Here is a 63,529-nt window from a genome sequence, read left to right as displayed (position 1 = left end):
AGGCAAGACTGAACTGTAACGGAACATAAAGTAACTTTAACGCCAATACACAACCCAAACACGTTAGCTAACGTGATAGCAAGCCGACTAACTTCCATTTAAAAACAAGTTTGAGGGAAATGAAGACGCTGTAGACATCTTAATGCTGATTGGCCAAGACTCAACACGTCACATCATAGATGTTTTAATTTTGTGAAGATCACAACCTCAGCTTTTCTCCTCGTCTCACTCCAATCTCAGACACGCTGTCGGGCCAGTTGCTCTGCTCCGCTCTTTTTTTTTTTTCTCTTTTTCTTCTTCACGGCAACTTATTGAATGGCGTAATAATCGCGCGACACAACGAATCGATAATGAAATTCGTTGCCAACTCTTTTGATAATCGATTTTTATCGATTCGTTGTTGCAGCCCTAATCACAATTGCCAAAATAATTCAAAAGTATTAGCCCGATAATCATCAAAATATGCTTGCTAAGCTTGATATGGTTGAGCACTAAAATGGTGCTAAAACTGACTGTAATCACTTCACCTTGCATTTCGTTTAGAACCACAGTGACAAATAAACATCTTAAATGAAGAAATCATAAGGGCCTCTGCATCAGCGTCAGAAATACACAGGAGCAAAGGGCAAAACTGCACCTAAGAAATATGATTTTTGCCCCTGATATCACCAGGAGAGGGGCAAAAAATGCCCCCATAATTTATTCTAATAATTATGATAATTTAATGGACCTGTCAAAAACATCGTAGCCGATATGACCCGCTCCAGTTGCCATAGAATGTTTTTGATTTCCGCCTTCACTGAGGTTGCGTGAGTGTGAAGAGCGCTCCTTGATCAGACCTGTGACTGCCAGGTCTCCTGTGAGGAGAAATGCGGATCACACAGGCTCCGTCACCACCTCAGGTTCAAAAGATAAAATCCACACACCCAGCCACCATCGTAACATGGAAACTAGATTGGCGTGGGGGAAGACGACGAGGAAAAACAGACAAACAAGACTTTTTTGCGAGGCATGTCGAACTTGTGGATAACAAGTTGCCAAAGCTGTTGTTATCCAGCAGGAGAATTCTACTGCGGGCTTCATGAAGGGGAGCGAAAACATCAAGAGATACGTGCCCTTTCGTCACCAGGTGACCAAGCAACACGCCATCGCCTACGGTGAGTGATAACTAGTAATCATTATTTAGAAATGATTTAGCTAGCTAGCTACGTTAGTGAGCTAGCTAACAATAGCTCCGGTTAGCTACAAAGGCTCCCTTGCAAGCTAGCTAACGTTAGTCTAGACAGAGGTCCTTTATGTGGAGTTCCTGCATAAAGGTGTCCCTCGCATGCCATTTCTAGGGTAATTATCAATTATCTATTGCTCAAGTTTATTATTTATCAATTAATCTATAGGTTACTTACACACATACAGTACAAGGATTTCTCTGAAGTGGCTCACTTGTGTTTTGCTTAGTTTTGTATTACATTGTGTGTATTTATCACCCTAATAGAATTAAGGACACAGAGTGCCACAGCTGACGCCATCCTGCATTGCATCCGGTCACTGCTGAGCTCCAAGGGCATCCCTAACTGGACCGATCATCTTGTTGGATTCGGAGCAGATGGAGCCAGCGTTAACTTTGGATGCAGTCAGGGCATCTACACGTTTTCTTTTTGTTCTGTGTTTTGTCTGTCCTATCTGTATTTCCTTTACTAGGTAGGTGATTAAGGTAACAAAACCTATAAATATAATTTTGAATTATTAAAAAAAGTTGTTTAGAAAAATGTAATAATAAATAACCACAAATAAATAAGAATAAAATTGAATATGATTGTCTGATTTGTTTTCTATTTGTTTTTTGTTCAAAAAAATCTAATAAAACACTTTGAATCTGTAGACTACTGCCTAATAGCCTTATTGCCATCATAGTTGCAGCGCAAATCTAAAGGTGTGTTTTTGCCATTAGTGCCCTTCAGCTTTAAAACGACCTGCCTGAGGAGATGAGGCTTTTAAATCACTAGACTGGCTTTTATTTATACAGACTGGCTTTTATTTATTGTATTTATTTTTATTTTATATTATTATTTTACAGACTGGCTTTTATTTTATTTATTTATTATTATAAAAAAAAAATCTGACTGGATTGGTCCTCACTGTTGGACCTTTCTGTTGTGTTTATAGTAATCCGTCCTAAAGGTACCATATAAATATAGTTATTATCATGGTTGTTAACAAGATGCCTGAACCCGCCCTCCGTCTCTCAGGTTTTTCCGCAGGGAGCCGGAAAAAGACCTGCTGAGCCTCCACCGGCTGCGCCACCTGGTGCAGCTGGAGCTGCTGGTGGAGCGCTCCTTCATCCTGAGGGACTACCTGAACGGTCACCCCTGGCCCAGCCCCTGCGTCCAGGAGCTCATCAATCAGCTCCGGGAGCTGTCGGAGAACCGGATCACCGTCATCACGTCCATGCGCCAGAGGAATCCGCTGCGGGAGTGCGACTGCGTTTGGGAGGGCGACTGACGGGGACGGGAGGGAATGGGGAACCGGGGGAAGTCGATTTGTATTCCTCCTGAAGACGAAGACGACGGAGTCGCCACCGGAGCCGGGATGAAGAGGTGGAAATAAAAGTTGTGAAGAGAAACATAAATGAGGTGTACTGACTTTAAAATCATGGATCCTCTAAAAGACCCTGAACATGACAGTTATTAGAGCGACGGCTGCCATCTTTCTGCATGGAAACCCTTTGAAAATGAGTCAATTAAGTCCACTCGCGAGTCCAGAGTCCAGATCCCAGGTTTCACACGAGTTGTGAGCAAAATGGATGATGGAGGCGGCGACTCGGCTCCTGATTTAAAGCCTCTGATCGAGTGATCGTTGAGTTTCAGTAACGACACCAACAACAAAAAGTTAGTTTGAAAACATCGAGGTGGTTTTGAGTTTCCTGTAAGTTCAGAAATCGTCTGTCATCCTGCTAATTCCTGAACTTCCTGAAGTGAAACGCCTGCAGGAAGTTCTGCTGATCAGTTTCTCTTTGCTCAAGTGGAACGACTGCAATTAATTGGTGCATTAGTGCTAATAAAATTATTAATATTTAGTTATAATTACACTGAATTAACTATGAAGACAGTACGTAAACATGCAGGACGTTTAGAGTAATATAATTCAGAATGCTAGAATGCAATAACCAGGGCATTCATTATTATTATTATTATTATTATGATTATATGGCTGGCTCACATGAAGAGCTGGTATCATTCTAGTATTCTTAAACAATACAGTAAGATTTAGGTGAGTTTTCAGGAGACTAGACACTATTATTATTATTTAGCATTATGTAACACGGATAGATGGAGTACTTGAATAATAATTGTACACTAATGATTAACAATTATTGGACTAACAAACCCGATTACGTTACTGTGGCAAATGGAAAAACGTCGAAGTTGCTTACATAGATAACAAATATTTTGTTATCATTAATCTAGAAATTGTTTTCTCAATTAATCGTGTGGTCGGAGTCCTCAGTTCCTCGTTCTGTTCAACCAACAAATTAATTCAGTTTATTATCATGTCAGAAGCTGCAACCGACGAAATGTTTGTGAGGAATGTTTCAAACCGTTAAAACGGAAAAAAGAGTTTAGTATTAAATGCAGAGACATTAGAATCATATGAGTTATTAATATTTTGGTTACAGGTCCTGTAAAATCACAGCGCACTATATTATAGTTGATGAATGAAAAATGCTGTTTTCAGGCACTTTGGTTGTTTACATTTTTTTTATTTTTATTTTTGTATTTCTCTCCCCAGCAGTAGCAGAGACATATTTACTTATTGACTAAGTTCCAGAACTTTTTCTCAATAAATGGACCTGAACTTGAGCTTCTTGTTCTGTTTACTATGGGTTTTTTCAACGTCTTTGGCATTAATATGAATTAATATTCTGTTACAAGTGTGACTGTAGTTACAAGTGGCAGCCGCTTCAGACGTGTCGTAATTACCCCGATGATTGACGTCAGGCTAACTCGGTTTCTCAAAGGCTGATCCGCGCTCAAACAGTCTCATTAATTCAAACCAGACGTCGGTCATCATACCCGTTCCTCTTCAAAAGGGAGAAGAGTCGATCACTGAATCCATGATCTTCTAATGCTACAATGGCAAATAAACTCAAAAGGAAGAGCCACTTTTCTTTCCGCTGACGAACTGGAGATGATCATGAATGCATATGAGGAAGTGAAGAGCATAATCATGGCAAAGTCTAAAGCTGCGTTCACACCAAAAGTGTTGTGAATATTCGCAACAAGCTCTCCTGTGTAATAGGATCCAGCAGCCAGTGTTACCATATTAGGCAACAAACCCTCAGTGGTTGACCTTAGAGACAGTATCTAAGATTGACCCTTGAAGAAAAGGAGGAGGGGTTAAGTGTGTCTGTGAGGTACAAGAGCTGATTCACAGAGAGAGTAAAAAAAAAAAAGAATTTCATCAGATCTCGGTCTGAACAGGGATTGCACCAGATTCTGAGAAAACTGGATTTAAAATGCATCTTTACTAAAAAAAAGCAGAAAAATCAGATTGGGACAGGTCTCCAGCTTTAGAGTCTGGAAGAAACGTCTGCTATCAGGAGAGAGGTGCCTGGCAATTCTGTGCAGGAGGAGAGAAGAGAGAAGAGGTGTTTATCCACCAGCTTTAAACTTAACCATTTATCTTAATTACTTGTGACTTTTAAACTGTTTGATTGAATTGAATTTTTTGTATGCAAGATAAACTTTGAATAAAACTCGGCCTTACCATTCGTAAGGGACTGAAACCAAACCAAGGATTCTGGTTCTTTAAAACAATTTGAACCCTCTTTCCGTGTCCATCCACCGTGAGATACAGAAGTGACGACTGAACCTACCAAAGAGACTTAAGGTAAGTGTCTTTGGGTGAAGACTTTTGCAGTGTTTGTCATAATGATGAGATGGTGTCAAAATAGGTAGAGAGAAGGTATAGACGATATACGTACTCGCTTGATAGGGGTTGAGAGGAGTTACAGCCCACCGCAGGGGACCTAGAGCGCAAGCTGTAAAACACCCTCGGCTGCACTGTGTGGTGTTCAATGTCCGCGGCTCGAGAAGCTCTCGTAAATAAATTATTCCTTGTCGGCAGAATCGATTGTGCTCGTACAGGAAGTCATCCTGATGTGAGAACGGATTATTATTAATAATAAAAGGCCTGAAAGTCAGAAGGAGAAGTTGGATTAATGTATGCGTGAGTAAATGAAAATAAATCACGTAAAAAAAGATGTTTATAAATGCGATGATTCTGAAATAAAAAACAATGAATTAAAAACAAAATTGATAAAATAATCTCTGCAAATTAAAGATGATTTTCTTTGCCGGCTTTGATAATGTTGAGACTAAATCTGATCCAATAAAACTGATCTGACCATTTAAGAAACAAAACACTTCAAACTTAAATACAACTAAACAACAATTTTAAACGACTACATTTTCAGACTTCTCCAAAGGGCTTTTTGCTTCTTTACAAACAGGAATGTTCTTGAGATGAAGAAACCTGAACCAAAAGTTTTTTGAAAAGCTCAGATTTGGGACTAAAACTAGAAGCAAGTGTAATAAAAAGAAAAAGGTTGCAGATTGGAAAACATGGAAGTATTGTAGCGTCTTAATTTAGACAAGCATTTCTTGATGTTTATTTGAGTGAAAAACAAGAGTTTGTTGTCGGCTCTTTGACTTTAAAGGAGAAATTAAACTTGATTTGTTGATAGTTCTGAAGCAGAAATAAATAACCAGTCAGCAGATTGTTGTCTCATTCATTCATTAAACAAACAAAAGCAGTATATACAAAGAACAACATTCTGTCTGATTGGCTTCATCTTCAAGGTTCTTCAGACGCAAACAAAAACCAAAAGGGGACTTTTTACTTCCTGAGTCTATCTCCACCGGTTCCATTGTTCCTGGAACCTTTTTTGGGGTGAAAAAAGTTTCCCCGTTACTGAACTGAAATACAGAACCCGATCTCCTCGAGGCCTTGTGGAAGTTCTGGATGATCCTGGCGTTCCTCAAAACTCCAGCAGCAGCGTCAGCGGCTCCGCAGTGTTCAGGACCGTCTCCTGCTTCTGCCCGTAGACGCCCTGCTCCACCGTGGCGCCCGCCTTGGTGCACTTCACCGAGCCGGACATGAAGTCCCGGCAGGCGGCCACCAGGTTGGAGAAGAGCTGGGCGCCGCGCCACAGCTCACAGCCGCCTCTGTACTGCACCCGCCTCTTGGCCACCGGCTCCCCGAGCAGGGAGTCCTGGGGTATGAATAGAACGCTCCCGGGGAGGTCGAGGACAGACACTGAGTGGCCCGTGTCCTTTCGGAAAAGCTTTGTGGTCATCAGGCTGCTGGCTATTGTGGAGAGGACAGAAAACAATAGGAGAGGCTGCATTTATATAGTATATCTATCTATCTATCTATCTATCTATCTATCTATCTATCTATCTAGATAAAGTTAGGCTCCAAAGACGTTCAGAATTTGTATTTATTGAAGGATAGCCCCTTGAGATGTAGCAGATTGTGACAAATATAAACTCAGAGACAAAAGCATAATTACAAGATAAAATAAAAGATACAGAGAGCTCGCTCTCACCTCAACTAAATTCATTTAACAAATTAAATAAAAAATAATCTAACTAAATCAATAAAAAAATGATTTAACAAACAGTTAAATTAAATAAAAGTCCCAAAAAATGTACAACACGTGTTTAAAATAATTAAAAAGGTTTAAATACAAAAATAATCTAACAAATAGATAAATAAAATAATAATACGTTTTAAAATTTAAATTACATAAAAGTGTTACAAAACCTGTCAGATTAACCTGTGGGAAAAATATTTATTTGTTTCTTCTGACATATCATCTAGAAAATGATGCTGTGATCTCTTCAATTATAACATTTATTTTTTTATGTATTTTATTCAACCAGGCAAGTTGACAACATGCACAGGGGCTCAAAAAAAGAAATGTTAAAAAAATCTTTTAAAGAACTCGATCACCTCAAGCAATTATTTATATATTAAATAACAAATCGTATTTTCCTTAATTAAACCTAAATATCAGTTTGCTACATATATTTGGCAATAAGACTATTATTTAATGAAGAAAACGTGTTGTCCGAGGAGTATTAATCCGATTATTGTAATATCTGTTCACAGAGTAAGAACACATCTCACCCATGTCATGAGCGACGTCCTCGGTGGCTCCGTTGAAGAAGCACACGTACACAACCATCCCCTCCTGGATCTGAAGGACACAGATTGTTCACTGGAGACACTGGAGTGTTTACAACGTGTGCGTCATGCCAAAGCATTATTTTATACTTGGGGAAAGTTGTGCATCTTAAAGTTTAAGCATAACAAAATACAACAAACTTTCCTAAAAGGCGTTTATTTTTCTCCAAAATGAAGTAAAACATGTTAGCAGTTAACGGATGTTTATATGCAAACATCTAGCGTGTTAGCGTGCCAACATAAGCATGACGGTCGATGGTAAAATCACACATAAAAAATGTAACAAAGTTAATTTGAATAAAAGTGTATCTAAAATATAATCACACAAATAGACAAAATAAAAATCCATCTAACAAATAAAATAGAAAATTACTCTAACAAACAAATTAAATATGAAAAAAATTCAAACGAAATTAATTAAAACCGAGACAGTCAAACAATGAGCCAATATAATCTGTATTATTCAATGAGTGAGTTTCTAAAGAGTCAAATAATATAATAATATGTCAACGTTCACGTTAATGTTTGTAAAAGGCCGTCTGGAGGCCAAGAGGTCAAGAAACACCAGATCAATAGAAATAAACAAAACAACAAACAACGAGAGGGAAACCTTCACCTCGGCCCACTGGGCGTCGGCCCCGTCCAGCGCTGGCTTGATCTTCACCTTTGCCTTACTGCACTGCTGGATGACGGTCCGGGCCTGAAGGCTCCTGGGCCTCGAAAAGGGAGCCGAGCTGCTCGCACACAAATATATAGCCGTCAATACATGTACAGTAATACTACTACTACTACTAGTACTACTACTAGTACTAATGCTTTGAAGCATTTTAGCTGTCGCCATGTTGTTTTTTGCAACTAGTTAAGAGGAAGTAACCAAATCTGGACTGAGGAGGAGTGCCGTAGAGACGCCATATATGTCTGTTACAGACCTGTCAATCACCTTGTAGCCCCGCCCTAAAGCATGCCCTGCTTTATGGTCTGTTGGACTCTAAATAACCATAATTTACTAAATGAACATCATGCTGTATTGAAGAAGACTTGAAACTAGAGATTGAGACATAAACTTATGTTTACTGAGGGAATAAATCAAGAGAGAAGTAGAGTCATTTATATAGACTTCTATACAACCAGAGAAGTCGCCCCTGGTGGTCAGGAGAGAGAATGCAGCTTTAACACATGAAGCATATACTTCTATACAACCAGAGGAGTCGCACCCTGGTGGTCAGGAGAGAGAATGCAGCTTCAACACACTTCTGCTTATTAGAAAGGGAGGTTGCCGCCTGTTATTTTTGTACGCACCCGTCCACCTCAGGAAGAGCTTTGGCTGGCTGTGCGATGGTGAAGACGGGCCAAGGTTTGGTGCTCGGGGCCACTACAGGCTCCAGACCGCCGCTGGCGCTCCTCCTCGCCGAAGACGCTGCCTCCAGGTCTCTCTTTCTTTTCGCCGGGCGCTGGACTACGCCGTAGCTACGGGTTTGGTTCTGCGTCGACGGCCCTCCTCCGCTCGCGGCCTGTTCGCGCTGCGCCGGGAGCTCAGGCAGAGGACGCGTCTCCGAGAGAGGTTTGGTTTTGTCCTGGACTTTGACAAAGTGATGAGTTCTGGCGCTGCCCTGAGGCCCACTTGTCTTTATCTGGTGCAGAAGTTGGATCCGCTCCTCCTGAACCTCAAGGCCGCTTTGGCTCTCAGTGACTTCAAACTGCGGAGGCATCCCTCGCCTGACGGGCAAAAGTCTGGCCACAAAGGGGACGTTAGGGATCCTCCGCTGGAGGATTATGGGAGTTCTGGGCTGGAAATTGATGGGAGTTCTTAGATGGAGGAGGATGGGGATTCTGGGCTGAGATCTGATGCGAGTCACATGCTGCGGGGGCAAAGGGCTCTCCTAGGAATCAGATGGGAGATGTAGCATTTTAGCGAAGCGTTATCAGGAATTTCAACGGAAAATAGTCAATCAATGCATCTAAATTCAGTAATTATCTATATATATTGTAGTTTTTTATTGTTTGTGGCCTAACTACACGTGAGGGATTTGCAGGAAATGATGCAGCGTGTAATCTAGTGCCTCACTGGGTTCCTCAATATCCATTCTCGACTCTTATTTCCTTGGTCACTTGACCTTAGAACTCAATCAAGGCCCGCCATCTTAAAAAGGACATCCAAATTATGATTGGGATTATTTTATATAAACAAAGTAAGTAGGAGTACAACCCAGACATTTCCTGTCGCTGCTGCTTCACATTAAAAGCGCACGACTGGCAAAACACAGGGTGGCTTTTATTGTGAAAAGGCGACAGGAGACACATTTGACGGCGATTGTTCATTAAAAACTGTGTCTCCAGAATAAAATGCGTTTATAGACCGGATTACGTTTCGTTGTACATTTAAAAAAAGGTGGTTCAACGGTACAGTCTGAAGCCGAGAAACCTACCACTCGGTCCTCTGAAGTCGATTCCGGCTGCCTCTCTTCTTCATCAACTTCCACACCATCATCCTCGTCATCGTCGCTGCAATCATTGCCGTCCTTCCCACTGTGAGGACACAGACAGAGTAACTATTTGTTAAACTTATTTGTAATGTTTGTATGAACTCAGATGGAATGAATTTATTTGAACCAATATGATTATTTGACCAAACCAATACACATAGGGCTGTGCGGTATACCGGCTCTATTTGAAACCGGTATGAATTTTTCATTTACTGCATGGCCATAACGACTGTTGTCGCTCTTCAGCAGACAGCCACCTTTATTTCTTCACCTCTAAGGGCGCAGCAGTCGGAGCTACTTATGTGTCATGGTTGTAACTTCAGTCATGGTTAAAACTTTATAACAACAATCAATTACCCACAACTAACGCTCTTTAACAAGGTAAAACACCACGACACAACAGTTTGTGACACAAACTATTTGTAACACTAATAATTGTAATAATTGTGCCGAACTGCATGCTGGGTAGACTCGCCTACTTCACAACAAGCAGAAACTCTGTCGCAGGAAGAGACAGACCCTTCCTGGTTAAAATAACGACGTTATCAGATAGTACAGTGTATATTTATCGGTAACTTTTGAAAAATCAAAGTGAAAAAACACCGAAAAACGTACATTTACAGACATCTGTCTTAACGACAGATCAAGTTTTCGAACACATCCACTGTCTATAAAATCAATTTAGATCAAATGAGTTAATACAACTCATTGGAATTGAAACACATAACTTGAAAGTCTACCAGAAGTTGATCAAACTCAAAATGACTGAGTCATTATGACTGCAGTTCACTTTCGAGTTCATGTTAGTGTATCACTCAAGTAACTACAACTTTCTATGCCATTTAAGTTGGGTTAGCTTACTTATTTTATTAAGATGAGCTGGTAGGTTTATACAGTGTACTATTACTAGTACTGCTTCTTGTAGTTTATCAATGACGAGAAAACACCTCAGTCCCGCTCAAGGACGGCCACTCAGCATTCCAGCAGGAACAGAAAGCCGCTCTTTACCTGTCGAGGTCATCGGGTATCTGTGGTGATGTCATCGCCTCTAGAGGAGAGTCTCCTGGCTCCGATTGGTTGACTGGTTTCTTCCTCCTGCTGCACTGCGAACAGCTATTGATCCACTGCAGCACATCGGTTCTCATGGTTTTCCAGAAGTACCTGATGATGATATCATGTTGTAGAAATGAAAACAGCATAATAACAGCATTTTTTTAAATTATTCTTAAAAAGAAGTCATACAGTATCAGGATTATTAACAGTATGTTCGTTAAACAGACTTTTATCAAATATAACATCGTTGATTTTCTTATATGTATGCAAGAAAATGTAAAATAAAATAGGTTTCAATGAAAGTAATAATTTTTAGGAAAATATACCATTAAATTTAGTTTTCTTTTTAAGAAAAAATGGTAGAGATAGTATTTTTGGAATTATAAAGGTTATTCGTTCGGGTAAATATATAAGTTTACATATTACATACAAAAATATATATAAGTTTATATATTATATATACATATATATATACATATATATATATAAAATATATAAGTTTATATAAAAAATACAAGTTTATATATTATATATATTTTTATTTGTATGTATTCATACTGTAAAACATTCAGCAGCTATTATTATGAATACAATATTGCATATTTCAGTTAAGATTTTGAGGATATTCAGTACAAATTTCCACTCAATCCATTGAAAAAGAATAACCAGTGAAGCTAAAAGACCCACAAACTTCTAAAATGCATAACTAAAACCTAAAGTATTTGGGATAGAGATATAGGATCTGAAGCGATGACGCGCTTCTGAAGAATCACCAAAGTTTCCTCTCATCTCTCGACAAAGAGGATTCGTGAGGAAGAAGATACCGCTCACCTTTCGTTGAGCAGCCTGAGACACTTGTTGACGTCGAGGTGGTTCAGCTCGTTGTGGTAATCGTTCAGGGCGGCTTCCACTCGCTGCCGGCTCCTCAGAACCAAACGCACCCGGTCGCCTCTCACGATGTGCAGCTCGCCATCTGGAGCCCAGAGAGCAAGGTGGACGCATTTTATTCATAAAGAAGACTTGAAACTAGAGATTGAGACTGTAGAAGCTATTTACTAATATTATAAGTTATTTTTATTCACAAGTAGCATTGTTTAATTATAGTTGTTTACTTAGTCTTTAGTTTGTTAATTGGGTAATGCTATGGGCACCTGGTGTACTTAAACGAGTAGGCGGGTACAGGACCGAATGCACCTGGGTAGGCTTATGATTTTTTTTACCAGCTCAGCGACAGCGTCACCAGCATCAGATCAGGTCAAGAGGGAAAGGCAGCATGGGGGGGGGGGGGGGGGGGGGGTTCTTTGTTATTTTGTCTGTTTGTTTGTTTTGAAAAGTTACAATAGACCTCAGTAAAACCGGACTCCCGCATAAACCCGGCATTCTTTTAGCTGTGTCATTTACATAACCTACGGTGCATCAGTGGCTTTTTGATATGGGTTTATTTTATTTTATTTATATTTCTTTTCTTTTATCCACTGGACAAATGGCCACTACAGAGACATAAACTCATGCTTACAATGTTTACTGAGGGAATAAATCAAGAAAGAAGTAGAGTCCTTTATATAGACTTCTATACAACCAGAGGAGTCGCCCCCTGGTGGTCAGGAGAGAGAATGCAGCTTTAAGATACAGATTCCTTCCACCCAATTGCTTTGATAATTTTGTTATAAATTAAGTACTTTGTAATGTACTATGCCCGTGTGTCGTGTTTATGTGTCCGTCTTGAGACCCTTTGGACCATAATGTTTCTATAAAATCGAAATTAAAAAAGATCAGATCTTTTTTGTGCATATATTCTTTTACATTCCCTCTTTAAATAGTTTAAGGCTCCACCACAAACTACATAGACAACACACAGTTCAGCCTTACTTTGGTTCAAAAGAAATCACAGAGAAATGGACTGACCTATGATTTATTCTGAATGTGTTTGGATTCTGGTTCTTACAAACCTTTGATGGAGAACTTCTTGCAGAACCTCCTGAAGGTGTTCTTCTCCACGTAGCTCAGCCCAGGAGGATATGTGCGTCTGCTAAGGTAGAGCTCCACTGCATCGTACTTGGCAAAATAGGCCTGCTCACACAGAGCGAGCGATAAATATAGGCAGAACCTTACATTGAATCTGATACATATAACATTTAGTTAAGCGGGAACCTACGTACCTCCTCCCCTGCAGGCTGAGTCGGACCTCTGGACAGAGTCTGTGAACGAAAGACACAACTCAAGCTTTTAAAACCGACAGCGCAGGAGTTGTACGAGCAACGGCTTCTTGTCACAGACTCGCACTTCAACCGCTTAGCTTGTTCCGACGCACTGAAAGCAACTCGTGAGACTCACCGCTGAGTTGCCGTGGACCAGCAGCGTGGGCACGGCGTCCGGCTGGACAGAGACCTTGACCCCGCTGCGGTCGAAGCAGTCCTCGGTGAAGTGGGTCGAGCAAACGGACGAGCCGAGGCGAGGATGCCAGTTGGGACGGCCAACGGCCTTCAGCCACTGAGTCAGCAGGGCGAAGTTGTCGAGGGGAAACCTGGAGGTGGAGACGGACGAACACAGATAAAGTAATATTAATAAAAAGTAAACATAATTCTGGAGGTCCTCTGTTGACTGGCTTCAAATGCACCACTTGTTTGTCTTCACTGAATAAAGAAAAATATAAAACAAATCCACAAAATGTCCTTTTTCTGTCTCTTAGAGGCGTCTGGTAGTTGGAGTCACCTCAAGATTTACGTGATTAAAGTTGTAAATGTACACGCAATTTTGTATTCATTTTAGTAATTATTATTAGTTAGTTAGTACAATTATGTGACACAGTTTTGCTGCAGCCTCATTAAAAGCAGTAACATTACCTTTATTAAGTTAAAGGTTATTTTAATTGTCAGATACCGACGTACATGAGGTTTGGAGAGCACCAAGGGTGTTGTCTTTACAATAATTAGTAAACTGTTCACCACAACCTTTTGTATTTTTGAACAAATAGCTTATGTAGAAACCTTTTCTCCCTTCAGGTTTCCAATTATTGGTTAAACAGTATTTAAAAGTTGTATGAATCTTTTGATTTCCAGAAGTATTAAATCTTCTTCTGAAGGCTGTGATACGTGTAATAAAATAAGTATTCAACTATAGCAAGTTTAGTCCTTCACCTTTTTGGGTGTAATCAAGGCCGGCAGTAATAATTATGCACTAGAATGGTGTGAAATTGCATAGATTTAGTACAATTTTCAAACCCAATAACTCAAAGTATCTTCTATTTACTGTAGAAATTCAGAATGCATGTTAATAATTAATACTGATACCGGCCAGCACACACGGCACATGTGAATAAGTTCCGACACTTCTGAGTTTTCCCCACTTAAAGCGCTGCACATAAACCACCCCAACCGTCCCTTTAACATAGAGAAATGCGCCCCTACTTGTGGAAGGTGAGGCCCAGGCCTCGCTCCACCGGCCCGCAGCAGTTGGTGCAGGTGGAGACGCTGCAGCGGAGCCACTTCCTCTTGGTTCTGTTGAGGCAGGTGTCGCAGCTGGAGATCCAGCGGGCCAGGTCGCGGGTCATGCTGGCCCAGTAGAAGTGCTTGGTGATCTCCCGCTGGCAGATGCCGTGGCCGTAGTGACCCTGGTTGTCGTGGAACTGCTGCAGGATTGAGGTCACCTGTGCATCGAAAAGTTGTTTTTTTGAGACTCGAAAAGGAAACCTTCAGATGCCGTTACAGAATGACTTGGGATATAAACCTCCTCTTTGCTGCGTGGCACTCGGAGAGGAGGAGAGACTCGCGTGTACATCAGCACTCCATCTGAAACAGCAGAGGAAGGTTTCTGAAGGTGCTACAATCTGGCTCACGGAGGGTAAACCAAAGAAAATCACTCTTTCCACTCACCTTTGAGGCCGAAGCGCTTGGCCATCCTCTTTAAACCCCCTCTGGCGGCCTTGCTCTGCATGGGTAAGACTCTGTGGCTCAGGTACCTGCAACATGAAAACCCTTTAGCACACGATGAGCTAAACCAACGGCATGTGAAAAGAAGTCGGGTGGAGGATCTACTCTGCAATCTGGGTGTAGGCCTTGAAGCTCGGCTCGATGACGGTCTTCCTCCTCTTGAGCTCCAGCACTGCCTGGACCTCCCTGGAGTCCGGATCGGGACCTGGTAGGCAGTACCGGTGCTCCTGCAGCTCCGTGGGGGGGTTGGAGCGATCAAAGGCAGGCTCGGCGGGGTCTGCAGTTTCTGCAGCAGCTGTGGAGAGGAGGTCCTCCAGGGTGCTGGACTGGAGGAAGTCCTCGTCTGAAGGGGCCGGAACCTGAAAACCAAGAAAGGTGGAAACATTTAGTGAAGATATTACATCTTTATGCTTTTGCACAATTTACTGTTTTTTGATTTGAAATCATTTTATTTCAGCTTTCTTTCATGAATTGTCTTAGTTTCTATTTTATTTTATTCGTTTCATATGTTTTACGCCTTTTTTGTGGTTTATGTAAAGCACTTTGTGGAAAGGATAACTTTCTGAATGCTTTCCTTTTAATTCATTCCCTTAAAATAATGCCAACGCCAATAAAACAATACTTAGCCTAATTTTTTTTCATGATCTTTTAGTGGACTAATTACTTTCTTCTTCACATTTCTAACTGAACCTCACAAGACAGAAGGGAAGTTAAAACAATATAGTATATTGAGAGCATGAATTGATATTTGCAGGAGGGATTAGTTTAAAAGGGACAAAACAAAGATCATTTCAGGCTACATATATTCACAATAATATTAAAGTGTAAATTCAAGTTAATGGAACACAAATAATCTAGAAGAGTGATTCTTTACCATTTTTTGATTATGACGTCATTTTTGTAGAGGCCCGAAGAATTACCGGTTAACAGTAAAGATCCAATAAAAGACAAATATGAACATGATATTTAGTTTGTTTCATTATTACTTGTGGAGGTTTCGGATCTAAAAGATTGGGCGACATTGATTTAAACCTTTGTGTCCTCCTGGACAACTCTTCGCAAAACATATTTCTGCTCTTATTGCTGTGCTTTTTGTTTTGAATGCAAGCTCCTGCGAGGTTGGCCTTTTGCTGTGCAGAGGCTAGAGGTAATTTAGCGCCTACTCTTTCCGTGTGTGCGGCCCCGCATTGTGTCACCTCGTCCTCCTGCACCGCCGCCACGGAGACGACTGTGGGCACGGCGTCTGGCGACAGAGTCAGCTGACCCCCCTCGCCCGTCGAGAAGCAGGCCGGTTCAAAGTGTCTGGAGCAGAGGCAGGAGTTCGTGCGGAGCGAGCCTTCGTCCCTCTGAGACAGCAGCAGCCACCTTCGCCGGCGCTCTGCGTCCTTGGGAAACCTGCAGGACAGAGTTTTGGTTTTCAGAGCTGAAAGACAAAGAGACCGAGGGAGAATCTGCCGGTGGAGTACCGCAGGGCTCCATCATAGGTCCCCTTTCATTCTCATTTAATGTTCTTCCTTTGGGGGACGCTTCCAATCACTGTTATTTTTAATCTTCTTTTTTTTTTTTCTTTAATCTTCTTTTAACCATTAACACACACAGTTGTTGTCTCTGAGACATGCATGTTGCCTTCTATGTTTTCATCCAGGTTTTTGGAAGGCTCATGTTTTTGTTTTTAAAGTACGTTCAAGAAATTACCTGATTTGATGTGATTCAGCATGCGTCGCTAATAGAGCATTAAGAGGGAACAGAAGATAAATCCTTCTGATTCATGTAATAATCAAACAAAGAACTGCGTCTTCTTCCATTTCTTTTAAGTGACAACAGACAGCTTTTCGAATGTTTGTCTTTCATGGCGTCCGACCTGTGGAAGCTGAGTTGCGGGTGCATGTAGCTGGAGGCGTCGCAGCCGTAGGCCAGGCAGAACTGGACGGGCGGTGCGGGCGGTTCTGCGGGGGTCCGACTCTGGCAGAAGGTACACTGTTGGATCCAGGCCTTCACTGCCTCGGTCACTCCGACCCAGTAGTACATCAGCTGTACAGGAGACAGAAATGCTTGCTGTTCGTACGACTCCTTTAAAATATTATTTTTTTTATCACAATCACCATCATTAAAAATAAAACTCACCATTATCTCCTTGACGACCCGGACCCGGCCCGCGTGGCTGTTGTTGTCGTGGTAACGGGCCAGGATCTCCCTCACCTCCTCGTCGCTCCTCACGACGCGGAGGAGGCGGCCTCGGTACGAGCGCAGCAGGCAGCCATCTGGAGGATGGGAAGCACATTTCAGGGTCAAGCATTTGAGGTACTTGGTATATTTTTATTTTCAGATACTTCTACTACTATACTTCTACTTTAGTTACTTTACCGCAAGTCCTTCCTTCCTGCTGCTGTCAGGCTGCACAACCAGCTGAGTTCGCAGTAGACCACAAATCACTTCAACTGGTGCAATTTAAATAAAAAAATGTTTAACTTTTTTTATTCTGTCTGTACATATAATATTTATATTGTGGATTCTTTGCCGTTTTTATTACTGCTTATTTATATTACTTGTTTTTTATTTTACTATGTGTCTCTTGTGTGCACTTTACCTGTCTTCTGCTGTAATCCTGCAATTTCTCCACTGTGGGACTAATAAAGGATTATTTTATTTTATTTTTCATTGCGATTATTAATATAAATCAACTGATAAATAATGTGTTGAGTTACACATCAGTTTATAAAGTAACTAAAATCAGCTAAACTTTTACTTTGATAATTTTTTCCAAAAATGAACCATTATGAAATTTTAATTTTGGTACTTTAAGTACATTTTGATGCTAATACTTTAGTACTTTTACTGGCAAAATATTATAAATGATGGACTTTTACGTGTAACAGAGTATATATATTTTTTAAACTGTGGAATTACTACTTTTACTCGAGTAAAATGTCTGAATACTTCTTCCGTGAATGCTTTTCCTGGTTCAAACTGCTAATTGAACGTATAGGACGTAGGATTATATAGACTATATAAGGTCGAAGATTTTCACCCAAATATTTTTTGGGGTTTGTATTTGGTTATTTGTTTTTTGGGTTTTTTATTTGGGTCTACGCAACAAACATGTAAAACAAGTTTGATTTGAATTACTTTTATTGTCCAAATTCACTTTATTGTTGCACTGCACCCACTTTTGCACCAACGTTGCCTTGTGATAAGTTACATTAAACTATCCTGTGAGTTTAATATGAAAAAACACAAATTAGTGATCATGTTTACATGCTTGTTACGTATTAAACGTAGGTTTTTTTCTCAGTCAGAGTGGATATTAAATACCTTTATAGATGAAGTGCTTGCTGGCCGCTCTGGTCACTTTCTTGGAGCTCTTCGATGATTCGAGGGGAAACGTTCCCGTCCGCATGAACTGCTCCACCCGGTTCAACAAGTCAAAAGACGGCATCTGTGAGAGGAGATGGAGACGAGGAGGTGAAGAGGAACTCCTGGACTGAAGCTTCAAAGAATAGTCCTTTTATTGATTAACAGGCTATGACATTTTTCATAAATGTTAAGCTTGTCCAAGTGATAATTAATAGATTATTCCTGACTTTTATACATTGTATATTGAAAACCTTTAGATATTTGTATTTGTTTTCCATCCCTCTTAGTTCATATAATATAATGAAACGCTATTGATGACACCATATAAACAAAGCATCAATTGGTGGTTTGTTAATATTAAATCAGAATGTTACATGTTGCTGTTAATAAGCAAATCCTTTATATTGATTGCAGCTGAATTTTATGACATTGTCATTTAGCAAAAACAAATAAACTTCAATTTCTTAATGACTTCATGGACAATGTCGTCATTATTGTTGACAATTTATAAGCAATCAATCGATTAATTGGAAGGAAAATAAATAAAAAATTAGCTACTATTTATTGATGAGAATTACATCAATCGAGGTGGGAAAATCAAACAAAACACGCAGACTGTCGCGGTGCCTCTGACGTCACGGCACGTGACGCTTAATGTCGTTGAGTGAACGCTTTTATCGTTATAAGTGTCCCAACGGAAGAAAAAAAAAAACGTTTCCCACCTTCAGAACATCTTGCGTTCGGTACACACAAATCCTCGTTACACCGCCATCAACTTTCAGTGGGAACTAAACGGTCCATGCGCGGTTTCTGCACGTGACCAGTCGGTCAATCGACATGAACTGTGCTTCACTTCGTCTAAATGTGCAAAAGCACCACACAAAGTGTGACATTTCAGCTCAAACTAGACGCTAAATGTGGCGTTTGGTGGTTCGCAGGTTTAAGCTCGCGGCAGCAACCTCGTAACTTCCGGTGTCGTAGATTTCAAAATAAAGTTCACATTTAGCTAGTGACTTTTTACTTTAAAGAAAATATCTTCATCTATGTTTATATATATATATATATATATATATATATATATATATATATATATATATATATATATATATATATATACACATATACATATATATGTATATATATATTTATTAATTGAGACACAAGTTTGAACTATATACTATATGACATGGTTTTTTGTTTATGTACGAAGATTTGTAAACTTCAAAATAAATAAAGATTTGCCAATACAACTGAAACAAAGTTTTTTTTGTGTGTTTATTTTACAATTTTGTTTGACTATCTATGAATCATTTTTAATGTATACAACTATTATTCGAATTATTTGCTTAACTTTCTCTATTCATGTACTTATTTCCGTCCTTGTGGAGCTGAAACGTCTACATTTGAGCCTCAATCAATAAAAGATGTATTTTATCTTAATTTAAACATTTTTAAATTAGTCGTTATTGTAAAACAACAACGACAAATAAAAAATAAAAATATTAAGACAAAAAAAATTGTCAGTATCTGAAAGGTTATATCAGTAGATTAAATTATTGATTATATAAAGATAAACCTAACACAGCGACTGTTTAACGTTCATGTTTACAATTATTTTGTTTCAGATTATGTGTTTTGTTTGATGAATTTGAGGTCGCAAAGAGCGCTTTTTTTAAAGACTCACAAGTTACACAGACAGCAGATAATTATTGTCGAATACATTTTACAATTTATTCCCAAACATGCGTGCTTTTATTTTGGCGGCAAAACAATTAACCGGAAAAAGCATTGCTCGCACTTGCTCCTGACTTGACAGATAAACGGGTTTGACGCAGGTTGTAAAAGCTGCTGTAACCCAAGTTTACTGAGTGCTGTTTATTTCCGGTCCTTGAAAACGCAGCTGCTTGCCTCCTGCTGGCCCGGAGGAGACATGACACCCTGCATCACTGACTCACAGAGGACACATTTTCAACATTAAACTACGAAGAAGTACTCAGATGCTTTACTTAAGTAAACTTAATAAAGTTTTTTAATATGTAAAAGACATTATGAACTTTGTGTTTACTGTCAGGTCATTGAAGTGCAGTAAAAAGTACTGAGATCAAGTGGGAAGTTGTAAATAGTAGCATGAAATTAAACTTAAATTGGCGCTTAAGTTACATTCCACCACTGGTATTCTTTACTGAATTAGTTTATATATCTGTTTTAATTTTTCATGAAATGATTTTCCTCTTTCTATTTTAATCCCTTCTGTTTGTGGTGATTGTTTGATATATATATATGCACTGTTCAAAAAAAGCTAGTCCGTTTTGCCAAAATTCAATTTCTGCAACTCAAAATGCTTCTCAATATCTTGTGTGGCCCCCACGTGCTTGTATGTGTGCTTGACAACGTCGCGGCATGCTACTAATGAGACGACGGATGGTGTCTTGTGGGATGTCCTCCCAGATCTGTCTGAAGGTATCAGGGAGCTCCTGTAAAGTCTGAGGAGCAACCTGGCGGTGTCTGATGGACCGAAACATAATGTCAGAGGTGTTCTATCGGGTTTAGGTCAGGTGATCGTGAGGGCCATTCAAGTGCATCAATTCCTTCATCCTCCAGGTACTGCCTGCATACTCTCTACTCTCAGACTGACCTCCAGCAGGCCACTGGTGTGAATGTCTCTGCCCAAACAATCAGAGCCAGACTTCATGAGGGCGGCCTCAGGGTCTACGTCCTGTAGGGTGCCCTGTGCTCACTGCCCAGCACCGTGTAGCTCGATTGGCATTTGCTGTAGAACACCAGAATTGGCATGTCCGCCACTGACGCCCTGTGCTTTTCACAGATGAGAGGAGGTTCACCCTGAGCACCTGTGATAGACGCTAAAGGGTCTGGAGAAGCCAAGGAGAATGCTGTGCTGCCTGCAACATTGTTCAGCATGACCGGTTTGGTGGTGGGTCTGTGATGGTCTTGGGAGGCACAGACCTCTACAGGCTAGAGAACGGCAGTCTGACTGCCATTAGGTATCGGGATGAAATCCTTGAACCCATGGTCCTGAGGCACGACAATGCCCGGCCTCATGTGGCAAGAGTATGCAGGCACTACCTGGAGGATGAAGGAATTGATGCACTTGAAGCACGCATACAAGCACGTGTGGGCCACACAAGATATAGAGAAGCATTTTGAGTTGCAGAAATAGAATTTTGACAAAACGGACGACCCTGCCACATAATCTTTTCACTTTTTGGAGCAGTGTATACACACACACACACACACACACACACACACACACACACACACACACACACACACACACACACACACACAGGTGGTGTTTTTATGAGCTAGCGTTCTTCTTCTGTGTTTAAAAACTTTGGGAGTTTGAATGTCATTGTTGTTTTTATTTTTTTATTATTATTATTTTTTATCACAAATGGATAAATCAAATATCAAAACATGAAGTCTTAGCGGCTGTTTCTGGTCTTGTTAGTAGATATTTAGACATTTTGACCTCCATGCTGACCCCAGCTCAGCTTCCTCCATCAGAAGTCGATCAGATGCGTGTAGGGTCCGTTGGTGTCGAGCTTCAGCACTTGTCTGTTCCCGTACGTCCCGTGTTTCACCGTCACTTCAGCTTCAGCCGCCGCCAGCTGCCCCTCACACAACGAGACGAAGGCGCCGTAGAGCCGCAGTCCGTCCTCCTTGCTGACGTTGTCGTGGTACTGCATGGCTCTGCCTTTGGCCTTCCCGCCCAGTGTGGCCTGAGGGACGATCAGCAGGCTGCCAGGGAGCTCCGACACCGACACCATCTTCCCCGAGTCGGACTCGCACAGCTTCAGGTTCAGCAGCGTGGACGCTGGAGGGGAGGATATGGGTTTACGCCTCAGACCGTCACGGTGCGGAACAACACAAGAATACACATGTGAGGGAAAAACACACACAAGTATCACAGAAGTCAAGATCAGAAGGAGAAAGTTGTTGAAGTTGAGGAGGTTTCACTGGGAGGAGATAAAAAAAAAGTACAACATGTACTTCTGAGATGTAGTACAGTAAAAAATACAATAGTTACTTCTGAGATGTAGTACAGTAAACAGTACAATAGTTACCTCTGAGATGTAGTTAGGTAAAAAGTACAATAATTACCTCTTAGATGTAGTACAGTAAAAAGTACAACAGTTACCTCTGAGATGTAGTAAAGTAAAAGGACAATATGTACTTCTGAGATGTAGTACAGTAAAAAGTACAACAGTTACCTCTGAGATGTAGTAAAGTAAAAAGTACAATATGTACTTCTGAGATGTAGTACAGTAAAAAGTACAATATGTACCTCTGAGATGTAGAACAGTAAAAAGTACAGTATATACTTCTGAGATGTAATACAGTAAAAAATACAATATGTACCTCTAAAATGTAGTGCAGTAAAAAAGTACAATATGTACCTCTGAGGGTTAAAAAACTATGAAAAATACATCCAAATATGTAAAATATGTAAATATAAGTGAAAAGGATGCAATGTGCAAATATGTTGACAAGAAATGTGCAAATATTAAAAGTATAAAGAAGATGCTCAACGTGCAGACATAATAATCTAACAGTGCTTTAATGTGACAAACTGAGCCAGATGTGGAGACTTTATATTTCATATATTATGTTTATGTTTCATATATAAAATGTGTCTCACTGACCCATCTTGGGCAGGAGGTCGTCCGAGGCTCCTTTGAAGAAGCAGATGTAGATCACCATTCCTCTGTCGATCTGAGAGAACAGAGAACAGAATACATCATCAGTGAGAGGACCAATGAGGAGCCAGCGTTCACGGTCAAATACCTTAAAATTGTTTATTTAACTTATCTTATTATTGTGATGCCAATGACACACAATATCCCACTTTTAAATCATAACTACTCTCTAAAAATAAAGGTATTTATTGTTTTTATTATTTGTATTGTTTTATTTTAGGTCTGTTTATTGTTTTATTCTATGTCTATTGTTTATTTTATGCACCTTTCACCTAATCAAATGCCTTGTATCTGGAACGTAGTTGGCCAGTAAATGATTCTGATTAATAATTTATAGTTTCCTTGTCCTCAAAATGTTCTTCATGTTTTGTTTTTTTTTTGCTATTTTTTAATCCAATGTTTCCTTATTTTTCTTTAAGTTTTAAATGTAATGCATTTCATAGTCCCAGTGAACGCGAATGAGATGTTCTCACCTGGACAAACTGAGCCTCTGAGAGTTCCACTGCGGGCTTCACCTGCAGCCTGGCCTGCAGACACTGCTGAAGCACCGCCCGCGCCGCCGGAGCACCGCCTCTCTCTGTCATCACTGCTAAGTTATACAAAACAAGCGTCCTCTCTGCTGTTTTGAGTCTGCAATGCAACACGAGGAATTTGAACACCATTAATTTATGAACTGACAGACTGGTTCAAAATCCCAAAGAGAAAACTCACGCGACACACTTCCGTATTGACGTCAACTGAACGGGGCTCAAAGCTGCGCATTATTTTCGCAGTGTTCATTTTTCTTTCTTTCTCTTGTTAATGTGATAATATGAAAATAAAGAACAATTTCAAACTGCAGCACACAAAAAAACACAGTTAAAGTAAATACATCTCGTCTTCCTGTGTGAGATAAATGTGATTTTGTAAATAAAAGTAAGAAAAAGAGCAACAAAACAAATATGCATGTTTTAAAATATAAGAATACTCAAGACCATTAAAGTAGACGACAGTTTGACAGTTTTCTTATGCATCTTTGTTAAAACACATGCACATTTATTTTTCAAAAGAATCAAGTATAAATTAATTAAATGTGTGGTTGCAAGTATGAATGCTAATTATCCAGTAAAAATGATGCAGTTACGCAGTGGTGGAAGAAGTGTTTAGATATTGTATATATGTACCTCTGAGATGTAGTGGAGTAAAAAGTACAATATAGCATTACATGGAAATGATCGAGTAAAATACAAGTATCTTGAATTTGTACTTAAGTACAATTCTTAGTTACATTCCACCACTGCAATAATAGGCTCGTTCGTTAGAGCTGCGCCTCGCCTGGAATCCAGACGAGAGCAGGCGGCCGCAGCAAGATTCGTTGACAAAAAACTGCAATCAAGTCAGACAGTTGTCAGCTGTCAGCTGTGTATACGCAGGAAGTCACAGAAAAATGTACTTCCTGTTAGTTCCAAACTTTTGTTTACTTGTAGTTTACAGATCACGTTTGGATTTATTATATGTGTTTATAAATATATATTTATGTAAAAATGAGTGTGTAGCTGCATCCTTTGGTCTTTTGATGTCTGCCTGTGAAATACATTACTAGTAGTTTTGATGTGTGTTGTATAAATACGACACGTGGTGTTTGCTGTCAGATCTAAGAGCCAATCAGCTCTCTGATGTGGCAAGAGCCAGGCGTTTCCCATCATGCACTGGGCCAAGCAGTCGGGGGAGAGCCACTGCAGCGCCTGCCTCTGAAATCGACGGTCGGCTTAGTCTTGTGAGAGTATCGTTGACCACGTGTGCATGACGTCAGAGCAAGTCGGGAGCAAGTCGGACACAAATCTAGCCGGCATGCATTGCGCACTGATCGCCGCCGATCGATTCTGCGCAGAACTGGCTCATCTCGAACAAGCCTTATCTAATTAAGATCCAGATCATTTTCAAATTGGATTGATTATTCAGTTCTATTGTTGATTCACAAACTGATTAATGGATCGATAATGCATGTATTACTAAATATAAAGAAATAAGTCTGTGTTTTTTAATAAAACAGTAAAAAGACACAAAGTTATTAGACTTAGAAAAATAAAAACTAGCTTTTATTTTTTTTAAAGAAGACATAAAACACGCATGCGTACTTTGCGCAAGCTTGACGCGCACCAAGCTAGCTAGCTGAGGAGCACCTAAACAGCTAAACATGGCTCAGTTCTCATACAGCAGAATATCTCATCTACTGAGAATTTCCGGTCATAAGCTTTCGGTTTCACGAACCGGGACAGAAGTAAAACCGGGACCTGCGTGTTGTGTGCAGCTCGCACGCTGCCAGGTGAGATACCTGTCTATTTCTGTGAGCTTCAGGTCAAAGCTAACTAACAGCTTCATTGCTAACGTAAAGCTCGACAGAACGCGAGAAGAAGAGAACCAGAAGTCTTCAAAAGTAAAAGCTATAACGGTTAATTTGTATTTCCCTGGGGTTAAACCAAACTTTTCAAAATACATTTGCAAAACACAATTGATTGTTAAAATATTAATAATTGATAATATGTTGTTTTTCACGCAAACAATGTTGTAGACATGTAATTTCAAATGCTAAAGATTTCATTTTGAACGTCAAAACCGGAAGTGCTTACTTACATTCTTACGGATTCTACTTATAGACACAGATTACTCAATCACTGTAACTGATCAATAACTTGTTTTATAATTAAGACTAATGGGGTGTTAATGAGCTATTACTTTTATATTTTTTTAAATGTTCTAATATAAAAATGTCCACAGCAGCACCAGCTATGACAGCAGTACTAACAACAATACATTGAATTAATAATTGAATCATACTTTATGTATCAGCTTTAAGCCATGTAAACTATTCATAAATCAAAGGACTTCTCACTTTCTAATAAGCCATTAAATCTGCAGTTATTAACACAGACTTCCATGAAGTGTGTAGTTGTAAATGTTTATATATTTGGTCATAGCTTGGCCGCCCAAAAGTTCTTAATTACCTTTATCTGATCTATACAGCATTAGTAAATTACGAAATCAACTTATAAAACTCCTGATTACAGTAGAAAGGGAGATCAGATCATTTTAATCCTGAAGACGACACATTTACTATTTATTTTCTTACCGTTTTAGACAGTTTTGTCAAATAATTTCTCCACTCTCTGACCAAACTCCATGTTAAATTCTGTCAATTTAACATTGACTTTCTCGCAGCGGTAGTACCATATATGTTTGGGTCTCCTCGTAAATTATGCATGCAAAAAGCTTAATTTATTTGTATTATAATGAAGCAAATAAAGCTGTTGATTTAAAATGTGTGTTTTATGGGATCTTTATTTCCTCTAAACTCCAGTGTGTTTTCAGTTGTTAAGTCTTAACTTTATCTTTCTGAAATTGACAGAAATCCTTAAATCTCCTGATAGACGACACATGAGCAACGGTCAAACTGTCGACGTCGTCTTCATTGCGAGTCTGTTGCGTGTCTGTTGTGTGTCTGTTCTCGCGTCACAGCGGTCGGTAGACAGCAAGGCGCTGCAGGAGAGGCAGAGGCAGCAAATGGCCAAAGGTCTTCCCAAACAGAAGCCCATTGCCGGGGTCAAACAGGTCATCGTTGTGGCGTCGGGGAAAGGGGGCGTCGGCAAGTCCACCACCGCAGGTACGGCGCGGACCACTCTTCTCGTGTCTTTGTTGGTCCTGAAATGGACGTTCTAGTCTGACGGATGTCACACGTTTGATGATCAACACACAACAAAAACAGAAAAACTAAAAATACTTCACAACCAGTTGGAAAGTGTTTAATGTCTCATGTTTTTCTCTGCAGTTAATTTAGCTCTCGGATTATTGGCCAACGATCCGGTGAGGAAGGATTTTTTGTATTACATCTTCTATATTTTGAGCCAATCATTAATTTCCGACTTCATGAAAACAGGTTCACTGAGAGGTGTCTGATCTCTTTCTGTCTCTCTCAGCTCAAGGCAGTTGGTCTGCTGGACGCCGATGTTTACGGCCCGTCGATTCCCAAACTGATGAACCTGAAGGGAAACCCGGAGCTCAACGACAGTGCGGCCATTGTTCCTCTTTCTCCGTGTCACAAATGTCACCCGATCGCTTGACTTTACTGGTTATATTCAGATTTTTACTTCATCTTTCTTCCAGACAACCTGATGATCCCTCTGGTGAACTACGGGGTGCCCTGGTGAGTCCCTGCAGGGCTTCATGTTCTCTCCTCCAGCGCTCACCTGTCCTCCCACCGGCTCTGATTCCCTCTCTCTCCTTTTAGCATGTCGATGGGCTTCCTGGTGGACAACGTGGCTCCGATTGTGTGGAGGGGTCTGATGGTGATGTCGGCCGTAGAGAGGCTGCTCCGGCAGGTGGGACTGAATGTGATGCCTTCAGCTGAGGTCGGACCCCTGAACCGGACCGGGCTCTAACGGGGTGGAGGTCTGTGTTCGTAGGTGGACTGGGGGTCTCTGGACTACCTGGTGGTCGACATGCCTCCTGGGACAGGAGACGTCCATCTGTCCGTCTCCCAGAACATCCCAGTAGCAGGTCAGTCAGACGCACACTGGTGCCTGTTTGTGAGGGCACTCGTTAAATAATAATGATAACAATTATACAATTAATAATGATACAATTAATAATAATACAATTAATAATATTTATACAAACATAATAATAATGATAATACAATTTAATAATACAATAATAATGATAATAATACAATACAAAAAATGGTAATACATAATGTAATAATGATAATAATAAATACATTATATGTATATAAACATAAAGATAATACAATTTAATAATGACTATATAATATTAATAATGATATAACACAATATAACAATGGTAATAATAATACAATAATAATGATAATGAAAATAATACAATTAATAATGATAACAATAGTAACACAAAATAATAATTGTCCTCTGGTAAGTAGGTCTCTATTTAGCTAGCGACATTTATTTATTCATGTTTTTACTTTTGTTTTGGTGTTTAAAATGATTTCTTTGATAAAAGTATTTTCTTTTTTGTAAAAGTTCAGCCAAGCTGGAGTTGTGCTAGCACGTCAGCGTGACCCAAAGTCAAAATGGTTATAAATATTAGAAAAAGGCTAAAAAATATTGGAATTTATTATTAATAATCACAATTACAAGTGTTTTGACAGTAAACCAAATAAAAAAGAGTATAGACTTGTGTTTGTTGTGCAGGAGCTGTCATCGTGTCGACGCCGCAGGACATCGCCCTGCTGGACGCTCGCAGAGGAGCCGAGATGTTCAAGAAAGTGAACGTGCCGGTAACCTGTGTGTGTCTGTGTGTGTTTACATAGAACCTCTTCTTTCTCTTCCTCTTTGTCTTCCTTGACCTCTTCTTCCTCTTCTTCCTCTTCTTCCTCTTCTTCTCGTTTAGGAAGAAGTCGCAGGTGAAGACACTGTGTAAACAATTTTTTAGAAAGGTGAATAATGTGATATTGTGTGTGTGTGTGTGTGTGTGTGTGTGTGTGTGTGTGTGTGTGTGTGTGTGTGAGATATCCTGCAGGTTCTTGGGCTGGTGCAGAACATGAGCGTCTTCCAGTGTCCAAACTGTGACCACCGGACTCACATCTTCGGCTCTGACGGGGCCCGAAGGCTCGCCGACAATCTGGGGGTCCGACTGCTGGGTGAGTCCTCGACTGCTCGTTTGTTGACGTTGTTATTTGTTTTCAGAGACGTACAGAGCACAATACGGTTAGTTTGTAGTTTAAAATGTTCTTTTGCGGACGTCTTTCATGTCTTTTTCTGTCAGTACAGAAGATAAAATAAAATAATCCTTTATTAGTCCCGCAGTGGGGAAATTGGAGGATTACAGCAGCAAGAGACATATAGTAAAATAAAAAACAAGTAGTATAAATAAACAGTAAAACAGTAAAGAATCTAAGATATTTAGCAATATTATATATACAGACAGATTCAAAATGTATTTAAAATATAGTTATATTTATATTGCACCAGTTTAAGTGATTGAAGTGACCAAATGTGATTGAAGTGTTATCAAGTGTTTTGTTGTGTTGCAGTTATGTTGTACAGATGTTATTCTAACAAATACTAGTTCATACTTATTTAACAAATACTTATTTTTATAACTATTTGTTATTTATTTGTCATTTTTTCACAAAAACCTTCTAACTTCTATGTTCATTTCATACATTTATACATATTTTGTTCCTGTAAAGAGGAAAAACAGGAAATAAAAATCCTACTTTCTTTGGTATTTTTCCTCATTTTGATGGATTTCCACTTTTATCTCCAGGTGACATTCCTCTTCATCTAAACATCCGTGAGATGTCAGACAGAGGACAACCCGTGGTCGTCTCTTCTCCTGACAGCCCGGAGGTTTCTATTAAAATCGACTCTGTTCTTTTATATCATCTGTGACGCCGTGCTCATATTCACTAACATCTGAATGCTGAGCAGCTTTTCTTATTATACTTACTTTTTTTTTTTTTAGCTACAGCAGCAGTTATAGATACAGAGAAAGCAATATTGAATATAAAAAATGCACAAAATATACAAAAAATATATATTTACAATGATTCCATAGCGTGGTTAACTCCAAAAGTCAACATTAATGGTAAAAAGAAGAAGAACGTAACAGTTTCCAAAATTCACATGTTTATATCTTACAAAATATTCAACTTCAATCCACATTTGTTGCTGTTTAGCAACATTTTCAAACAGTTTTCTCTCCGACTTGATCCACACAAATTCATTAAAAGAAAAGACTGATTAATCACTTTTTGATCAATCACAAATTGAGGATTTTGTTCGAGGAGTAAAAGAAATGGGTGATGATGTTGAGACACGTTCCTGTTCAACTGCATTTCACAATACTCTGAGGTGTTGTTTTTTATGTATTTTGTGTGTGTGTGTGTGTGTGTGTGTGTGTGTGTGTCCTCTCTAGGCGGAGGCGTACAGAAAGGTGGCGTCGGCGGTGGTCCAGAGACTCGAGGAAGTCGACACTTGATTGAGCGCACATAAAGACACATATCATGTGACACACAAAACACGTGTTAAACACACGTTTATGTTGACATACACAAAAAGAACAGAAACGCACTTCTTTGCTGTCATAACGCACAATAAGTTAACTAGAAAGCACTGCTGTATTCTGTGTGTATTAGTACTATAGTGTTACTGAATAATGCCTCTACAAATGTATAAATAACAGCTAAGATTACGGAGCATAATGTGGCTAAATCTGACAAAAATTAGGTTTTTAATCTGGAAAACATCTGCAGTATTATATAAAAATCTCTCTTTTTGTGCTGCTTTAATATTTTAGATGTGTTCTTCGATATTTAGTTTTTTCAGTTGTTTTAAACAGCTAATAAAAACATCACAGATGTGGGTTCCCCAAAACCATCATTATGTCATAGATGTTTTTGAAATAATGATGATTTTATGTGAATAGGGATTTCTCAGAGGATTTAAAGGTACCGTTCGATAAAGACGCAAAATATTGAGGCATTGTCTTAATAACATTAAAATACATAATAGAGACAGCGTTGTAATATGATAAATACAATCTCGTATCAGAGTCCACGAGGACTCAGGTCACCGGGGATTTATCTTTCTGAAAAACATTCTTAGTTTTGTGTGATACAAGAAATGTCAGATCCCTGCTGAAAATAACCTGAATGACTCTTTAATGTTGGAGGATTTCATCGTGCGATTCCACGGACAAACAGCAGATGGAACTTGTTGCATGTTGAATACAAATAAAAGCCATCAAAACATGAAATAGCTCTTTATTCATCTAGAAAAAAGGTCAGAGTCACATTAATGTTCTGTCTTCTGCTGTTGATATTAGTCAGTGTTTTGATTTTTTTATTGACAAAAGGATAATTAACAAACGAAAATAGAAAAAAAAACATACAGAACAGATACAAGTGATGCAATATAAGTACACGTCGACTTCAAAAATTTGAATTCATAGGAAGTTAATATCAAGCTAAGCCCTTCCCACTTCCTGCTCCTCAGACAGCTCTGACTCCAAACCAGAGAGCAACCTCCGTTTCTGAAAAGTGAAGCCAATACTTCATGTGTTAAAGCTGCATTATCTCTACTGACCACCAGGGGGCGACTCTCAGGGTGTATAGAAGTTACATAGAATTTGGCACCAATCTGTTAATATCTTGGCTGTGGTCGAATAGTCCATTTTAGTTAGGAACCTTCCTAACTGAGTGAAATGACCCGGAAGTACCTAATTGGCCGCCATGATAAGTGCCGGTCGAATTGTCCAAACGCAAAGGAAAGGAGCTTCAATGCTTCCTAACTTAGCTCATTTAGCATAGGAACCACTGGACCTTCCTTTACAAAAGGAAAGGAGATAATGCCGACCCACAATTCCTTGCAACGGCAACATTTAAAATGACGTATCATTCGGCCGTTCACGAGAGCAGACGACCATGACCGAGAAACGCAGATCATGTAAATAACCGTTGCTATAACTTGGAAATACTTTCAATAATATGTTGAACCGGCTGGCAAACTACAAATGTAACGTTGCTGAAAACTGCTGTAAAGTGATCAAACTGAGGTATTTGATATTCTCTCTGGTGTTGAACTGCAGCTTCAGCCCTAATTATTTTATTTTATTTGACTTCAGTTACAGAAGCTTTAATGAAAGGGTTAAACTGGACGACCTCTTGAGTCTGAGTCATGTTTCTGATTATCATCTTTTTAATCAACTATTTTGTCACATTACAATAAAACATATCAAGTCAACACGAGTTGTGTGATGTTTCATAAACTGTTGTCTGCATATTTTTATGATCAGATTATAATCTGCATGTAAATAAACCTAACAACATAAAGGGATATGAGACACACATATATGACACACATCGTTAGTGTGATAACGTATTAGATTCAGTATGTTAGAAACTGAACAAAGAGACAGTTTAGTAGCTTTGTATTCTCTGTGAAAAATACGTTGGTTTCACTTTCATATTCCTTCGTTCATTTCTATTCCAACCTCGTTATTAAAGTAATGAACCGGGTTGTTTATGTCGTTATGACACAACACTGTAAGAAGACGGACGAAGTATCTAAGATGCGCTTTTTGTAGTCCATCTTCGAAACATTGGAGTTTCACCGCTGACTGCAGACTGACGTCACTAACATGCGCCTGCCGTCGCGTCATAATTACGTCGCTTAGTGAAAGTGGAGTCAGATTTGCCAAACACCGCGATTGTCTTTTCCTAACTCCTCATGAATTCTCCTTCCCATCTTTCCTTAACCCCGTGACGTTTTCCACAGAGGTTAAGGAAAAATGCTTAGGGTTAGACGTTAGGAGGTAATTATTTGACTATTTGACCGCAGCCCTTGTTTTGATCCGGAAAGTCACATGACCAGAGAGGAGTCAGTGATGTCATCAGACTGAGACGTCGGGTCACAACAGGAGTTTTCTGCACAGTCTTGGTCCAGAAGCTGTTAACGGCAAGTGTGAAGTGTCTCACTGGCCGTTTCTCAATACCAAGTACGCTAAGTACAGACTTGTGTACTTTTGGAGTCCCAAGTCCAGACTCCCAAGGACGGGAGGACGCAGGATGGTCTTTCTGCAATTGGGATAGCAGCTGACTTGATGACGTCACCACCTCAGCTGTTGTTGTCATGAGTTTACTCTGATTCTTCACTGTAAAGTATTTTTACAGTCAAACAAAATATGACATCCCTGCTTTTTTTGCACTGGTTTTACAGACATACACATATCATTGTCTATATATTGTGTGTATAAATATATATATTTGATGTATTATATACATATATATACCAGGGCTCTCAAGTTTTTAAGACAGGTAAGAGTGACATATCCCCCCCGCCCCCGCCCATGCCATATGACCCACAGGCCCCCTCTCCCCCATATTATTATTAGCTTTATTTTCATTGGTTGCTGGATTACATTTCACCCAGATACAACAGATACGTTTTTCTGATTGGCTATTCGTGTAGCCCATTTCTTATTTTTGATTGGCTGATGAGTGGCACCTTGCGGCAGAACTCCAGGGGATTCGGGGGAGACGTGCTTGATTCCTCCATAGTGAGGGCAGCGCGACCAGGTCATGTTTGTGCGCTGCGGCACATTAAATAGCCTAGAGTTTTTTTTCAGCGTGAGAAATACGATCTGTGGCGGGAGGGTGTGACTTAAGACCGAAATGAGTGACAGTCACGCTCAATGCGTGACACTTGAGAGCCCTGATATACAGCTGTTTTTACGTTGGTACATTTGGTGTTAGGAAACTAAACTGGGAGGCACTCAGGACCCAGGGAAACTCTGCTGCAAGAAGAGACAGACCGAAAGGGTCTGTCCCTTCCTGCGATGGAGTTTCTGTGAAAGTGGGTAGTGAAAGTACCCAGCATGCAGTTCGGCAGTGTAATTTAATAAATGTACAATTATTAGTGTTGCAAATTGTTTATGTGTCCCAAACTGTTGTGTCGTGATGTTTTACCCTGTTAGTTAAGCGTTAGTTGTGGGTTATTAATTATTGTTATAAAGGTAGAAACCATGACTCAGTCTCAATACACGTAGTACAACTAGCTCCGACCAGCGGAGCCCACAGCAGCGAGCTGAGAAAAAAAAATGTTGCTGCCTGCTGAAGAGCGACAACTGTTGTTATGGCTATGCACTGGCATGACATACTATCCCGCCCGCATGGACGGGAGCCACTTGGGTAGGTTGTATGTTTAATTAACCCTTCACATTATTATTTACTCATCAGTGAAAGCCAGTGTTTGAGCAATGAATACGTAACACTAACAGGAATGTGACCGGGTCAGTTTAGGTTAGCTAGTGAGGCTATGGTGCTAGTTAACTTGCTTTACAGACGTGGCTCACACCGCTACGTTTTGTGGCAACGTTTTTGGTCCACTTTAGCGCAGTGAGTTCTGTGCTGACAGCGCAGAGAAGGCTCTCATGTGCATGCCCAACACACACACACACACACACACACACACACACACACACACACACACACACACACACACACACAGGTACAAACATAGAAGGTAGCGTTAAACTGTAACGCTAACGTCTTCATGGGTGTGTCTTAACGTTATATCTTTTCTAAGCTGTTTCACAGAGGTATTGGTTTAAATATATTGTCATTTTGGAGGCTGTAGTTTGTGTTGTTGCTCAATAGTACATTTTACTGGGAGGGCTACTGTATTAATGGTTTTAACAAGGTGGATCATCTTGATCATGTAGTTTTTTTCATCTTTTGTTTCAGATTCAAGAGGAGTTCAGAAGGATAAGGACAGTTCCTCTGAAGCGAAGCACTACCAAACTCTTGATGATATTCTGGACAAAGAAGGGAAAATGATGCCGATGCTGGATTCATCTGCTTGATGAAGTTTAAAAATGAGATAATTGTGGTCAAATTATGTTAGGCTCATATACACAGAGAATAGATACCTGATGACATATTTGAACACACACAGCAACATTGGTAGTGTTACTTAGTGTTAATTTTCCAGTGTAAAATATTTTGAGTTGATCAGTGTTGTTTTGGGTGTTAATTGAGCACTTGCAGTGTTGAAGTAGCTCTGCGGGCGGGGTTCTTTTCAGTGAGTTAACGCAATGCACTCCTGACCAAGATAACTCAGTCAGGAGTGCATTGCCTGTGACTTCCTGTGCGGCTGAGTGGGCGGGCTTTACCCAGCATGCAGTTTGGCGGTTAAACCATGAGTCAAGTTCTATCCCTGAGACGTAAGTAGCTCTGACCGTGAACATCAAATTTTACTGAGAACATTACATTTTGCTGCCTGCCGAAGAGTGACAATAGTCGTTACGGCTATGCATGCACCACCGGTATGAAGTGTTGATTTAAACACTATGCCAGTTAAATTCACACTTCTGATTTTGCTGTGCGTTACATATTTTTGTTGGTTTCCCCCACCATTGTTCTATTTTGAGAACACATACAATTTACATAAATAAGAATGATAATTGTTTGGTAACATGAGCTCTGCTTTACAGAAATATCCCCCATTAAAAAAAGAATGTTTATTCAGTTACAAGTCCATATGCCAGTTTAAACATTGGCATTCCTCCTGATATCCTACAATGTCACTTCAGACCAGCTAAATTCACTTCTGTCTGTTTAACAGCAATGTGTTGCAGGCAGAAGAGACGTCATCATCCGCTGCTGGATGGAGTTACTTGGAGAGTCTGGAGAGGAACTCTATCAATACCAGATAAATTCAGAAAATGTGGTGTGTTCTGATGATTATTCTGACCATAATAAACTTATCTATGTAAAATTAAATCAATCCGTAGATACCAAATACTTACCCAGCATGTAACCAATGTCTTGCTGTGAGCATATTATTTCTGTTGCATTATTGTATCTGTAGTATTAATTGGCCACTTCAACCCAGTGAATAATCAGGAATTTAATAGAAAATATCTTTCGTCTGCTGACCTCTGATTCACATGTTTTTGGCAGGATGTCAGCGACGATGCCGTCTAAGAGGACTATGCTCATCATCTCTTGGAGATCTTTCTCCTTCATGGAAATGCAGCCCAGGAAGGCTTCACCCTGCCCATGTGTCGGATGGACATCAAGGGCAAATAAATTCTTGATGACTGTAAAAATGTGGAAAAGGCTTGCCTTCTGCTTTATCTTTGCAATGAACTTGACTTGCCAACCAAAGTTGAAACACACATTTAAAATGTTAGAGAAGCTCTTTCTCAATGTTACTTGATGTCCTGAAGATATCTCTCCAGACTATATAAGTTGTATTGGTGCCTGTCTGTAAACAGTTACCTCTTTCCAAGTGTTGACAAATAAAGGTGCTGTAGTTTAAAAGCAGCTGTTTCATGTTTTGTGGAAGCTGTACTGATTAATAAATTCAATACATGTATATTTGAATAGTGGTGTAGAGTAGTGGTAGATGGATGACTTATTATGTAAATATGATTTAATATTTTTCAATATGAACAGTTAAGAAAAGCTAGTTATAACCATGACATTAAATTATGTTTATAGGGGTTTTGTAATTAGATGCAAAATACTATTGAAATGCGAAGTGCATTTTATGTTTAAGGAAGAAATTTGCAAGTAAAATGTATTTGAACATTTTGGATAAATGACAATTCTTACTAGTCAGTAAACTTAACTTGACAATTTCCAGAGTAAACGGTACTCAGAATTTCTGTGTGGAAATTGTTACCTAGCTTTTTTTTAAAGTAAATGTCACTCCAAATGCTGAGTAAAGATTACTATCAAAGGCTGAGTAAATGTTATGTCTCAGGAAGTCATTTTCAAGTAAAATTTACTTGACCATCTTGGATGAAAAAACATTGTTATTAGTAACTAAACTTAACTTAAAAATTGTCTAAGTAAAAATGACTTACAATTTCTGTGTGGAAATTGTTACCGAGCTTTTTTTATGTAAATGGCACTCCACATTTTTTTCAGTGTACGTCCTGTTCCAGACTTGGTCTTATTCAGTTCAAGGTGGTCCACAGAATGCACTTTAGTAACATGTTACTAGCTAAAATGTTTCCAGACCATGACGCAAGATGTAACCGTTATGACTATCCTCAAGCAGATTTACCACACATGTTTTGTTACTTTTTCCAAGACCTGTCAGTGTTGCCCAGGCTCGTCGGGTTCTGTCCATCTGTGTATGATCTGTGTCCATCTGTCTGATTTACTGTAACCAAATCTATGTACTACAAACTCTGTGAACAAATGTAAAGGCCATGTGTGTTTGTGGGTTTGTGGGTAGCCGTGTTTTGAGTCATTATTTTTCCTTATTTTTAATTTGTTTTACTTCTTCTTTTTTATTACTTGTATTTCTTCTCATTTTTCACTTTACGTTGTCTCTTTGCTCTACTTTCCTGTCACTTTCGTCACTACTATTGCAAATAGATCAACACACACACACACACACAAAAAAAAGGATATGATGACTTTTTCTGCTTAGTATGAAAGCGGAGACACACACACACACACACACACACACACACACACACACACACACACACACACACACCTTTTTTGAGCCGCGGCACATTTTCTACAATAAAAAAACCCAACAACCCAAAAAGTTACAAAATGTCACATTGTAGCATAGTACAGCATTAATTAATTATTAATTATTATTGCGCTACCTACTGGCATGGAAGAGTATTCAGTGTTTCAAGTAAACCAGATTGCTCCATCAGACAAAAAAAAAGAAAGTGTTATCACTTTGTTAGAAAAATTCAAATAACGTTATGCAAAACAAAACAGAATGAGTGCAGATATGTGAGCATCAGGTTGTATCAGTATTAGTGGCTGAAGTGAGCTGCTTTCCTCTACCCCCTTTTAAAACAGGGTTGTAGATTTGATACGGCTCTCAATTCATGCTCAATGTTGAGAGACACAACAGCAGAAAGCCGACCTCAAGGAGATCTCATAAAGATCGGTTTTAGTCGCACATGCGCAAGCGTAACCTATTAACGACGTACGGTGAACATTTAAAATCAGCATTTCCTCTTGCGCCCCACCTGTAATAAATACCGCCACAGTTTGATAAATACTGACTTAAATGAAACATGGTGTTCATTTATTTTAATGACAACCACAAAGTGTGCAGGCTTTGTCACTGCAGTGCATTTTTTTGGAAGAATATTTCCAGAGGCTCTCGATATGCGAAGTCAGAAACATTATTTATGGAGCTCCAGGCTGCAGCCTGTTGATGTTTGTCTTGACCTGCAAATACATGAACTGTTGGGCTTTAAAAGTGATAGCTCATAGCTTAAAATAGTGATAGCTTCAGCAGGAAATCCCATTGTGAAAAGCACGGAACCTATTTTTCGCCGCTCTCTGTCCACTGTGTGCAGTGCATCGGGGCGGAACGCCGCCGTGCAGAGCAGAGAAGAGTTGTAGACGCGACCCAGAAGTGACAAGCTGTCTGTAGATAAGATCAATAACATACGGCCGTTTAGTTTGTTTAATAACAGAACAAGGTGTAGACCTGGGCCCCATTCTTCGTACCTAATTTAGTGAGTTAGCCGGATAATTTTCAGGATAAGATGATGTAGGTCAGGCTTTTCGGTTCTTCGAAACAAGTTTAGAAAAATCACCATAGCAACACATTGAAATCCCTTAACCTGCTCCAGAGCAGGTTTAGTGAAATTCACTGGATAAGCTGGACACTCCCACCGGAAAAAAAAGGCAGCTCACTTCCTCATTGATGAAGGAGCGATACTAGTTATATGAGTTTTATTGGGAGAGAGTTATTCCAGATCGCCATGATCCATTCTCACATCAGGATGACTTCATGTACGCGGCGCATTAGATTCTGCCGAGACCTCCTCGAGTCGTACATTAAATACCACAGGCGCAGCAGAGCATCGCTCGTCTTACATACTGTATGCAGACTGGATCACAGTGTCTCACAGACTTGATCACAGTCTTTAAGGTTTTTTTGCGACTGGTACATGTCTGTACAGTGTCAGCGATGGGGAGAGCATCGGGAAAGCTGCTACATGGCGTGCTGTTCGTAACGTTTATTTAGCGCTTAAGAAATTTATGGATGTGTTAAAGCACTCACAATTATATGACGGTGTCGTTTGAAGATCATCGAATCTGTGTTCAACTCCTCCCTCTTCTGAAGAGGAGCGTGCGCGCGCATTTATCCAGATGACTGGCGTCTGGTTCGAAGGAACGAGACTGTTTGAGGGCAGGTCCACCTTTGAAGAACTGGGAAAGCCTGATGTCAATCATCTCGTTAATTTAAGCTGGGTAATAGGACATTTGATCGACTTAGTTGAACCACGTACAGAAAATACCCCCCTGTTCTATATTACTCTGCCAGCCACTATATTGCAGGCTCAGACGCTCAACAATTGAAAATCATTTGCGGCAACTAAATAATATGTTTTTGGACCAATTCAGTGAAATTGGACATTTTCCCACTGGTGTGCCGTGGCACAGTGGTTGAACATCACTGCACTAACAAACACATCTCTGTAACCCTACGGGCTTGTAGAGCATAGACTTCTATAAAACCAGAGGAGTCGCCCCCTAGTGGATAGTAGAAAGAATGCAGCTTTAATACATGAAGCATATTACATTACATTTCATTTAGCTGACGCTTTTATCCAAAGCTACTTACATTTTTGCTCTATACACCGTAGACACAGCAACGGGGAACAATTCTATCTAGACTTCTATACAACGAGAGGACATCAACATATAACGAGACTACATCAGTTGATCTGTTGGTTAAATATTGAGGTGAAGGGTTTTCATTGGAATTTGTCGTGACATTTCAAAATTTCGGTCTGCGTAAAAGTAAAAACAAAAGTTTGAGGTTTTAGTGCGAGTTGCATGCAGGAACTACTTCTTGACAAACAACAGTTTATCGATCCGCCTAGTACTCGTGTCAGGTGTCTCTCCAGCTCCGGGTTGCCAGATGGGGAAGCTGTTTTTTTCTTCTTTGTGCAGCAGACACAATGGGAACCTCACCATCACGGATAGGAAGCTGCACTCGGTGACTCACTGCAGCAACGGTTTGTGCGCAACTTAATGTATTAAAGTGTCTCCATCAACTTGACACACTTGTCTTCCTCTCTGAAAGCAAAGTGTGTTGAACTGCCCCTTTAAAGGATGAGACGTTTCTGGACTGAAACTCTCTGGTTTCTCAGCAGGAGCATGAATACACAGCTACAAACACTCAGTGAGTCAGCATTACACGAGGTATAAAAGAGTGTGTGTGTGTGTGTGTCCAGAGAAGGAAACAGCCTCACAATTGAAACAAAAGCTTTAAGAATCTCCTCTCTCAGCATTCAGTTAGTTTATTTCCTCTAACGAGTGACCAGCGGCTCCATTGCTCAGTCAACAACAACAACAACAACAACAACCTCAGTGACGACCTTCTCCTTCCTTTAAAATCTTAAAAACATAGATATATATATTTTTTTAAAATAACAAATTCACAGACATCCTTTTATGTTTTTAAGCCGACAACAAGGACGTTCTTTTTTTCTTCTGTCTTGTCCCTAAAAACAACGTCAAAACGTCAAAAAAACATTTTCTGGGATGTTTTTAGGTGCTACGTAGGTCAGGCTTTTTCGGTTCCTCGGAGCAAGTTTGGAAAAGTCATCATCCATCCATCTATTATCAGCCGCTTATCCGGGGTCGGGTCGCGGTAGCAGCAGGTTCAGCAGGCCGACCCAGGCTTCCCTCTCACCCGCAACACTTTCCAGCTCATTCTGGGGGATCCCGAGGCGTTCCAAGGCCAGCCGGGAGATATAATCCCTCCAGCGTGTCCTTGGTCTTCCCCGGGGTCCTCTACCAGTTGGACGTGCCTGGAAAACCTCTAATGGGAGGCGTCCAGGAGGCATCCTGACGAGATGCCCGAACCACCTCAGCTGACTCCTTTCGACACGAAGGAGCAGCGACTCGACTCCAAGCTCCCCCCTGATGTCCGAGCTCCTTACCCTATCTCAAAGGGTGAGCCCGGCCACCCTACAGAGGAAGCTCATTTCGGCCGCTTGTATTCGAGACCTCGTTCTTTCGGTCACGACCCAGAGTTCGTGACCATAGGTGAGGGTTGGAACGTAGACCGACCAGTTAATGGAGAGCTTTGCCTTCCGGCTCAGCTCCCTCTTCACCAAGAAGGACCGGTACATCACCTGTTTTACAGCTGCAGCCGCACCGATCCACCTGTCGATCTCCCGCTTCACCTTACCCTCACTCGTGAACAAGACCCCGAGATACTTGAACTCCTTCGCTTGGGGTAGGCAGTTTGTCCCCACCTGGAGGAAGTAATCCACCGGTTGCCAGCAGAGCACCATGGCCTCAGATTCGGAGGTGCTAACTCTCATCCCTGCCGCTTCACACTCGGCTGCAAAACGCCCCAGTGAATGCTGGAGGTCACGGTCCGAGGAGGCAAACAGGACCACAACATCCGTGAACAGCAGAGAGGCGATCTCGAGATTGCCCAGTTCACCCTCACCACACGTTTAGGTCTTTCTAGCCGACTCCCCCGCTATCTGATCCAACAAACCACCAGGTCAGATCAGTTGACAGCTCTGCTCCTCTCTTCACCCGAGTGTCCAAGACATATGGCCGCAGATCAGATGATACGATTACAAAGTCGATCATTGATCTCCGGCCTAAGGTGTTCTGGTACCAGGTACACTTATGATCCACCTTATGTTCGAACATGGTGTTCGTTATGGAGAAACTGTGGCTAGCACAGAAGTCCAACAACAAAACATCATTCGGGTTCAGATCGGGCAAACCGTTCCTCACAATCACCCCCCGCCAGGTTTCTCTGTCATTGCCCATGTGAGCGTTGAAGTCTCCCAGGAGAACTATGGAGTCGGCGCCCTTTCCAGGACCAGGAGTCCCACCGACTCCAAGAAGGCTGGATACTCCGAAATGCTGTTCGGTGCATAAGCACAAACAACAGTCAGAGCCTTACTCCCCGCAACCCGTAGGCGCAGGGAGGCGACCCTCTCGTTCTCCGGGGAAAAACTCCAACACAGCGGCGCTCAGCCGGGGGCTCGTGAGTATCCCCTGTCCTGCCCGGCGCCTCTCACCCTGGGCAACTCCAGAAGAGGACAAAGTCCAACCCTTCTCCAGGAGCTTGGTTCCAGAGCCCGTGCTGTGCGTGGAGGTGAGCCCAACTATATCTAGCTGGTACCGCTCCACCTCCTGCACCAGCTTTGGCTCTTTCCCCGCTAGCGAGGTGACGTTCCACGTCCCTAGAGCTAGTCTATGCTGCCGGCGATCGGCTCGCCAAGATCTCCTGCCTGGCCCGCCGCCCGGTCTGCATAGCAACCGACCCCAATAATTCTACCTGCGGGTGGTGGGTCCACAGGGTGACTGCTGCTCCATGATGTTTATTCGGGCTGAGCCCGACCGGGCCCCCTGGGCGAAAGCCCGGTCACCAGACGCTCGCCGACAAGCTCCCCTCCTGGGTCTGGCTCTGGGAGTGTGCCCCGGTTTCCCTTGTCCGGGCGAGGTAGCTTTAGACCGTGGGCAGCTATTCATCAGGGTTTTTTTAACCACTCTTAGTCTGGGCTCTCCCCCGAGACCTGTTTGCCTTGGGAGACCCTACCAGAGGCTGATGCCCCGGACAACATAGCTCCCAGGATCACTGAGCCACTTAAACTCCTCCACCACGTAAAGGTGGTGATTCATTGGCGGTGAATCATCATAGCAACACATCCAAATCCCAGGCTAATTGAAATTCACTGGATAAGCTGGCCACTCCCACCAGACAAAAATGGCAGCGATGCAGAGAGCATCGGGAAAGCCGTTGCATGGCGTGCTGTTCGTAGCATTTATTTAGCGCTTATGATGAGAAGAATACAGAGAATCATACGCAATTTCTTTTCACTGCTTCAATTGATTGGATTTCTGATTATGAATAATACATACATACTGTACCGCCCATACACATATTCAAACTCCTACTTATATGGTAATCTACACATACATGTATATACACATATATAGTACATATATATACACCAACTTACGCGCATACAGTACATATAACCTCATACGTATATATTAATTTGTATCAATTAGATACTCTATGGGCTTGTTTTTATCTACTTATTCGGAAAGCCTACTGCCAGCAGGCACATTTAAATAAATACAAATCTGATTGATTGGGGTGATGAAGCACTTGAAATTAGCCAATTAATTTTCCCAACACTTACGCATTTAATTTGTCTGATATTTTGCGCTCAGAGCGGTGACGGTGTTAAGATGCGTTCACACCAAAAGCGTTGCAAAAGTGTTGTGAATATTCGCAACACAGCTTTAGACTTTGCCATGATTATGCTCTTGACTTCCTCATATTCTTTCATGATCATCTCCACCTCGTCAGCGGGGAAAAAAGTGGCTTGCCTTTTGAGTTTATTTGCCATTGTAGCGTTAGAAGATCATGGATTCAGTGCTCCACTCTTTCCCCTTTTGAAGCAGACGGGCACGCGCAATTATCCAGATGACTGTCGTCTGGTTCGAATTAACAAGACTGTTTCAGCCTTTGAGAAACCGAGTTAGCCTGACATCAATCATCGGGGTAATTTAAGCTGGATAATAAAACATTTGATCAACTTAGTTAAACCACTTACGAGGGTTTAATCTCAAATTTCTCTTCAGAAGGAAGACTTTAAAAAATGTTTGTCCATCCATCCATTCGCGGTGGCAGCAGGTTCAGCAGGCCGACCCAGGCTTCTCTCTCACCCGCAACACTTTCCAGCTCATTCTGGGGGACCCCGAGGCGTTCCAAGGCCAGCCGGGAGATATAATCCCTCCAGCGTGTCCTTGGTCTTCCCCGGGGTCTCCTACCAGTTGGACGTGCCTGGAAAACCTCTAATGGGAGGCGTCCAGGAGGCATCCTGACTAGATGCCCGAACCACCTCAGCTGACTCCTTTCGACACGAAGGGGCAGCAACTCGACTCCAAGCTCCCCCCTGATGTCCGAGCTCCTTACCCTATCTCTAAGGCTGAGCCCGGCCACCCTGCGGAGGAAGCTCATTTCGGCCGCTTGTATCCGAGATCTCGTTCTTTTGGTCACGACCCAGAGTTCGTGACCATAGGTGAGGGTTGGAACATAGACCGACCAGTAAATGGAGAGCTTTGCCTTCCGGCTCAGCTCCCTCTTCACCAAGACGGACCGGTACAGCGCCTGTTTTACTGCTGCAGCCGCACCGATCCGCCTGTCGATCTCCCGCTCCATCTTACCCTCACTCGTGAACAAGACCCCAAGATACTTGATCTCCTTCGCTTGGGGTAGGCAGTTTATCCCTACCTGCAAGGAGCAATCCACCGGTTTCCGGCAGAGCACCATGGCCTCAGATTCGGAGGTGCTAACTCTCATCCCTGCCGCTTCACACTCGGCTGCAAAACGCCCCAGTGAATGCTGGAGGTCACGGTTCGAGGAGGCAAACAGGACCACATCATCCGCGAACAGCAGAGAGGTGATCCCGAGACTCCCGAACTGGATCCTCTCCACCCCCTGGCTGCGCCTAGATATCCTGTCCATGAAAGTCACGAACAGGACCGGTGATAAAGGGCAGCCCTGGCGGAGGCCAACACCCACCGGGACCGTGTCTGACTTATTACCGAGGATGCGAACACAGCTCCTACTGCAGGCGTACAGAGACCGGATGGCCCATGCCAACGGGTCCGGCACCCCATACTCCCGCAGCACCCCCCACAAAAACCCCCGAGGGACCCGGTCGAAAGCTTTCTCCAGGTCTACAAAGCACATGTAGACTGGTTGGGCGAACTCCCAGGACCCCTTCAGTAGTCTTGCGAGGGTAAAGAGCTGGTCCACTGTTCCACGGCCGGGACGGAATCCGCACTGTTCGTCTTGAATCTGCGGTTCGACAATCGGTCGGAGCCTCCCTTTCAGCACCCTGGCATAAGCTTTTCCCGGGAGGCTGAGCAGTGTGATACCACGATAGTTCGAGCACACTCTCCGGTCCCCCTTCTTGAAGATGGGAACCACCACCCCAGTCTGCCAGTCCATGGGCACTGTTCCCGACCCCCACTGTAAAGGCGTGTCAGCCAAGACAGCCCAACAGTGTCCAGCGCTTTCAGCATCTCAGGGCGGATCTCATCCACCCCTGGCGCCTTGCCACCAAGGAGCTTTTTGACTACCTTAGTGACCTCTGCCAGGGATATAGGTGCATCCACCCCAAGGACTTCAGGCACTGCCCCCTCTCCAGGGGACATGTTGGCCGGGTTTAGGAGTTCCTCAAAGTGCTCTTTCCACCGCCCGACGATATCCACAGTCCGGGTCAGCAGTTACCCCCCCGCTGAGAACCGCCTGGGGTAGGCCCTGCTTTCCCTTTCTGAGCCGCCAGATGGTTTGCCAGAACCTCCTTGAGGCCAACCGAAAGTCCTTCTCCATGGCCTCCCCGAACTCCTCCCATGCCCGGGTTTTAGCATTCGCGACAACCACAGCTGCAGCCCTTCTGGCCTGCAATGTACAAACAGTACAAACAGTACAAATGTTTGTACTGTTTGAAAATAATGAGAAGGTATACTTACGTATACCATATTTTGATCATAACTATGAACATCCAGCATGATCTAAGCAAGATTTCTCAAACATGTCTTTTGGAACGGTAAGACTTGTACAAACTCCATGGTTCAGACCCTTACCAACATCACACACACTAATAAGACACCTTTTTGGAAAGATTATGACCTAAATGATCGTAACCTACACACAAAAAATCACAGGAAAACGAAGCTTAGGGGTGTTGCCACCGAAAAGAGCAAACTGTGTCGTTCGGTTAAAAAATGGAAAAAAATCACTTTTTCTATGAGAAAGCCTTCTCTCATCGAGGGCTGCTGGATCTTTAAATTTCCATAAGCCTTCCGTCTTGCGCCGTGGCGTGTTTTTACAAAGGTGGGGGGTACACGAAGAGCACGGAAGTCTGAGATCGAGCGAAGAAAAAATAAAAGCTTGCCGTTTTGTGATCGTTCAGGTACTTATAGGGGGTTTATAAGGCTATGGATTGCTTTGTTCGAATCCCAAGCCCGTACGGTTACGGAGATGTGTTTGTTAGTGAAATCCGACGTTGTAAGGGGTACTTATGAAGGATCTTGTAAAACCGTTTTGGCCGCCGCAGCAAGCAGACGTAGGGTCGTAAGTACTCAAACTTAACGGTTACTTTAATTATTTTTTTAATTATGTATATCTTCTCACAAGGGTTGCGGTATTGTAGAACTTTAAATGAAGTTAAACAACGCTGTAGTTCCGGAGATAATTAAGGAAACGTAAAGAATTTGTTCACGATTTTTTTTTTCACGTCTGATAATGAGCGCAGGGCGGCTTGGTTGACAAAAGGTGAAAAGATCCAAATGAGGAAGTGAAAGCAGAAGCATTACATATTAAAAAAAAGGAAGAAGGAGAAGATGAAGAAGAAGAAGAAGAAGAAGAAGAAGAAGAAGAAGAAGAAGAAGAAGAAGAAGAAGAAGAAGAAGAAGAAGTAGAAAAAGAAGAAGAAGAAGAAGAAGAAGAAGAAGAAGGAGGACCATCAAAATGCAGTCGAATCGAAAAGAAGAAGAAAAAAATCCAGTTTATATATTATTTAGTTTCTTAGTGTTTATATTGTAAAGAAAACATTTTTTTTAGGGCCCAACCTTTTGCATGTGTCCTAAATATGTTTTATACCTTTAACTTAGGTATGTGTTACAATTAAAGGTTATTATGATTGTTTTGCGAGTGAACTTTCTGCGATTAGTGTTTAATGTATCTATTGTATTACCTTTGTATTACATGTATTACATTTATGAACATTTTAAATAACCTGAATCTGAACAACCTGACCTGGTACTCTTCTGAATATTACTTCTTATGATCCGGGTATCGACAGCGTCGTCACAAAATAAGAACGAGAACAAAAGTGAAGAAGAAAAAGAAAAATGGATGAAAGCAGAACAAACACAGTAAGTTTGAACATGAACCTGAAACATCCACAGAACAGCGTGTTTTCTGCTGGAGGTGTACACACACACACACACACACACACACACACACACACACACACACACACACACACACACACACACACACACACACTCGTCCGTCCGTTGGTTCGTCAGTAATATTTTTTCATAAAGTACTTCAGTTCACCTACATTGCCATAGCAACCTCAGCCTGTTTTTAATTGGAGCCTGAGGCCAGTCTGCATCCCTTTCATCTTCACAGACAAAGACACACTGGATGCATCTCTGCTCACACACACATGCACGCACACACACACACACACACACACACACACACACACACACACACACACACACACATACACACACACACACACACACACACACACACACACATACATACACACTTGCAGAGTTATGTGGTGTCAGTGCCATTATATCCTCACTGGTTCAGGTATAACATTGAAACAGGTTTAAAGATGAGAGATGAGATCAGATTCATCCAGAGAAAAATTGGTGTGCAGTGCAAGAAAGAGTGCAAATAGATAGCGCATGAATAAGTGAAAAATAAATATACACAATGCAAAAAATGTAAACAGGTTAGTGAAAGATATGTGTAAGAGAAGCCTCCAGACAAGTAGATTGCATTCTCAATTAGGTTTCAATGGAAACATGCTTTCTCCTGTATTTTTGGTCACACTTTTAAAAAATGTGGTTAATGTTGTGAACCAAGAAGTAACGACAGACGTTCATGTTAAACATTATAATAACTTTTCACACGAGACGCGAACAGCGGTTTCCTGGGTGAATGAGCCGTCGATCCAACAAACAGCGCTCTTTCATCCAGGAGATGTTGTGGAACTTGTATGTAGTTATTTTAAGGCAAAACAACGATATTTTCCTAAACCTAACTGATTAGTTCTGTTGAGTCGTTTCCTGTGAAGACGGAAGTTTATTTTGAAAAGTTTATGATGTAGATATCTTCCAGATGTACTGAATTATAGTGCAAAACCCCCTCTTTGTGTTCCCTGGACTGAGCAATACTTCCACACACACACACTGACGGAGTTTAAATCGCTGAAAATCCATCCGTCCATTCTCCGCCTGCAGGCTAATAAGCAAGGTAAAGACGTCTTCTTGTTTCCTCAGCTCCTTCCTCGAGGCGTTTCACAGACAGGTGAGACATATAATCCCTCCAGCGTGTTACGGTTCTACTTCGGGGGCCAGTAAAACCCCCTAAAGAGGGGGCGCCTGGAGGCTCGAATCACCTCCATGGGCTCCTCTCGACTCCAAGCTCTCTAACGCTGAGCCTCTGGCCAACAGAGGAGACTCATTTCAGCCGCTTGTGTCGGCGATGCTGACCCGGCAGAACGTTCTCATCCGGCATTCGAAGCAATATATACTTAAGTAATAAGGTACGAGAGGCAGTACTGTATCGTCAATAATGTACTGTACAAGGGTGTTGTTAGGCCCGATGTGCAGCGGAGGGTCGGCAAACCCTTGACGTAATTATCTCTCACTGGAAATTATCACGATTTTGTGATCAAACCCTTTTCATTCCTCATCTTAGTTTCTGGTTTTATGCACTCGCTCCCCGCTAACTTGTCTGCTCTCAGAGCGTTATCTGCTCTGCTCTCCTGATTGTGAGCTGTATCAACATTTGACTGTACAGCAGGAACAGGGACCACGAATACATTATTCACCGCTGACATTCTCATCAAAAGTCATTCCCCCCAAAATATCAAAGTTTACACGAAACGTGACTCATGCTACACCCCGTGACTCATTCTCAACCAATCAGAATGCTTGATTTGATCTCCCGTATTATAAAAAAAAATAAAGCGCTGTGAATTCGTAGATATCCCACAGAGGTTTTGTGGATGTCATCCGCGTAATCATAACGGAGGAAATACGAATAATGGCAAATCAAACAACAAGCGAGCGGATGAGAAAAAAACAGCGTTGGTTCCCTTCATGAAACGATGACGTCAGTGATTTTATCATGTAACTTGCCAAACTTAAGTAACAGCACAGAAAAGATATATTTATTAAATAAAATATATTAAAGTATTTTATGAGCTTTTCCAAAACCTAATTAAGTATTTCTAAATATTTTCCTAAACCTAACAAAGTATTTCACGATCTTTTCCTAAACCTTAATAAGTATATTTACGACCAATTCCTGAATGTAACGAAGTATTTCACAATCTTTTCCTAAACCTAATTAAGTGTTTCACGATCTTTTCCTAAACCTAACTAAGTATGTTAAGATCTTTTTCTAAACCTAATTAAGTGTTTCATGATCTTTTCCCAAACCTAACTAAGTAGTTTACAATATTTTCCTAAACCTAACTAAGTTTCCTGTGAAGACATTTATTGTGAAAAGATCGTATTTATGCAACGTGTGGAAACTGACACGCGTTGCAGGACTTTCGCAGGGAAAATGCAAAAAAATGAGTTGGATGCAAACCGAGTCGATATAATTAGTAGAAAAGATTTTGCCCGTTAACGTTTTGCCAGCACTGAACCCGGTGAGTGCTCTTCATCATCTTTTTAAAAGTCGGGAGCGCTGAATTGCTGTAAGGCAACAAAGCACGGTTATGTAAATCTCCGGCCTGTTTCTGATGTGTCATTCTCAAGTTAAACCTCTTTCTATAATGCTGACAGTTGAAAAAGATTTTCTTCTTTTTTCTTTGTACCCATTAACTGCAAGCTAGCACATCGCCTGGAGAGATGGATGAGACATTTGTACTGCCGGTCTTACAAAGAGGCTTTTAGGAATAGAAGTAAAAAATATGTATTTGAAAAATGGCATCTTCTTGCCGGCTCCAGGGGAAAAGGGAAGCAAACATAAAACCAGATGGCTTTTTTTTTTTATAAAAATAATTTATTGCACTGATGGGTCGTAGGTGACTTTACCATAAATAATAAAAAAGTTACAAAGGAAAAAGTTGCCCGAAGGGCGCTGCTTTAATCAACTGAATAAATACAACTAAGAGAATTTCAACCAGTTCGACCACACAAGATAAAAGAAGTAATTAAGTAGAAAATCCTCCGTCTGTATAGAATCTAAAGTCACTGATTTATTAAATATGTATATTTATATATATATATATATGTATTGAGAATCATGCAATTATGAAGGCAGATAAATTAAACTGGGGTTTTCTATATAGCTATAAATTATTCAGAGACACGTGTCTGGCCCGAGGCTTGAGGGACTCAGGTGAACCACATGGCTTATTAACCCTCCATCACACACACACGCACGCACGCATGCACACACACACGACACACACACGCACACACACATGACACACATACGCACACACACACACACACACACAAACACACACACACACACACACACACACACACACACACACACACACACACACACACACACACACACACACACACACACAAACACACACCTTTAACATGACAAAAGGGAGGCTCCATCTTTTGACAGGTGAAGTGAACAGGATGTTGCCCTCCATCTTTGCTCTGTTTCAAACAAGTGGAGCGCAGAGCATCGTGGGAAATGAAAAAGGGGGGGGGGCGGGCTCACACGTCCAATTTCCCCCGTTAATTGTGTCAATCTATGTGCAACTTTCCCAATTCAGTGAGCCGCCATATACGTCTTTGGTAGAGACATGTCAATCACCTTACAGCCCCGCCCTGGAGCATATCCTGCTTTATGGTCTGTTTGTCTCTAAATTACCTTAATTTACTAAATGAACATCATGATGTATTGAAGAAGACTTGAAACTAGAGATTGAGACATAAACTCATGTTTACAATGTTTACTGAGGGAATAAATCAAGAGAGAAGTAGAGTAATTTAAATAGACTTCTATAAAACCAGAGGAGTCGCCACCTGGTGGTCAGTAGAGAGAATGCAGCTTTAACACATGAAACATATGCTTCTATACAACCAGAGGAGTCGCCCCATGGTGGTCGGTAAAGAGAATGCAGCTTTAATGAAGCATTGACTTCACTCTTCAGAACCGGAGGCATTTTAGATTGTACAGTACATGCTTCCACTCGTAGTTAGTTTGGTAACATAAAAGTACAGATATGGTACAAATCAACCTCACAGAATACCAGTAAAAAAATGATTGTTCGCTCATATTCTACACAGCGTTGACTTGCTTTTCCTCTCCAGAAAAGCAGTAATTTTAGCGGTGCACGACTGCATTTTCTGTCTGTGTGGAGCGTCGGCTTCGTGCTTCTCTAGCCGATGTGGTTACAGAAGGAAAAATGAAGCCAGAGGAGACGAGACAAGTGGGGAAAATGAGAGTGGGGGGAGGAGAAAGGGAGGTTTCATCTTGTTCTCCCAGAACAAGAAGAAGAAGACAGATGAGGAGCGTGGGGGTGCAGCCTTAATGAGAGGACACACACACACACACACACACACACACACACACACACACACACACACACACTGACACACACTGACACAGCACAATTGCAACCAGCTGCTGCAGTTTATCTGGACACAAGCGGTACAGCTGCTTCGCCGACGCGAACGAGGTAGCGCTCCGGGGCTGCGGGCAAAAGCAGCGAACGTTGTTCTGGGAGATTTTCTGTGAAACGATGATTGTGAAAAATCTTTTGACCTAAACCAAAAATGAAGGAGAAGTCTGTCTTAAATCCATTAAGTTGTTGTTTTTAAACCCCGGCCAACAAGACCGAGAGGCTCCTCCTTTGTAAGAAACATTTAAGAAATGTTTAGTTTCTTTCTGGGGATAAACAGACACATATTTATGATTTAATTAATTTAATTAAAATTGAATTGAGTACTTTATACTTCACTACACTTTGGAAGCCAACAATGTGCAGCTGTTTCCACCAAACAAGCTCGGCAGACAGACTCAATTAGAAACTCGCTGGTAAACAAAGTGAAACGTTTAGCAGATAAAGAAACAGATGTTTCCCTTGACGTTTGTCAATATAAAATATAATTTGAAGGTCTCTTTTTAAATATACATACATAATCAGAAAGACTGAACACCTAAAAGTCCATCAAATACGGTTATTTCTCTTCCTGGCTGATGAAAAGAGTCGCTGGATGAAACTCATCAGGTAAGATGACGTACATTTGTATGCGCAACATAGATAAGCTAGCTAGCTAACCAAGATAATGGCAGTGTTGGTGACGTGCATTGTGGGTAATAGATGTCGTTCACTGATCGATTTCACACAAAACTAAATGTCACTACAACAAACTGCTTAAAATATCTTTTAAATTGACAAATTTAAGTGAAAAAAATATATTCTAAACTCTCTTTTTCCTGAAATAAGGTCCGATGGAGGGCACCAGAAGGAGGCGGGCCTTCACCTCTATTAAAATGTGTTTACAAATCGGTGTCTTCACCTGCGATCCTATACAAGAAGAACAAGAAGAGGAAGAAGAAGAAAATGAAGAGGGAGAAGAAGAAGAAGAAGAAGAAGAAGAAGAAGAAGAAGAAGAAGAAGAAGAAGAAGAAGAAAAAGAAGAGGATGAAGAAGAGAAAGAGGAAGAGGAAGAGGAAGAAAAGGAGGAGGAGGAGGTTCTATGTAAAAGTCGACTCTCCCACTCATTTTCTTCTTCTTCTCTAATTTTGGTATGCAGGATGTGGTTTTCATAACAATGAGGTGTTGGATTTCATTTCACCGCTGACTGAAGCACAACACACACACACACACACACACACACACACACACACACACACACACACACACACACACACACACACACACGCTCACTCACAAGATGCATGTGAACAACACACACACACACACACGTATCAGAGCGTATTTCTTGTGTATTACGTATTATGCAAATGTACAACATTGACTGAACAACACACACACACACACACACACACACACACACACACACACACACACACACACACACACACACACACACACACACACACACACACACAAGTAGGAGGAAGATGGAGAAAGAATAAAAATGAGACGAGAGAAGCTGTGACTGACAGACATGATTCAACTGCAGCTGAACTTTGTGATTCGATGCACTTTGAGGATAATTTTTATCATCTGGTGCATTTATTACATTCATTTATGATTGTTATTAAATCATTATTTTGCCTTAAAAGATGTGACGAGCATGAGGTAAACCTGGATTTAAATGCCCGTTAGTTTCTCGGTCGCTTTTTACACAACTCTTATTATCCTGATTTCTTATTTTACAGTTTGAACTAGTTATTAGTTTTATGTATGATGCGTATGATGTGTTTTATATGATATAATGCAGTCCTATGACCAATTTACCCACTACTACACAAAGTATCTCAAATTGGCTGTACACTGAAGAATATTACATTAATATACTCTTACATGTATTTATTAGTAATAAAAATAAAATAAAATACATTCCATAATGATATGTGGTGTATAACATTGCATGCATAAAACAGTTTTGTTAAATAAACTAAACTTCATTTAAAATTATTATTATCCGTGACCTGGGATGAACAAAATACACCATAATTGTGCTTTAATTACAATTAGAAAGTTATGTTTTATTGTTGTATTACTGTCAAATGTACATCTCTCAGGATTTCTGCCTGAGCTTCAGATGAATTGTTTCCTGTGAGGTAAGAACTAAAAAAATAATATATATCTTAACATAACCTGAATCCATAATACATTTCGATCCGTTATATTATTCATGACTCGCGCGCACGGAGGAAACTGACGGAGGTTTATTAAACTAACGTTTTTCCATCTTCGCGAGAAGCTTTTTTTTTTGTAAACCCGGGACAGAAACATTATTATTTGACGTGAGGTATCCAGGACCGGTTGTTGTTGCCATGCGGAGGTAAAGTTTCCTCCTGGAAGAAGGTTAAATGAGTTTGATGTCAAATCTCTGCAGGGAGAGGTGAATTAAATATGTTGACTGATGGGTCGACTGATGGGTCGACATCATCGTGCTGCGTGAGTGTGTGTGTTCTGCATCCATAATGCAGAACACACACACTCACGCAGGCAGACGTTGTATGAGGTTCTACCCTTTGGTGGCGGGGCCCGCGTCGATGCGTTAAACCAGGTGTTTAAGTTTTTAATAAAATGATATCTTCGCAATAATACGTCACAGAGATATGGTTTCAAATCTGGCGGATATGGTTTCCACCTCCGCGTCTGAGCATCTAAACATAGACGTGTCTTACGACGTGTGCAAAGCTTCAGTGTGAGTCAGAAGATGCCAGACAAAGAGTCCTGAGCAAAGCTATGTTGGAGGGGACAGACGGCGCAGCTTCAGTGCCTGAAGGATTCGCTAACAAGGAGCTAGCCGGAGCTAACGGGCCAGATAGCTGGCTACAACGTTTCTGTGAGAATGAACGGTGAGTAATCAATTGTTGTCCCTATCACCGTTAACTTTCTTACAGTGAATGTAGTACGACAAGTCGTGTTGGACCTCCATTATGTGTTTGTAAAACCGCAACTAACGTGTGTTTGTTGACGATAGCTTCGTAGCGTTAGCACGTCACTACATAGCCCCGTGTTGGATGTCTCTTCCGTGTCTACGACTGAACGGTGCATACTCAACTGTTTTCCCTATCATCGTTAACTTTCTTACAGTGAACTTAGTAAGCCTAGTAGCGTTGGATCTCCGTTAATCGTTACTACAGTAGTGTTTATGTCACGTTAGGTGCTGCTAACGCGGCGCGAGCTAACGAGAGCTAACGAGAGCTAACAGAGATAGTAGACTACAGCTATGAACGGTGGGTAATCAACTGTTGTCCCTATCACCGTTAACTTTATTTCAGTGAACTCATACTGACTTGTATTAATGTATTTTACAGAGTGGATTCAGAGCTGCGAGGGTCCAGAGGACAACATGCAGCATGCAGATGCAGCAGTCTCCCTGTCCGTCTGCCTGCCAACACATCGCCATAGCAGGCCTCAAAGCCACAGCTCATATTCCCCACCATATAATAATACATTTGTTTTTTGTCATTTATCTACATGTGTTTACCATTTTATTCATATATTCCACTGCTTGTGTGAACCTAAGACCTTTGGTAAACCAATTTCTATCACCAAAACCGCTATACCACATAAGTAAAGTTATGTTTTCACAACAAATATGAAAAATTTCCAAAATCAAGATTCCATTTTTCAGCTTCAGTTATATTTTCTCTTTACACTTGTGCTTTGGGACAATGGTGCCTCATTATATAGATAGCTGAGATTGTTCTGTAATTTTTGATATACAACACATATGCAAGTGACTTTAAAAAGGGAAATTGAAAAATTATGTAAAATCAAGAAAATGACCCCAGACCCCACAAGGTCACGAGGAACATTCGCTAACCCTATATAACCCATCCTTCAGATCTCAGTCCTAGTTGATTTAGAATTTACTATTTAAATGAAAACAAGTGAGTTTATCCGTATGGAGTCTTTGGCCGCATCGTGGAGAAAATCCATAGACTTATATGAGAAGTGGACAAAGTCGTCTTGTGGTCACTGCTGTTTTGAAGCCTTGAGGTTTTTTCGTCGTCGTTTTGGATTATGGCCGTTATATGTTTTGTTTTTTTAAACTTCTATACAACCAGAGGAGTCTCCCACTGGTGGTCAGTAGAGAGGATGCAGCTTTAACACGTGAAGCATTGGCTTCACTTTTCAGAACCGGAGGTTGCTGTCTGGTCTGGAGGGACAAACTACATAGTCAGGAAAATATCGTGGTTTCAGTTAAAATAACTACGGAAGTAGCGCCTAAGTATGGAAGTGATGTGACAAACAAGTCCATTGACTTCTGGTTTCATGTTGGACACAAACAGTGGTCTCCTGAGTGAAAGTCCAGTGTTTGAAGAACCACCCGTCCATACCAACCTCCTCCTAATGTTGGCTTTATCTCTCTTCATGCTACGTCACCTGTCATGGCTCAGGATTACATGGATCACATCCGATGACAAAGGATATATGAATAAAAGTGCGTTACTTTTCATAAAGAGTGGAGGAGAACGGCTTGAATCTTTGGGCACAGAAGATTCGACGCCTCACTGGTTTAATAAAGAAGACTGAATGGTGTCTACAACATTATGTGATATGCATACTGTATATGCATGTACATATATATATATATATATATATATATATATATATATATATATATATATATATATATATATATATCTGCAAAAGCAATGCAATTTTTAAGTGGAAAGTTTAGAGGAAATAGTTCAGAAGAAACTGTGAAACCAAAAGTTCAAATGGACTTCTGGGAAAATCTCTTTTATCTTTGTATTCATGCCTTTGTCATTGGAAAGTACATCGTGTGTGTGTGTGTGTGTGTGTGTGTATTATTTGAATCTCATTCGGCGAAAGTGGGCCCCACCAGTCCTCCCATTTTACCTGGGATGCATCAGAGCAGACTTGAGCGTACTTGAGACGGCCAATATCCCAGAATGCATTTCGGATCGGCAAACGGGAAACAATGGCCGATGAGAAAACTTACAACTGAAAGTTGACATTTTATGAATACAACCGTTGTTGAGTCACAACATGTCATTTTAGGATGTTTTCATGCGAAAAGTTAGTTGTTTAAGCATCAAATCTGTGGTCGGTTTGTCAAGAATCAGCCTACTTAAAAAGATACGCCGACGGTTTGAGGTCCTACTCGCGGAACCGGTGAGCCCCGTCAGCACCCGAGAGCAGCTTGATCTCGGCTGGACTTTTTGAAATGGTCCGCTGGCTCCAATGTCTCCGTATCGATTAAACATGAGATATATTTCGGTTTTGAGGATCTAACGAGCAATCATTATTATTTATTCACAGTCACATTAAATCAGTTTGACGGAGGGAAAGGTGAAGATTTATAACTTAAGATTTTAATTTAACTTTTACTTTGAACTACAGCGGTGTCTTATTACATTTGACCGAATTGTTTGCAATTATATGTGTATCTATATAAATATATAACTGTATATATATATATATATATATATATATATATATATATATATATATAATACATATTTATAAACATATTGTATATACAAGTATATGTGTAACTATATAAATATATAAGTATATATATAATACATATTTATAAACACCATATATATATATACAAGGATATGTGTATCTGTTTATATATATATATATATATATATATATATATATATATATATATATATTCATAAACACAATACAATTCACTCTTTTAAAAATTTAATTCATGCCCTTTTAAAAGAACAAAATTCCATCAGAATCGATTCGATTGAAGGAGAAGATGCTACTGGGTCAGCAGAGACCCCCAATAGAGGCCAGTTAAACCTGAGTGTGTGTGTGTGTGTGTGTGTGTGTGTGTGTGTGTTGTTAGCTTAGCAGCGGGTGCATTAAACTTCCATGCCAGACTAAAGCTGCGAGGATTCATCAGAGTGAGCTTAGAAGTCCCAAGAAAACCGTGTTTTTACTGCTGTTTCTTCTTTTAGAGTTAACATCCTCATCATCAACCTCATCATCATGATCATCATCATCATCATTAACCTCATCATCAACATCATCATCATCAACCTCATCATCATCAAGCATATTTGAGTATTCAGAAAAAAATGCTATATAACGCTATATTACAATTACAAGTATTACTATTATCATTATCATCAACCTCATCATCAACAACTTCATATCATCAACTTCATCATCATCAACCTCATCATCATCAACCTCATCATCATCAAGCATCTTTAAATATTTAGAAAAACGCTGTATACAATTTAAGTATTATTATTATTATTATTATTATCATCAATCTCATCATCAACCTCGTCATTCAACTCATCATCATCATCATCATCATCATCATCATCATCTGAAAGTGAAACACCCAGTCTACTCCAGTCTACTCCACTCTACAGGGAGTCCGCTGTATCTCTCGGGGACTCGCTGGCGGACTCACACATTTGGCGCCAACTGGTGACCTTTCAGCTTCAAGAAACACTCTTCAAAGCTGCTGACGAACCTTCTCACATTTATTACATCACCAGATCTATACTTTTATCAGTTCAAGACTTCTTTCAATTCATCCAACGGTGAACGCTTCACTTCCTGCTTCAACTTTTACCGTCTGTACTTACATCGTAAAACAGGAAGTTAAAGTCTGTAGACTTCAAATTAGTAAGTGGACCCAGACCCAGCAGAGACAACTGTGGACAGGCCCGGATCCAGCAGAGACCAGTCCACCGTGGACAGACCCAGATCTGGCTTCACATGCAGCCTCGGTCCTGCAGTCGGAACTCCGTAGGGAGTCTGCAGAGTTTAGTCCACAGGGGGTGCCAGAATCAACACAAGATTGAAGTTTCTGGTAGTAACTTTAAACTAAAAATAAACAGATAAGAATTAAGGAAACAGGAAAATCTACCCTGGCAATTAAATAAAAAATAAATAAGTTTCAACAGTGGGTAAACAGAAAACTGTAGAAATAAACGTCAAATTAAATTATAATTAAATTGAATAAGACATTTCGTAATTACAGTATTTTCAATAGAAAAATACAGTAAGACAATGTTTGTATTTATTATTTATGATGATATATTAATGTAATTAATGTCAGGTGAAACATTTGATTACAAGGCACTTTTTAAGCATACAAAAAAAGATACAAAACCAAAATAATCTACAACATATTCTTTACACTTTAAAAAAAACAAATTCATGTGATAACTTCAAAATAGCTTGTGCACAGAATGGTAGACAAAAGCACAGATAAAATGTTACGTGATAATAACTTCTGAGCCAAACGGGGTCTTTTGAGAGTTTTAGTGAGTCGGTGTGAGATCCAGCTGGACTTGTATTGTTGCAGTAGACGGTGATATAAATACTCAGACAGCTTCCTGCTTCGCCCTGCTGGGGTTCAGTGTTACCGCCGTCCCAGCTGAGCACACACCCAGACACAATAGACCGGTCCGGACCGAAGGAGGCCCTCGTGGAGGATTAACCCACACAAGTCTGCCTCACAGTTGTATTCAGAGCGTGACCGAAGGACGGACACAAAGACGGAGAGTTAATGAAGTCATGCTTCTTTCTACAAATCTGAAACTAAAAACTCTGTTCCTGTGAGTACTGCTACTATCCGCAACTAGTACTACTTCAACTACAAGTTGCAGGAGAGAACCATGAAGGACTTCCATTACGTTACTGAGCGCCATCTTGGAAAGTATGATACCAAAGGTCAGTTCACTGGCGAGCAAAACCTAATGTGGTACATAATGTAAGTATTCAAAACATGCGGTTTGAAAATCATGGATGGAAACGCACATTTATATTTAACCTTTATTTAACCAGGAAGTCCCATTGAGATTAAAAATCTCTTTTTCGAGGGAGACCTGGCCAAGACAGGCAGCAGCATGAAAAACACATAGTTATAAACAGAAAACACAGAACAAGACAAGTTAAAAGAAACTAAAAGCTAAGAGACAGTGACTGTGACGGCCCCCTCGTCAGTCTGCCAGTCTATTTGTCTGTCTGTCTCATTGTCTGTCTCCTCAAGGTAACAGGTGGGGTGGGATCACCCTAATAAGAAGCACCTGCTGGAGTGGGGAGATCATCCTAACAGGAGGCACCTAGGCCCAGTGCTCTGCGGGGATAAAAGCTCCGCCTCGGATCCCTCGGCCTGTGACATGGGGCGTGGCTCTCGCTGGCTGGGCACGGTACAGAGAGGCCAGCCAGGCCACAGCGGTCTAATGTTCTGTCTATGTTTCGGGCAGTTTGGGTTTCGCCAACCACCTTGTTTAGCTAATAAAGCCGCTTTGTTTTGGAACGCTGCATCTCCTGTGCATTTTGTCGCGGCGCCTGAGCCGGGTCGTGACAGTAACGTAGAGTTAATTTAAGAAACATTTACATTTTTGGGAACCTGCCTCTATTTCTTTCATTTGAGATTTAAAAGCAGTCAGTGGTATTAGTTCCCTGAGCTTTAAAACATTCTGCAACATATTCCATGATGAGGGGGCAGAGTACCCAAAAGCCCTTTTTCCCATTTCCGTTCTGGCATTTGGGACAGTGAGCATAAAAAAGTTCAGAGATCGCAAAGAATATTGTCTGACACTCTGGTTGATGCAAACACACAGGTAGTTTGGGAGCAGACCAAGGATTGCCTTATAAATAAGGGTGTACCAATGAGAGAGCCTACGGGTGGCCAAAGCAGGCCATCCTACCCGAGAGTATAACTCACAGTGGTGAGCTAGAGCTTTACAGTTTGTAGTGAACCGCAGCAAAGCATGGTAAGCTGCGTCCACCCTACGAAGACAGTTAGCAGAGGTATGCATATAAAGAAAATCACCATAGTCCAACACAGGTAAAAAAGTAGCAGCAACTAATCGCTTTTTTACATTATTGGAAAAGCAAAGCTTATTTTGAAAATAAAAACCCAGTTTTAACCTCAACTTTTTCACCAGGTACTGTACATGTGACTGAAAAGTTTTTAGAGCACTCTTCACTAAATCTAATGCCAAAGGCAGATTTAGTGAAGAGTGCATTATGACTTGTTTATGACTCCAAACTCACTTGACAGTCTTGACTTGGGACTTGCCATTACTGCTACTCTGATTATTTGTATTACTGCTAATACATTATATTTATAACTCTCCATCTCCCGACACAATTCATTTGCCAAAAGAGATTTATAAAAAAAGTTAATTAAAACATTACGTTAGTAATAAGTTAAAGATGAATTTGACTGATAGCATTAATGTTAATATGTATTTAGTATTTATTTTCTATAGCTATTGCGATATATTGTTCAAGTTTTATTTGTTAAATCTTTCTCTGAAGAAGCCGAGACGCTAAACACATCGATACGTTGATAACAAAGTGAAACAAAGGAAACCCAGAAAGCAGCATGTTGAGAAACTACGGGTCGAGATAATAAGATGTTTGAGTTCTCATGAGGGCGAAGGAGCAGCAGCCAGATACATAAACAAGATTTATGAAACACCAGCCGACCCTAAAAAGCTGCAGAGGACGTCCTCCCATCCAGATGTTTTTTCAAAGCTCTCACACCCTCAGGGCTTTACTTTCAGAGTTTTAAGGAGATTTTCCCAACCAGAAAAAAATAAGTGTTAAGCCCCTTGAGTGTCAGAATGGGGCTCCAGGAACAAGTTCAGGGTGAGAAACCAAGTGATTACCTCACTATTAAACCAGCCAGGTGAGTTACAGGACATCTACACGTTTAACAAATAAAGAGGCAACTATAAAAACGGCTCTTTTTTAAAATTATCTTCTGTGTGAATGAATGAATGGTGCTTTTGTTTTGTTTTTGAATCATTTTTGTAAATGTCCAGCAGACTGAAATATCTTCAAATTTGTTATGAAGACGTTCTCGGTTCTGGAAATGCATGAAAGTTATGTTTTATAATATAATGGCTCATTTGCAGATGTAATACAACATTTCCACACAAAAAAATGAGCAGATGACAATTATCATATACATAAAAAAGAGAAAACTGGACACGAACATCTATTAAATTACAATAAGTGAATGAATGAATTACTAATAAATAAAAGTGTGGATTACGAAGACAGAAATGAAGACAAAACACATTAAAATGTATCAATCAAATGATACCAAACCTCCCAAAAGACATTGTACAGCATATTACTTATACTTAAAAAAACATATTTATGTGACACATTTCAAATAGCTTGTACACAGAGTAGCAGACCAAAGTAATAACATAGATAAACAAAACGTTACCAAAGGGAAGTTTCATGATGAGATTTTTTAGTTATTTCTGTTTTAGTCTCTTCATTACCGCGTGATCTACCATCGTACTGCAAAATTATATATTTTGGGGAATACTATCAGAATATACTTCCAGATACTTGCAGTTATAATACAGCGTGTTCATGCTGAGACTCCTGCAGTGACTCCACTTGACGCTTCAACTACAGACGCTAGCTATTGATTCTGACTCAGCATCAGTCCTCAGACCCCGATGACCATCACTCTGCATCTCCTAGCAACAACAGCATCACCACACATCATAGCATCATGTCATCAAATCAGCTGATGACTACGCAGCAGCAGAAGTGTGAGTCAGCTGAAACAAAATGGATCCAATGGAAGGACTCTCTCTCTCTCTCTCTCTCTCTCAAAGTCAACGAGACGGACGAGTAGATCTCGACCTTGGAGGGACAACGTTGCTCATCCACACACACACACACACACACACACACACACACACACACACACACACACACACACACACACACACACTGAACACAACCCTCTGGTTCCCTGGAGGCCTGGATGGAGAGAGAGGTGGAGCAGCTGTTCCAGATATGACTCAGAGGACCCCAAGCTGCTGGTTCCACGTCTGACATGGAACCAGTCGGCCAGTCGCTGCCACGTTGTCGACTTCGTTCAACGTCAGCGCGCATTATGACATCGACCATGTGACAAGGTGTTATTGTACAACAAGTTGTTATTGGTACAACATGTTACGTATGAAATCCTGTGGGGAGCAAAACATCATCTCTGATTAGAGTTGAGATTTATATTTATTTGTTTTTTGTTGTGGTGGTAGAAATGTTTATTCCAAGATATTTTGTATTTTATTTTAAGTGTTATTTATGTAACTTTTAGCAAATTAACCATTTGATTTCCTATAGGTTTTGTTATTATTCATATTTCATTGCTGTAATGAAATTATAAAATTACTAATTTACATGTGGTCTTAAATTGATGTTTTTTCTGACACTTCACGTGAAATATTAAAGAATCAAACACACCTAAATAATGTGAATTTATTGCACGTTAATTATTTTATTTTTTATTAATATTTACAATTTGTTTTCTATTTATTTATTCATCTATTTATTAATATACATTTTTTGTATTTCGTTCTTTATTTATTTTAATTGAATTTATTTTTAAATGTATAATTATTTATCTATTAAATCTATTTATTTGTATCTATTGTCACAACAATTGCTTGTTAAAAGAAAATCACAAGTAAAATCAAGTAAACATAGAAATGAAAGAGAACCCAAAGAAATGAAGAGATAAAATACAACATACACAAAATATAAAATAGAATCATATTAATGTGTGCTTAGGACATGTTAGCGATCCAAGCTGAACACGTGTGGGGCCTTGCAGGTCTAAAAATTTGCTTCAACTTCATTCATCACCTGTCAGTTTCACAACAACCATTTAGTGTCTTCAGCTCCTCCCCTGAGCAGATGTTACACCTGTGATGCTCGTGATGAAACGCATCAGACGGGATTCGGTGTTTAGGTTTCTGCAGCAGACGCTTTGACATTCTCATTGAGTTCTCTCAGCGCTGTGAATAAGCGGCTTCGTCCGGGGAGATTTCAATTCAGGTGTCATATTCATACATCCAGCAGACAGTGTCACAGAAGCTGAGGCCGATCAAAGAAATGTGAAAAAGAAAATAAATACGTCTAGCTGTAAAGAGCTGCAGCCTTCAGAGCAGTGATTGGGTGAGTTTAGCATCGACGTCCATCCTAAGAGGAAATAAATACCCTTCAAAACCAGATTAATATAACATCTTTGGAGCTGCAGGAAGTTGCAGGAGCCGGACTTTTGAAACTTTTCCATCCTCCAGCAGTGTCCAGGACTGACGCACAATGATGAAGAATTGAACCTCTTTCCTTTCATTTGCTACACTATATGGATGCATTACTTGCACTTTATGTATTTGTATTATTTGTTATCTCTCTAAGAGATATCTGTGTTCTTTTGCTCCTGATTTGTGATTGATGCATGAGCCGTGGCAACGCCCATCTTTAGATCCACTATCTCAGTGGTTCTCAAACTTTTTCTGTCACAGCCCACTTTGGAGGAAGAAACATGTTCAGGCACCACAAAATGGTCCAACTTTTTGTGACTCCTCCATCTGTGCTGTTTCAAATAATAGAATAAAGAAAATTGAAATCCCTTCCAAGTAAACCAGATTGCTCTATCAGACAAAAACTAATAACATGTGCAATCACTTTGTTCGAACAATGCAAATGAAGTTCTATCTGTGCAAAAAATAACTAATATTTGGCAAAAAATTACCTATTGTGGATGCAAATAACCTGTTTTGCACTAAATAGATTTTCACGATAATAACAATAACATTCAACCTGTGCAAAACAAAATGCAGATATGTGAGCCATCACGTTGTATCAGTATTAGTGGCTGCAGTGAGCTGCTTTCCTCTACAAATATTTTAAAAACGGGGTTGTAGATTTGATACAGCCGCTCTCAATTCATGCTCAATGTTGAGCGTAGATCTATATTTTGTTTTGAGAGACG

The 63,529-nt window shown here is 40.6% G+C and overlaps 3 protein-coding genes and 1 long non-coding RNA gene across 4 annotated transcripts; 1 reads left to right on the top strand and 3 right to left on the bottom strand.

Moving 5' to 3' along the window:
- Nucleotides 1-5,850: 5,850 nt before the first annotated feature.
- On the bottom strand, nt 5,851-11,680 carry LOC306744057 (uncharacterized protein). Its single transcript, XM_079226628.1, has 7 exons — nt 11,616-11,680; nt 10,740-10,892; nt 9,675-9,774; nt 8,548-9,128; nt 7,865-7,982; nt 7,192-7,261; nt 5,851-6,366 (listed from the first exon to the last, which is right to left on the bottom strand). Exons 2-7 carry the CDS (start codon nt 10,874-10,876, stop codon nt 6,038-6,040), a joined length of 1,335 nt encoding a protein of 444 aa, XP_079082754.1. The 5' UTR covers nt 10,877-10,892; nt 11,616-11,680; the 3' UTR covers nt 5,851-6,037.
- A 45-nt stretch (nt 11,681-11,725) lies between these two features.
- LOC306747666 lies at nt 11,726-12,955 on the bottom strand. Its single transcript, XR_013771146.1, has 3 exons — nt 12,944-12,955; nt 12,734-12,854; nt 11,726-11,757 (listed from the first exon to the last, which is right to left on the bottom strand). It is a non-coding gene; the product is annotated as an uncharacterized lncRNA (long non-coding RNA).
- An 8,518-nt stretch (nt 12,956-21,473) lies between these two features.
- Nucleotides 21,474-23,433, bottom strand: dtd2 (D-aminoacyl-tRNA deacylase 2). Its single transcript, XM_079231543.1, has 3 exons — nt 23,259-23,433; nt 22,732-22,801; nt 21,474-21,902 (listed from the first exon to the last, which is right to left on the bottom strand). The coding sequence occupies exons 1-3, from the start codon at nt 23,367-23,369 to the stop codon at nt 21,589-21,591; spliced, it is 495 nt and encodes a 164-aa protein (XP_079087669.1). The 5' UTR covers nt 23,370-23,433; the 3' UTR covers nt 21,474-21,588.
- A 2,860-nt stretch (nt 23,434-26,293) lies between these two features.
- nubpl (nucleotide binding protein-like) lies at nt 26,294-31,518 on the top strand. The gene is made up of 10 exons (XM_079230144.1): nt 26,294-26,425; nt 26,591-26,625; nt 26,739-26,829; nt 26,926-26,965; nt 27,050-27,140; nt 27,225-27,318; nt 27,987-28,072; nt 28,315-28,435; nt 29,065-29,147; nt 29,716-31,518. Exons 1-10 carry the CDS (start codon nt 26,326-26,328, stop codon nt 29,776-29,778), a joined length of 804 nt encoding a protein of 267 aa, XP_079086270.1. The 5' UTR covers nt 26,294-26,325; the 3' UTR covers nt 29,779-31,518.
- Nucleotides 31,519-63,529: the final 32,011 nt, after the last annotated feature.

The sequence above is a fragment of the Taurulus bubalis genome (assembly GCF_910589615.1).
Source record: "Taurulus bubalis genome assembly, chromosome: 1".
In the NCBI taxonomy this organism is placed as follows: domain Eukaryota; kingdom Metazoa; phylum Chordata; class Actinopteri; order Perciformes; family Cottidae; genus Taurulus; species Taurulus bubalis.
This window is presented reverse-complemented; position numbering and strand designations above follow the sequence as displayed.

Excerpts from the sequence above, each read along its gene's own strand:
- LOC306744057 (XM_079226628.1), bottom strand. The coding sequence starts at position 10,876 with ATGAGAACCGATGTGCTGCAGTGGATCAATAGCTGTTCGCAGTGCAGC. Across the intron at positions 9,775-10,739 it reads ATACCCGATGACCTCGACAG|TGGGAAGGACGGCAATGATT; the intron begins GTAAAGAGCGGC and ends GTGTCCTCACAG. Across the intron at positions 7,262-7,864 it reads CCGACGCCCAGTGGGCCGAG|ATCCAGGAGGGGATGGTTGT; the intron begins GTGAAGGTTTCC and ends TGTGTCCTTCAG.
- nubpl (XM_079230144.1), top strand. The coding sequence starts at position 26,326 with ATGGCCAAAGGTCTTCCCAAACAGAAGCCCATTGCCGGGGTCAAACAG. Across the intron at positions 26,626-26,738 it reads GATTATTGGCCAACGATCCG|CTCAAGGCAGTTGGTCTGCT; the intron begins GTGAGGAAGGAT and ends TGTCTCTCTCAG. Across the intron at positions 28,436-29,064 it reads TCTGGGGGTCCGACTGCTGG|GTGACATTCCTCTTCATCTA; the intron begins GTGAGTCCTCGA and ends TTTTATCTCCAG.
- dtd2 (XM_079231543.1), bottom strand. The coding sequence starts at position 23,369 with ATGACAGAGAGAGGCGGTGCTCCGGCGGCGCGGGCGGTGCTTCAGCAG. Across the intron at positions 22,802-23,258 it reads CAGAGGCTCAGTTTGTCCAG|ATCGACAGAGGAATGGTGAT; the intron begins GTGAGAACATCT and ends CTGTTCTCTCAG. Across the intron at positions 21,903-22,731 it reads CGACCTCCTGCCCAAGATGG|CGTCCACGCTGCTGAACCTG; the intron begins GTCAGTGAGACA and ends CCTCCCCTCCAG.